At 40.4% G+C, this 72,089-nt stretch overlaps 2 protein-coding genes across 2 annotated transcripts; both read right to left on the reverse strand.

Moving 5' to 3' along the window:
- Nucleotides 1–29,641: 29,641 nt before the first annotated feature.
- LOC113300432 (F-box protein At3g07870-like) lies at nt 29,642–30,619 on the reverse strand. Its single transcript, XM_026549671.1, has one exon. It carries the CDS (start codon nt 30,617–30,619, stop codon nt 29,642–29,644), a length of 978 nt encoding a protein of 325 aa, XP_026405456.1.
- A 3,086-nt stretch (nt 30,620–33,705) lies between these two features.
- Nucleotides 33,706–34,338, reverse strand: LOC113300525 (uncharacterized mitochondrial protein AtMg00810-like). Its single transcript, XM_026549761.1, has one exon. It carries the CDS (start codon nt 34,336–34,338, stop codon nt 33,706–33,708), a length of 633 nt encoding a protein of 210 aa, XP_026405546.1.
- Between the last annotated feature and the right edge of the window lie 37,751 nt (nt 34,339–72,089).

Below are 72,089 nucleotides of genomic sequence, written 5' to 3' on the forward strand. Positions count from 1 at the left end.
AACACACAAAACCATTGCAGCCAACAAACACTAGTTGCACACTGTAACAACACATCCTAATGTACTCAGCTACCCTTGTACACCTTCACCCATTCTTCCATCTCAGGCCAATTACAACTGCATCTTCATAACTGCCTGCAAACTCATTTACTTGCAGTCCATTCTCTGCAATACAGTCACTGCACCCTCCTACTGAAATTCAGTCCAAGAGGTTCACTGTTTGTACCTTGAGAACTCAACAATATCTCAAACTTGGAACCATTTTTCCTTCTCCCTGTAATACTGGATCAAGACCCTGTCAACTGCAACCTGCTAACACCATTCAACATTCATAATTTTCATGATTCAGTCTTCATTACCAACAGCTGCAGAATCATTATCATCTTCACTGTTTCTAAACCCATCTCTCAATCTCCCAGAAACAGACCACACAACTCTTGGAAGCAACATCAACTATGCTGCTGGTATTCAGCTTCAAACCTGGCCTTAAACCACCACGAATTCGAATCATATTCACTGCCATATACAAATCCAGCTCAAGTTGTACACTGCAACAATTCTCCCCAGTTTCGGACCATTTGTCGAACAGTGCATGTGCCATTACCTGGTGTTGCTGTCCTTGGTCAAGACATCATCTTCTGCACTCTATTTACCTGCAAATTCAAATCCACAACAAACCCATGTCTTAAACAGCTTCTCTCGACTGAATTCACGTCCAGGATTTGACCCAAGCTCAGCCAAAAACCAACACATCTTTAAGCCATTACATTATCCATACAAACTCAGTTCAAAACAATCCACCAAATCAGCTGAAGTTCAGCTCAATAATTTGACCCACATCTCCTCCGATTCGAACTAATCCAGCCCTGAATTCAAGCCAATAAACCACCAGATGAATCCCACCGGTACGGCCACCAGAACTCGTTTAATTAACAGCTTCAGATCCTATCTTTGTATGTGGTTGTCACCTGTTGCTCGCAGCGGCTAGTTGAGCTGATGATGGACTCGATCTGACCTTCGTTAAACCCACCAGACCCATAGTTGGTCCCTCCGGCAACAGCAGGAAACTAGGTTTGAGAAACTAATATGACCTAGAGAAAGAATGTGTACTCTGCTGGGAACAAATTGGTTTCAAACAGAACCTTAAATTTCATTTCATCTGTGCACATGTGTGGCTGCCTTGAGGTCAAGTCCACTAACACCTTTCTTTCCAAAATCAGACACATTTCATGTTGGCTTCCAGGCTTGTAAATGTTCAGCTGGTCCACGCCCTTGCATTCCTCTGACTTTAACAAAAAGAATTAAAATTCTCATTTAGCTCCGGTTCCGCCGCCAATCCTTGGTCTCCAATGAGCTTTAGCCGTGTGCGTCGATACAATTTCTTTTGGCGCTTTTTCTCCCATGAATTCTTCTACCAACATCATTCGTCTTTTATTTCTCAGATCCGCTTCTTTCCTTCAATTTCTATACATCACTAAAGCTGTCATGCTTTTCAGACAATGAATTTGCATCACTAAGCTGACATGCTTTTCAGCCAGAGATGAAGAAATAGAAGCAAATAATGAGAAATAGTTCGCCTCCAACAGCAGTTCCACTCGAAATGATACTTTTTTCCTGTTTCTTCTTCTTTTGTTCCACATGACTCCAAAGTACCTAAACACTCAAAAGCAAACATAAGCAATAAAACTTAGCAAAGAAAGCATAAACAATAGATAAATATTAAGGTGTTTTCGACACCTATCACACTCTTCTTATAATTATATTACATTGATATTTGTTCTTAATTATATTGACAAAGATATTTCAGTCTGATAATTGTGCCCTCTAGAAAAAGTGATGGTGCTCCAAAACTAATTTCAGAATTTAGAATTTCAGAAACGGAGGGATCAAAGTAATCTATGTTGAGAGCTTTAATTTGTTCTTTATGTTATTAGGAAAACTTCTCATATGCTTACATGGTTTTCATTCGTCGCAATCTATCTATGTTGAGCTTTCTTGGGATCGAATTAATTCTTAAAGATGGAAACTAGTTCACGAACTTGCTTTGATCACAAGAAAACTTTCTTGAACCTTAAGTAATCTAGCATGTTTTATCATTTTAAAAAGAGAATTCTCTGCAACGTGGAATCTCAATCCGTACACGATGTATACTAGTTGCGGCTAGAATCATCCTCTAAAGACCAAGGTTTCTTCGTGAAATATAACTAGGTTACGACTTTGCAGACTTCACTCGACCTTTGTGTGGACGGGTCATACAAGGATTTGAGAAATTAATATGACATACTAAATGACTGCTGCCTTGGGGAACTCATATAGATTTTTCCAAATTCACATTTATATTCATTGCTTAGTGGATCATCCCATGTGATTGTAATTCTCATGTATGTGTATCGTCGAATTCTGAATATATTGACGAACTTTCAAGTCTAGACAAGTTCTTCCTTTCTGTCGACATTATACACGACAATCCTAGTATGTACTGTTCAAAGACTCCAAACTATAAACAAAGAAGAAAATTGAAAATAAAAAAACTACATAATGTCATCTAAGTAATCCGACAACATCCATAAATTAATGCAGGAGATCCTTAGATTCTTTATAACTACCGATGTTATGTCAATATTTACATTAATTGCTAGCATTACACATTGAAGAGGGGAGGGTACCAAGTACACCATCAACTTTTTCTTTATAGAACTTGTAGACAATTCATTACGTTAACTTTAGCCAGGATTAAAGATAAAAAGAAACTCCTTGGATGATCTCAGTAGAATATTCTTGAATTACAAGGACTGATTAACATACGACTTCAATGGTTATATACTAGCCAGTAAGAGCTAGCAAACAACTGACGTGTAACATCCACCAAAAGATAAATAATCGGTAAATCTGCCGAAAAGAGAAGGCATAATTCAACGTTAAATGATGAAAACACACAATAAACCATGACTAAAAAAGATTGACCAGTGTTGATAAACGGATCATCGTCTTCCTTCCATTTAATGCGGGGAAATAAGATGGTAGATAAAAGTTGTATAAACGAGACAAATTTGACGTGCAGAGCCCGTAAAAGTCATTTTAATTGGTAGTATTATTGACAGGAACAACTGTCGACTTTAATCATGATATTACAGATCCAACTTTGACATCCTAATCTCATTACCTCATAACAATTAGCACTACAAGTGATTTTAAGGCAATAAATAGAAATAACGCCTGTTTAGAATTTGCAAAATTGTAGTATAAAAAAAATAACTATAAAAATGGTTTAAAGGGAAAAGTGGTGAGGTTATAGTAATAAAATGATTCATTAACTGTGTGACTAGACTGGAATCATCAATCAACAATTGCCAAAAAGAATTCTCATGTTAGGATTTTTTGTGGGATTATTTACTAATGTACTCAATACTCGCAAGCCAATACCATTTGTATCGGTTTGTATGGTTTTAGCTTCTGGGACCAGTGATGAGTGTTTTTCTTAAATTCTGATCGGCAATGATTAATTGTTATCTTCATATGGACACTAATTTGATTTTGAAACTTTTCTTTGTTGTTATGGTATAAAAGATCAAGATTAAGGATTACAGGATACCAACACTAATACAATAATCCATGTTTTTAAGTTGGTAGAGTGATGCTAAATGCCTCACGTTCATGCGACTAATTCTACACACCATCATCCTACATAGCTCTATGTAATGTATATAAAAAAGGTATTGTCTAGAAAGTTAAGTCACTGATATTATTATCCAGTAATTTTAGCATTGTACTTACCGTGACATCAAGATATCAATAATAAGTCATACTCGATGTCTTGCAAATCTCAGTCTGATTCATAAGGCGTTGTGAAATTAACCTTCAAATCAGCTCGATAACAAACATAAATAACACTTCTACTCAAGTAATATATAAGTTTAGTTGATTTCAATGTAACTTTTTTTTTCACTTTATTAATATATTGCATGACGTGCGATGGTGTGTAGGATTATTTAGCTTCGTAGACGTGTGTAACACCCTTTATTTTTAATTGGACATCTGAGTGGTCCGAGACATATGTACAACCAACATGGATGGACATTGGAGCTGGCCGATGGAGCAGAATGTAAATACAACCAACATGGATGGACATCAGAGCTGGCTCATATGCTAAAGCTGGAGACACATCCATCATGGTCGGACATCCATAAATGTACAACCATCTTGTCCGGTCATTCAAAAATACATGGCAACGACCATTAATAGTGAAAACTGGACTTGATAAATGTCAATACCCTCCCCTTTTCTTAGTTGTATAAATTTCAATTAAAGTTATATAGGGAGGGGTAGTTGGTTGAAGGTGCATTACGGACCATGCACCGAGTAAGCTTCATAGCTTAGCCAGAAAAACACATATAATGCTTAGGCCTCATTCTTAGCAGTGTAGACTTGCGAATAGAGCACATGATGTGGAGGAATCACTATGACATGCCGTGGAATCGATAATGTACAAGCTTTATGCATTTTGAAGGAAAAACCTACACGAACTAAGCCATTGCCACTATTGCTTGGCCACGACCTTGCAAACGAGTTGGCTTAAGTTGTTGTCTCTTCGTTGATGAACTACGGTCAGCGCGTGATACCTTTAAAGTAGGGAAGGTTACATAGGAAGCCGCAATGTGTTGCAGTATTTCCGGTCCATCACTTTGTCACTCATATCATCTAATTGCGAGATGATTGTGGCATATTGGCCCCTCATATCACCTGGCTCAGTATTGCAATGCAAGAGATAATTGTGTCCAAAATTGATGAGGCAAGTTGCATTCTATTCCTTGGATGCTCATACTTCCTATCAAGGCGTACGGCGTAGGTACGAACAAATGGCGCATTTGGCATGGCCAGAAAAGTAAGCTACATCAACATGCAAGTTAACGGAGCTTTCATAAGCCTAATTGATGCACTCCTAGCCCGTAAAAAAATAAGTGCATGCTTTCAGCAATGCCTAAGCTAAGTAAAGAGTTGGATATAGGCCTGCAATGACGTATGCACAAGTTCAAGGCATGTTTTATGCCAAGAAAGGACTCTAAGTCCAGTGATGCATGAAATGCATCATCATCAACCTTTATGGCTTTAAACTCTTTGCAGAATGAGAGTATGTTGGAACGGTGTGGAAGCTAAGTTAGTTGCATCATGCTCCATGAGAATTATTTCAAGGGCAAATAAACGTGCATTTGCCTGATAAGTAGCATCATCATGGCGCATCGGGGAAGTTATGGCCAGCGCACCCTGACGCGCTAGGCGTAATTTTCTGTCCCGTCATAGTTGGTATCAGAGCAAGTTTAGAGATAACTCTAGGGATGGTGAGGAGTGGACTTACTAGCGAGTATCTTCCTTAAATGGAAACCTTAAAGTTGGAGAGTATGCCAACTTTTGCGTGGAAAAAGTTTGTAACTGCAATCCCAGTTATTTTGCGAATCGAGGTTGGCTTGTATTTAAGTATTGTGAGTCTTCCTGGCCTAAGTGGCACCCCACTTACGAGTGAATATCCGGAAGATTGTTCGGAACGGTAGGAAGACAATGGGACTGATCATCCCCACACATTGGAAACTGGTCGTCGGTGTGCGTTATCAGGCTAGCTAGCATGCCATTTACGAGTGAATTATAAATGACTGTCAGGGACGGTGGGAAACTGGATCTTGTTACACACAGTACTACAAAAAGAAGTAGCCCATTGGGTCATACTTGTGCCAAATATTTGCCACCAATCTTGTGAACTTTAGGGACACTTGGAGCGTGTAGTATGGCATGCTCGCTTAAGATACCTTGTTGAGATATCCTTTAGCAACTGTCCAAATCAATATTCTCTGTAATATTGTGGACTCTTTTTAGATTCCTGAGTATGTGGTATGTGACGTTTTCTCAGAAGGTCCTAATTGATGTTCCACGACAAACTGAAGAAACCTTGTGTGATTTCTGAGCATCTGGTATGAGCTTTTGCTCAGAAATCCAAACCGAATAATTTGTCCACAATAGTTTTTATTATGAATTTTGAGGACAAAATTCTTTAAAGAGGTGAATGATGTAACAACCCGTATTTTTATCATGACACATGCTAAAAGATGTGTCATGGCCAGGAATGAAGCTTCACCCAAAGCTTTTGTTACGTAATAAAGGGAGCGTTAGTCTAGGCCAATGCGATGCCAAAATTACATATTGCGTGGGTATATTATCCAAGGCCAATATGATACCATGAGTGTTGCAAGCTGAAAGCTACGTTTTCCTAGAGCCAATATTGCATCCCATCGATGTACTAGGCCAAAGAGGGCAGGCCGAGTTGTGTATAACCAACATGGATTGACATCTGAGTGGACTGAGATATGTAAAACCAACATGGATGGGCATTGGAGCTGGCCTATGTGTCAGAATGGAAATATACCCAACATGGATGGACATCAGAGTTGGCCTTGGAAATGAACAACCAACATGGATGGACATTGCAGTTGTCCTAGGAAATGAACAACCAACATGGATGGACATCGGAGCTGGCCCATGGGACAAAGTTGGAGACACAGTCATCATGTCAGTACATCCAGAAATGTACAGCCATCTTGGCCGGTCATTGAGAAATACATGACAACAACCATGAATAGTGAAAGTGGACTTGGTGAATGTCAATCACCTCCCCTTTTCTAAGTTTTAGAAATTTAAATTAAACTTATATAGGGAGAGGTAGTTGGTTAAAGGTGCATTGCGGACCATACCAAGTAAGCTTTATAGCTTAGCCAGAAGAGCATGAATGATGCTTAGGCTTCATTCTTAGCAGCGTAGCCTTGCGAATGGAGCACGTGATGCGGAGGCATCACTATGCCATGCCGCAGACTCGATAATGTACAACCTTTATGCATTTTAACGGAACGGTCTACACGGACTAGGCCATTGCCTTTATTTCTTAGCCACGTCATTGCAAACGAGTTGGTTTAAGTTGATGTCCCTTTGTTGCCGAACTATGGTCAGTGCTTCATCCCTTTAGAGTAGGGAAGAGTACGTAGGCATCCGCAATGAGTTGCAACATTGCTGATCTAGCATTTTGTCGCTCATATCATCTAATTGCGAGATGATTTCGGCATATTGACCCCTCATATCATCTGGCTTGGTATGGCGATGCAACAGATGATTGTGTACAAACTTGATGAGGAAAGTTGCATTCCATTCCTTAAAGGATTCATTTGAAAGGATGTCCAATCAGATTTTCAATATCCTTAAAGGATTGAGATAACCATTTAGAGAGTGTATTTCTAGGTGTAAGATGTGTTTGAAACACCTCATAACCTTCTCAATATTTTCCCAATTTTCCATACAAGGATTTGTAAATATGAATATAAAACCCCACTAAGAAAGCAATATATTAAACTCCCACTACAAATTAAATATATATAGTCGTCAATCACTTAGACAAGAAACATACTAAACTACCATACACATGTCTAGTGTAATCACTCACAATCTCATAAACATTGGCACTAAATCAAATGAGTGAAAACCATTTTACAGTTAAACTATACATATTTCTATTTCTTTTCATTGTATTGAAATATATTCAAAAGAAGAAAAAATTCAATTCAAGCATATACACTATCTTCACTCAAGTATTTCATGTTAAATGGTAAGCTAATATTCAAAAGAAGAAAAAAATCAATTCAAGCATATGTACTATCTTCACTCAAGTCTTTCATGTTAAAAAGTAAACTATGCATGTTCTCATATAACATCATACAAGTTAAAACTTAAAATCCACAAATACTTATGCATATACAACAACGAGTGTTATGCATTATTTCATTTTCATAAATTCTGAAATTATTCAAACTAATTAAAAAGTTAAGTTTTTTTTTATCCAATTGTTTCAAAGTTTGTTTCAGAATATATATAATGACTTATGTAACTTATATCCATTTTGTTCTCATAAAAATTACACAGTTTTCATGCTTGGTCTACATGGATTCTCATCTTTAACTTACATAGTCAAGTATATATTTTTTTCTATTTATGAATATAAAAAATCATGCATAGTAGAAACAACATCAACAAAAAATAATGTAAATTAACCGACATAAATGCAAGTGTCAACGGTTTTCTGTTTACTTGTCTAAACACAATAGGCTCAAAAAACTCTTTTCCAAAGATTAAATTTCTTTTGAAGAAAAAGGTTACTCATTGAGAAGTTATCTTCCAAATTATAAGCAACGAAATATTCATGACTAAATTTTAGTCTCACTATATATATGTTTTCTAGGTTCATTCTTAGTAAATTACTTGTCACTTTCATTTTTATTTTTATTTTTTATTTTAATTGCTCTAATTTGAACGAGGATAGGGAACCCCCACTATTTTTTTTTTACTCAAACAAGAATTTCAAAACAATATCCAAAGTTCAAAATTTACGAAAAGCTAATGAACCAATGATCTAAATCCAAAACGTTTTACACAATATATAGGATAAAAGTTCAAACAATTTTCGTGAATACAACATTGTGTAATCCACTGCTCAAACTATCATATTTGATATCAAGAAAAGCTACTAGAAGCATCAAGGAAGTATTTGTAAAATTCTCAAACATTTTATTTCATTCAATATCATTGCAAGTTGCGTAAGATTACATGCATGTTATTCAAAAATTCATAAAGTAAAGGAACACATAACACGCTCATACTCATTATGGGATAAAATTGTAATTTTAGTTTCAATTCCATTAGTTTAATCTATAACATATCATTTGTAGTAGTGCAATGATCAAATTCAACAAATTTCTAATCTCAATCTTGTTACTAACAAGATAGGTGGAAAATAGATGCTTTCTTATTTCGGAAGTATGAACATCTCAAACAATATAGTTCTACCCAAAGTAAACTATTGATACCATATCAATACCAACACCACTTTCTTTCAAATGATTCGGTTCAACTTTTGAACCATAACCTATCAACAAACATGATGTAAAACACCAATATATACAAACCTCTCACCGTATCCACACTTCACATTAACTTATTTCGAAAAGCATTGTTAATACCATTTGATATCATTGCAATTCCGAGCAAGCATAGAAAATAACTTCATAATCAATATTAAGTTGATTTCTTGATGAGAGTTGATATTCACATTTGTTTGACTAGGTTTCTAATTCTTTCAGTTTTGGTTTCTTATTAAATTTTATCCCATAAGTTCCAAACTCATATGAGTCACATGTTTATTGTCATACACAATAATTCTCAATATCTTGTTTACCTAAAATTTATTCCAAGTTTGAAAAATTAACTTATTCAATTTAAAATGCAATTATTTGATCACTACAATAACAAATAGTTAATCAAACATACCTTGAGTGCTTTTAAATCTCATTTGGTCATAAACCATTGTCCATTATTTGTGCACCAAAAGAAATCATCAACCCGAATGCTTCACACATCGATTAATCTCCCGCAATTTTCATTGCATTGGAAACTAAAAACTTGCTCAAGTAAGTGAATTTTCACCTGTTATAATCTTTTTACATGTGAGCATTCGAAACCAAACATAAGTAAGGTAATGCACTTACATAATTACTTAAAAGAAATTAAAATGTAGTACCCCAAGTTTCTCTTAAGTGTCAAACAAACATTCAAAGTTATATAGTTATAACATCATACATATATTTATAACTTTCTATTAAGCATATTATCAAATATATGCGGTGCATTTGTTTGATTGCTAACAATAATCTTCTTTTTCATTACCAAAACAAGAGAACGAAGTACTAGAATCAAAACATGATTTTTTAATGTATTTTCTTAAATCTCTAATCTCTAAACTCATGTATCACGTCTAATATTTTGAACATACATACAAAACGATTTTGAAATCACCACATCTATCAAACAAAAACTCCAAATGGGAAATATAAAAATGGATTTTGTAGATAGGTTCCTGTTCTAAAAGTTTTATGTTACATGAATTCAAATTTTATCTACAAAAATATTTGGAAAACGGATTCATTCATAACTAAATTTCTGCCAGTCAGAATTGTTCAGATACGTGTTGTTGTTTTCTTAAATACTTTAAAAATTGTTTTAGGACTCCAAAAATTTTGAAATTTTACATGGATGTTAATTATGATATCTAATATATAAGGTTAAAATTTATATACCCAATTCATTTTATTTGTAGAGATACACATAAAACTCTACAACATGTTAAAAACATTTGTTTATCATCAACAATATTTTTCAATGTTAAATATTCATGAAGAAAAATATTTCCCATGTTACTCCTAGTCCATCAAGATCATCCATAAAATTTACATTAGGCATCTACTAACCTAAGATCATAGGAAATCGTTAAAGAAAAATTATACCGTTAATAATTTGATAAAAAAAATTAACAAATACTTATCCCGTTTCAGCAATCGTTTTTCTTTCAATCTGTATGGCAGAAAAAAACGTCTTAAAATTGTTGGAACAATTGTTGAATTATGCTACAAAAAAATAAAATCAAACACGAAAATAAATGTTATGGATGAGTCGCGGACTAGGACATTAATACCAAGATGATGATGGTGTTGTTGATGTTGATAAGATGCTACTGCAAGATCATGATGCTTAGGGTTTTGACTACAACATACTGAATCTGGAGTTCATTAAGAATCAGAGTATGCCATTTCTCACTCTGATTCTTTTCCTTCCTTCATATTCTTCCAACAACTGACCTATTTTTCCTCGGTTGAAGATACCTTCCCATTCAACTCCACATATGTCTTCATGTTAATACCAGATCTTTTACACGGGCTCGCTACATCTCCCTCTGGTTTCTTTGTCAAAAAGGTAATCTCCATATCATGATATTTGTGAAAAACTAAGGTAAAACTTCATTACCTAGTAGAATGATCAAACATAAATTTCGTTGCATGAGAGTGATTATCTCTAACCTTCATAATTAATTAATACTCTGTAGAAACTGCCACAAACTTACTTATCCTCTTAGCTAGTCTTGTACTCCATCTTCTTGTTCTTATTTTTAACATCAATTTCTCTCATCATAATAGAGCTCATGAAGTATGATAAATCATTATGATATGAGGAAACAGTGGTTTCATGATTAAAAATCTTTGGTTCATCAATCAGTACTCTTACCAAGAAATTTCTAGTGGTTGATGATGACAAAGATGAAGATTAAAAGTATGTGAAAGTAATTAATGAATAAGGTTTCGCCATTTCAGGTAAAGGAAAAAACTCAGAAAAATGTTAACAAGATCAAGCAAGACGTGATTTTGTTTGTTGCTGCTTGTTTAGTGAGAGAAAAGTGAATTTTTTTTGCACAAACAACATGGTGTTTATATGGTTTCAGGTGTAGGGTCCACTAGGAGACCAGTAGGATTGAGTGTTTTACTTTACAAGACATTTAACAACCGACTAATGCTAAGGAATTTGATCTTTTAAGTTTTACAATTTTTTTATTATACGTGTGGCATTATGCAATCATAATTGTTAATGATAATCATGATCTATTTAAAATGATCGAAGATAACCCTTATTACCTTCGTTATTGTTCGAACAATTGCTGAATTATGTTTGCACAAAAAATAGATTCAAACACGGAAACAAATGTTATGGCTGAGTCGCGGACTAGGTCGCTCTCTTTAAGACGTTTCGCGACTCAAGCAGTTCATCATTTTCGCGGCGTCCCCAGAATAAAACAACCGACTTCAATCTCTTACACAATCACTCTTGCACGGTGAGAGGATGTAAAACTTCTACACTTCATTCTTGCTCAGAATCACACTTGTAGAAAACACATGATAATCACACACTTGTTTTCCTTCTAAAATCATTTTCTTTTCACAACTCAAAAATATAAGAAGAAAAAAACTCTTCTCATTTTAATGATTTTTTTTTAGTTAAAGAAGGTTATATTGAAAAGAATAAAAATATGTACAGAGACCTGGAACAACCTACACATAAGTTACATGTGAAGGAAAGTGTCTCAGTGAAAAAAAATTTGGTATGCATCATAACCCCTAAAAACATCACTATCCAAAAGCCAAAGCACAATGGTTTGCTTGACATTCATTATCAGTTCTTTAACATCCTTTTCCCTTCCCCCAAAAGCCCTCTTACTCCTTTCCTTCCAAAGATGCCACGTTACAACATATATTACCTTCTACCAGATCACTTTACACCTTCCAAAAAGGTTATTTATTCTCCAAGATTCGAAAAAACCTTTTACAGTGTTAGGAGCAACCCAAGACACCTTAAAAGCTAGAAGAAAGTAAGACCAAACATCATAAGCATAAGAACAACCAACAGATGACCAGATGTTTCATTCTCCTTTTTGCACATCACACACACTTCACTTCGGACCTATACACCCCTCCTGCTTAACATATTAAAAGTTGGTAAAGAGTCATGAAAATTGGCCCAAAGCATGAAGCTCATCATAGGTAGAATGTTCTTCTTCCATAAAAATTTATGAAACTCCTATCTTTCTTCATTATCCAACTGCAACTCATAACATTTCTTTACAGAGAACCCATCCGTAAATTCAATCACATCCTCAGCTTCATTTAAACTATGGATAGGTCCCAGCTCATTACATAGCATGTCTCACTCCAGCTGCTCATCAAAATACCATCTTCTTCTAGTCTTGCACTGTAACCCTCCATCCACATCATCTCTACCACTGTAGCTTGTTTATTGTTGCACACTTTATAAAACGCAGGAAATCTTTCCTTCAATGGTCCATTAGAAGTTCATTTATCTAGCCAAAATCTTATGGACTTACCATTATTTAACCTAAACACCATATACTTCTGTAAAAAAAAAGAAAAAAAAGAATCAATAATGATTTTCCACATACTTCTGCTAATAGTTGTTGCATCATTAGTTGGCATGTACACCTCCTCATTGTTCTTGAGCTTCTGTTGAACCACTTTTCTCCACGAGGCTTTCTTTTTTTTGAATACCTCCAAACGCATTTATCCCTAAGAGCCTTACTTGTGACTCTCAAATTCTTCTTTACACCCAAACCTCCCTTGTTTTGTGGCTTGCAAATTTTCAACCAAGAGACCCAACACATTTTTCTCCTATTATTATTTGAGTTCCACATAAATTCCTCATCAACCTCATAAGCTTCTGTTCCACACTTGCAGGCATTTTGATCAAAGACAAAAAAATTAAAAGGCATGCTTGATAAACATCTTTTAATAAGCACCAATCTCCCAACTTTGTTTAGAAATTTGTTCTTCCAATTATCCAATTTCACCTCCATTCTTTGAATGACTTCATCCCACACAGAAGCACGTCTTGCAGTTGCCCCAACAGGTAACCCTAAGTACTTGAAAGGAAATTTCTTAACCTTACACCCCAACTCCATAGCTAAGGTTTCCACATTCCCGTCAGCACCCACACTAACCATGGAACTCTTTTCTAAGTTCAACCTCATGTCAGTCAACATCTCAAAAGTAATGAGTATAAGGAGCAATCTTTTTACCTCCTCTGGATTTGAATCAACAAGAATTAATGTGTCATCTGCAAATTGTAGATGAGACATCATGATACCATTTTCAACCACTTAAAAACTATGTAGTTGCCCCCTAGATACAACATCATTATGAGCTTTGACAACACCTCCACCACCAACAGAAATAGAAATGAAGACAAATAATCTCCATGTATCAACCCCTTTGAAGGCTTAAACTTTTCAATAGAACTACCATTCACCAGAACTGAAATATTTGAAGAAGATATGCACCACTTCATCCATGAAATCCATTTCCTCCCAAATTCATGTTTCTCAAGGATCATCAACAAAGACTTCCACTTCACATGATCAAAAGCTTTCTCCATATCTATTTTACAAAGAACACCATGAATCTTACTCTTAAGCCAACTATCAATGCACTCACCTACAATCAAAACACCATCTAAGATTTGCTTCTCCTTTATAAATGCACTTTGGCAGTCATAAACCAAGTTATGCATCACCTTCTAATCTATTTGCCAAAACTTTAGACAAGATTTAATAAGCACTGCCAAGCAAGATCAGAGGCCTATAATCCTTTGGTGGACATGAATCCTCTTTATTAGGTATTAAAGTAATGAAAGAACAATTCAGTCTCCAGTTCCAAGTACCATTTCTGCTGAATTCCTCCATCAAACCCATGAAATCTTCCTTGATAATCTGCTAATAGTGCCTGTAAAACTCCATAGAGAAGCCATCTGGCCCTGAAGATTTATTATCTCCAAAATGTTTAATTACTTCATACACCTCTGACTCAGTAGATTTTTACATAGAAACTGAGTATCCTAGTGATTTCCCTTCTCTACAAGCGGGATCAGATGTACTTTTAAGTATAGATAAGGGATATCCCCACACTTAAACTACACGAGAGACCGTAGTAGATATGGATTTCCCTAAAATTATGGATATCTAAGGGAAATGGCATACCATTATGCTTGGCATTACTAGATTAGAAAAAGGGTTGGCCCCGGTCCCTCCCGAGTCTCGACGGGTAGTGAATCTGGTGATCATCTTTTTTTACCGTTAGTGATCAGCTTTTTTACTACTGTTAATGTAATAAAGGACAAGAGATAACAGGGAATCAGTGATACTTTCACTCAATAAGCTAAATGCATCACGTTTATGTGCCCAATCCTACATACCACCTTGTGTATACGAGATAATTTGGCTTCACTAATACAATATAGGTAGTGAAGAATTCGGTACCTATGTTGTTCGTATATAGGTTGATAAAGAATTTGGTGTCGATGAATTTGGAACTTAGGTTATTAGTATCAGCATCAACAACTTTTCCAATTTATTAACAGTGATAATGGACATACAGTGGTACATCACACTTGAAACCCATGCCTAATTCAGGGTGTTTTTGCAAATTACAAACCGATCCATAAGGTGACATAAATTTGCATGTGAAATAGCAATCTCAAAAAGCCATGAATAAGACAATGAAATAGAAATTTCGAAAATCCTTATCCTACTAATTTTTTTAATGATAAAAATATCATTGATTAGTGATAATAGAATTGATTAATGACACAACCCAAAGATTAGTGATTACATTAGCTTAATGATTTGATTTATATTTTAAAAATTATTTTTATTTTTATTTCGAGGAGATATAAAATATTTGAAAACCGTAAAAGAATATGAGGAAATATACGCTCAAAATAGTCAGGAACACCTTTAGTTAAACTCTCATTACAATTGTGTTGCCTCCAATTGTTTGACGGGAAAATTTTTTTTGATTTTCTTCCGGAAATTACGACTGGGAAATCATGATATCCTAGTCGTAACACAAGTATATAGTTGGTAACCAATACATATCAGCCTTAAACGACAACCTATGGTTGGGAAGTAAATAAATTCCAACGGTAGGTGAAACCTACATACTATTGGGAAATAAAGAACTTCTAGTCATAATATTGTTCTGAACATCCTTTGCCTACATTTACGCCTAGGTTTATAAGTTTTAAAAAGAAAAATTTGTAGTTGTAGTTGACTATTTAGTTTGAAATCGTAGAGTTTGGACGTACATACACCCCAACTTGAAATGCAATTATCATTTCATTCATTAAGTCACATTACAACCCATTAAATACTTATTTAACCTGAAGTACAATTTTTTTCTAATATCCCCTACAATTTATTAAAAAGTCGTTGGTGACACAAAATGAGTTTGTAGGTGCAATTTGAACCTCTTCTCAATTCCTTTCTAGTTTGAGCTAAGACTTCTAACATCAGTTTCACCTCTAAGTCGAAGTTGGTTGCAAGTACGAATTGTAAAGCCATATATTGTTCGATTTCTCTACTTATATCTCCAAATAAAAAAATCAACACCATCAAGGTTAGTAGTGTTACTGTTATCACTACAAAAGTTTTCATAAATCTTTTTCCAATAATTAACATTCACTAAACCACGTTTTTTCGTTATTATCCCCTATGTAGATAACATAGTACACAATTTTAGTAAGTAGATAAGTCTTCGTTCAAAGTTAAGTTAAGTTTATCCATTTTTAAATATATTACATTTATGAAGATCGTAAGAGTTTTGCGGGGAGATTATGGATCTAGAAGAGTGGGTATACATGGTGGACTTATTCTTTATATAAATAAGATATGTAACGGATCTATTCTTCAAATAACTAGCCAATAAGATGTTCTTTATTTAACAATTAGGGTTTCGAGTTTTAGATTACTTTTTCTTTCGGTGTGTTTCTATATGTGGATTCTGTTCGAATAACTCTACACTTAGCACTTCTTTTGAATCTTCATATAATTCTGTTAAAATCTGGTATATAATCAAATTTCAATTATCAATTTTGACCTAGATATTTCTACCTGAATGCCTACTAGAGACCTCAAACTGAAATTATTAGGGACTTGTCACTGATAAAATTGTTTTAGGAAAAATGATATTTTCACTTTTCATATTTGCCCATAATAAGACCGAATTGAAAAGGTGAAAACGCCACTTTTCCTGAAACTTAAGTTTTGATGGTGGATTTTAGTTCAGAGCTAAAATTGTGAAACCAAATTTATGCACTGACATCCTGCAAAGGATAAAGCCACTGATAAAATGATGAATACTTCTTCACTTCGCTAATTTACCTAGAATGGAGCACGTAGCAACAAATCCCATATACCATATGAATTTATAGCATTATCAATTAATGCATGACCAGCCTTGTATTTCCTGTGTTTTTCCCGCAGAACTCTCATTATTAGTGCGACATGACGACTGAGTGTTACTCTCAGCAGAGTAACACGAATCTCCAAGTAACACGAATCTCCAAGTATTAATAGTGAGGCATGCATGAAATACGCGTACATGCTACATCTCTCGGTGTGTTATACTAACCCGATTGAGCATATTTGAATCTGAACTATCCATATCAGTCTCAGAAACAATCATGACCACGCAAGTTGGCCGCACGATTTAACCAGCCTAGACGATCCTCAGCAGGAGCAGGCTACTACATTAATGACCACCAGCGGGCCCACTTATGCCCTGGTCGGTCGAATACCTACCATGCTTCCAAAAATACCATCGAACACCAGCTTGAAGTTGGATGTCCAGACTGGTATGGAGCATCTTGGAGGAATCGTACAAACAAAGGCCGCATATGGAAGTCTCAAATTCATCACGTCCGTCCAACTTCACCGGCGTGGTTGAACGGCGTGGATCAGCCCAAAGCCGGTCGAACAAGCGCCGAGGTGTACACCGGCGGACCTTCTTCCTACCTGCATGACCGACTCTTCCTTAACCTGATCAGATTGCAATATACGGTTGTCCGAAGTTGTGTCAGCGTGAAGAATTGAGGATCGCAGGAAATTTCACTAAAGGTCCAAAATTGATCACGACCATCCAATTTCACCGGCATGATTGGATAGCTTAGATCGGACCCATAGCCACCAGGCAGGTATTGGCAGGTTCACCACCGACCCAACGTGGGCCCCACATGGTAGGCCTCCCCAAAAGAGAAGCGTGGCTTGCCAATTCGTCCAACCAAAGCAGCGTGGACGTGAAACCCTAATTAGGGTTTGCGGCACATCACATGTGTCGCAAATCAGTCTCAACCATCCATCTTCGCAGGTATAGACGGAGGGTGTAGATGTAGATTCAAAGGGCCCATAGCATGTCAACACAATCACCGTGGGCCCGCATACATACATGACTAATTGGTCAAGACCAACTATGGTTGGTCGTCTCGATTTGTGCACCCAAACTAGGCATGGACGCGCGTTTTCAATAGCAAATCGATCTCGACCACTCAATTTTGTCGGAAAAATTGAGTGGCTTAGATCACATCTTCACGGGACAGTGAGGTACGGACGTGTACACTGGCCTGCCGACTGCATGCCTAAATGATCGGCCAAGACCGACCATGGTTGGTTGTCTCGAAACGCGCGCCCGAAGTAGGCACGACGTGCGGTCTTCAATTCCTTTGCGGCATGGGATTTATGTCGCAAATCGATCTCAACCACTCCTCTTTGCCAGACAAATTGAGTGGCTTAGATCGCATCTCCATGGGACAGTGAGGTACAGACACCTACACCAGCATGCCGTCTACATGCATACCCAATCGTCCCTGCCAAAAACGTGTCTCATGCTTGGATTCGACCAAGCTAAAGGTTGGTGTTCGAGCACCTCTTAAACCTTAATCCGACGGTCGCATATGTGGGTCGCAAGCCATCTCGTTCGTCCAACTTCACCAGCCTGGACGGACAGCTTAAGACAGGAGTTAGGCGACCTGTGAGGTATCACCACGATCACCGTCCACCACTCTTCCACACAGAGTGATCAGCCCATTCAGGGCTTACCTGTACGACCTTCAAACGATCACTCGAACGTGATGCTATTTTCTGCGACTTACTCCGTTAAGCCTTAAAACAGCGATGCTTCATACGCGCTGAATATATTCGATGCATTACATACATAGGATGCACACGATATTTCACAAATATCGACTTCCTAAATAACTTAGTTATTTAATCTAGCATCACATGATGCTTTCTGTGGGTCCCACGATCCACACTCGAGACATTAATCATGTCACAAACTGGGGGATACATACTGGGGTATTGGTCTGGCGGTTTACAGTGTGCAGCGCACAACGCGCCATCACAAGAACGTGTTAGGAAGACATGGACGGTTAGTGATGATGGGAAAAGTGGGCAAGACTGATCGTGTGACACTAACACACGCAACTCCACTACTCCATCACTTCACTTTCTCCACTTCCCACGAGAGACGTGGGTAAGGCACAATGACTTGTATAAATAGGTTCTCCTCCCTATTTTCAGAAGAAGACAACAGAAACCAAGTGTTGATACAACCATATCCAAACACCAGAACTGATAGCTTACATTATGCAAGCCAGTTCAGCTTTCTGATACAAGTCATACACATCCAACACCTTCACAATCTCAACACCTTCTTCGCTTCCCTCTCTAAGATCAACCCCATCTCCTTCACTTTGTGACCGAAGCAAGTCTGGAACGGCCATTTCTTGGTTTAGGCCAGAGTTTTACAGATTGATTTCTCGAATCACAAGCACTCCCGTGCAGTGCATTTGTTTAGGGTTTAGATTCATTTCTCATCCACATACCCCAAATTACCAAAACCAGCAGAAATAGTTTTCACCCAAGCAACCGGCATGCGGCAGGTCCCACTTGATCAGGCACAACCAACCCCAGATTGGTCGAAGCAGGCACAGCCGTCCCCAAGCAAAGCAGGCACGCGGCGGGTCCCACTTAATCAGGCACAGCCAGCCCCAGATTGGTCGAAGCAGGCACAACCGTCCCCAAGCAAAGCCGACATGCGGCGGGTCCCGCTTGATCAGGCACAGCCAGCCCAGATTGGTCGAAGCAGGAACAGCCGGCCCCAAGCAAAGCAGGCACGCGGCGGGTCCCACGTTCGAGCAAGGCAGACATAACAAGCACACATTCGAGCAAGGCAGTCATAACAAGCCCACGTTCGAGCAAGCAGGCGCACGATGAGTCCCACGATCGAGTGAAGCAGGCGCAACAGTCCGTTGAGCAGGCACATCAGCCCCACGCTCGAGCGGAGCAATCAAGAAGCAGGCTATCGACCGAAGCAGGCATAGCAAGGTCGATCGAAGCAGGCAAGACCTACATCATGCTAGGGGAACGCTCTCCTGGACGCCTCTTGAACGTGACATGCTCCAAGGACAGGACGACTCGTCTCTCCTGGTAACATCTAACTTTGTCTCATAAGTTTTATCTGTATATATATATCACCATCTAATGCCTACCCCACAGTAGTGTAACCATTATGTGCTAGGCAGGGGACTTAATGTTGATGGTGGATTTTAGTTCAGGGATAAAATTGTGAAACCAAATTTATGCGCTGACATCTGCAAAGGATAAAACCACTGATAAAATGATGAATACTTATTCACTCCGCTAATTTACCTAGAATGGAGTATGTAGCAACAAATCCCATATACCCTAAATTTATAGCATTATCAATTAATGCATGACCATCCTTGTATTTCCTGTGTTGTTCCCGCAGAACTCTCATTATTAGTGCGACATGACGACTGAGTGTTACTCTCAGCAGAGTAACACGAATCTCCAAGTATTAATAGTGAGGCATGCACGAAATACGCGTACATGCTACATCTCTCGGTGTGTTATACTAACCCGATTGAGCATATTTGAATCTGAACTGTCCATATCAGTCTCAGAAACAATCATGACCACGCAAGTTGGCCGCACGATTTAACCAGCCTAGATCCTCAGCAGGAGCAGGCTACTACATTAATGACCACCAGCGGGCCCACTTATGCCCTGGTCGGTCGAATACCTACCATGCCTCCCAAACTACCACCGAACACCAGCTGAAGTTGGATGTCCAGACTGGTATGGAGCATCTTGGAGGAATCGTACAAACAAAGGCCGCCTATGGAAGTCTCAAGTTCATCACGTCCGTCCAACTTCACCCGTGTTGGAACGGCGTGGATCAGCCCAAAGCCGGTCGAACAAGCGTCGTGGTGTACACCGGCGGACCTTCTTCCTACCTGCATGACCGACTCTTCCTTAACCTGACCAGATTGCAATATACGATTGTCCGAAGTTGTGTCAGCGTGAAGAATTGAGGGTCGCAGGAAATTCCACTAAAGGTCCCAAATTGATCACGACCATCCAATTTCACCGGCATGATTGGATGGCTTAGATCGGACCCATAGCCACCAGGCAGGTATTGGCGCGTTCACCACCGGCCCAACGTGGGCCCCACATGGTCGGCCTCCCCAAAGGAGAAGCGTGGCTTGCCAATTCTCCAGCCAAAGCAACGTGGACGTGAAACCCTAATTAGGGTTTGCGGCACATCACATGTGTCGCAAATCAGTCTCAACCATCCATCTTCGCAGGTAAGACGGAGGGTGTGATGTAGATTCAAAGGGCCCAGAGCATGTCAACACAATCACCGTGGGCCCGCCTACATACATGACTAATCGGTCAAGACCAACTATGGTCGTCTCGATTTGTGCGCCCAAACTAGGCATGGCCGCGCGTTTTCAATAGCAAATCGATCTCGACCACTCAACTTTGCCGGACAAATTGAGTGCTTAGATCACATCTTCACGGGACAGTGAGGTACGGATGTACACTGGCCTGCCGACTGCACGCCTGACTGATCGGCCAAGACCGACCATGGTTGGTCGTCTCGAAACGCGCCCCGAAGTAGGCACGACGTGCGGTCTTCAATTCCTTTGCGGCATGGGATTTCTGTCGCAAATCGATCTCAACCACTCCTCTTTGCCAGACAAATTGAGTGGCTTAGATCGCATCTCCATGGGACAGTGAGGTACAGACACCTACACCAGCATGCCGTCTACATGCATGCCCAATCGGCCCTGCCAAAAACGTGTCCCATGCTTGGATTCGACCAAGCTAAAGTTGGTGTTCGAGCACCTCCTAAACCCTAATCCGACGGTCGCAGATGTGGGTCGCAAGCCATCTCGTCCGTCCAACTTCACCAGCCTGGACGGACAACCTAAGACAGGAGTTAGGCGACCAGTGAGGTATCACCACGATCACCGTCCACCACTCTTCCACACAGAGTGATCGGCCAAGTCAGACTTACCTGTACAACCTCCAAACGATCACTCGAAGATGGTGGACGTGATGCTTAATTTCGACTTACTCCGTTAAGCCTTAAAACAGCGATGCTTCATACACGCTGAATATATTCGATGCATTACACATAAATGCACACGATATTCACAAATATCGACTTCCTAAATAACTTAGTTATCACATGCTGCAATCTGTGGGTCCCACGATCCACACTCGAGACATTAATCATGTCACAAACTGGGGGATACATACTGGGGTATTGGTCTGGCGGTTTACAGCGTGCAGCGCACAACGCGCCATCACAAGAACGTGTCAGGAAGACATGGACGGTTAGTGATGATGGGAAAGTGGGCAAGACTGATCGTGTGACACTAACACACGCAACTCCACTACTCCATCACTCCACTTTCTCCACTTCCCAGAGACGTGGGTTAGGCTCAATGACTTGTATAAATAGGTTCTCCTCCCTATTTCCAGAAGAAGACAACAGAAACCAAGTGTTGATACAACCGTATCCAAACACCAGAACTGATAGCTTACATTCTGCAAGCCAGTTCATCTTTCTGATACAAGTCATACACAGCCAACACCTCACAATCTCAACACCTTCTTCGCTTCCCTCCCTAAGATCAACCCCATCTCCTTCACTTTGTGACCGAAGCAAGTCTGGAACGGCCATTTCTTGGTTTAGGCCAGAGTTGTACAGATTGATTTTCGAATCACAAGCACTCCCGTGCAGTGCATTTGTTTAGGGTTTAGATTCATTTCTCATCCACACACCCACATTACCAAAACCGCAGAAAAGTTTTCACCCATAAACAATTGGCGACCACAGTGGGAGGTTAATCTCTCGGTCGTAAAGTCAATTTCTTCAAAATCCGATTCAACTTTATCAATTTCGAAAAGGGTAGATCTTAGGACCAATTCAATCATCAATCCATTTCAAGATGGTAGAACTCAGGTCTGGATCAACAATCAATTCTGATGGATCTAGTGTGGATAACACTCTCGGTATTGATGTACCTGTCAGTGGAGCTACTGTGGTCAATACATCTCTTGGAGCCGTCACTTCTACCACCAACGCCAGCGGAGCAGGAGATGTTCCAGTAAGTGTAACGCCTCCCATCACCAGAGCCAGAGCAGCCGCGAATACCGACATCTCCTCAAGTGTAACGTCTCCGGTGGTCACCAGAACAATAGATTCCACTTCTTCGTCAGGACGAGGAGCCGGAGGGACGAGAGGAGGACCATCTCCCATTACCATCACAGACTTGATGGAGAGGCAGGAAGTTCTTGCTAAGACTCAAACGGATATGGCTACAACTCAGAAAGAGGTACTCACTTTTCTTAAAACATTAACTGATCGATTGCCACAAGAGCCGCGACAGCCCCTGGAGCCAACAAGGAACGCATTCAACGCACCCGGAGAAGGTACTTCAGCGGCGCGGGCCTACATGGACCTGATCAAAGAAGCAACATCAGATATGAGCGGTCCTGTCATGGAGACTCCTACACCGGGGACTGATCCTCACAACGATCCTCCTCAAGTCAATAGTTTCACTATGAACCAGAGGCCGGATCAGGAAGCAGTTTCTCTAGGAAAGTTTATGCGAACTTTTACACCTCTCGAAGAATCAGCGGGCGGAGACGTTTTGCTGCAATCAACCAGAGGAAGGTCACAACCGTGCCCTACATGTCACCGCACGCATCAAGGATTCAGAGTTCAAGAGGGCCTTTATCGACACAGGAGCGTCTTCGAATGTGATTACTCTCAAGACTCTCAGGACATCCAAGGTTCGCCAAGGAAAGGTCGTACGGAAGCCTACTACAACGACGAGCCACGAGAGGAAGTACCGGATGCTCCACGACAGCTGCAGGACGGTACCAATTCCACAACTGATGAGCTCGAAGTGGTCAACATCGGGGATGAGGAATATCCTAGGCCTATCTCCATCAGTTCGACCTTGTCTGCGGAGGAACACACGATACTTGTGCAACTTCTCAAGGAATACCAGGACATATTTTCCTGGACGTATGAAGAAATGCCAGATTTAGATTGGTCACCCATCATCTACATGTCATACCCGGATCCAAGCCGGTTGCAGTTCAGACACGAGGAAAATGGACAGATCAGGTGCTGCATGGATTTCAGAGACTTGAACAGATGCCGCCCCAAAACGATTCTCCTCTACCTAACATCGACATGTTAGCAGATGCAACCAGCGGACACGGCATGTTCTCCTCCATGGATGGATGTAGCGGCTACAACCAGATAAGGATATACGAGCATGACGAAAGTAAGATAGCTTTTCGAACTCCTCTCGAAATTTTTATTATACTGTACTGCCATTTGGTTTAAAGAATGCGTGCAACGTATCAACGCTCTATGACGACAATCTTCCACTGAGCCGATACCTCAAGAGAGCCGCCTCAAGAAGATAACGATGTCCACGCGTCATGTCGAGCAAAATCCGGGCGAGTCACTCTATCAGACGATGGTGCATGTCTATCGTGCTATGTTGGAGAATCTGCGCTTTTGGTCATCCTCTGGACTTCGTGAAGCTGTTGAACGCTCATCTACAACAGCATCTTCCCTGCTAGAAAGAACCAGTTTCGCTGAAGCAGCAAGAGGAAAGCCACCGAGATACAACATCCTGCGCGTCCAAAATTGCCAACTTCAACTCTAGTACCACATGCACGACTGCCGCAATAATGAAACAACGTCCAAGATATTCCATATCTGGATCGACGGTAACTACATCAATGAGAGACGCTTTCAGAATTTGTCTCCGTGGAAAAAGTAGTTCTGTTACCAAAGGAGATTGCACCTGGGACTTAAGAGGGTGCCAAGTTCGTACAAGTTGCCACCACGCCTCTCCCTGCCAGTCTCTTCTGATCACAGCTTGCCAAGAACTGTTGTTGCTTGTCGATTGATACCATCCAGAGCTTCACCATATCAACGACCATTACGTACAAAAGACCCATCGGGCATACAAGATAGAACCATGTAAACCACGCTTGGGGACTGAGGCTCAGCACGAAGTTCCTTCACCGTCAGTCAAGGACTTCTTCAACACGAGAGAGATGGTCAATCAAGAAGCATGGAATTCACAAAAGTAAATCAAACTGAAGAGGAAGCCACTTCAACGCTCCCTCCAGCAGAAGCTGCTTCAATGGTCTATTCAAGAGCCGCCTCAACGCTCTCTCCGGGACCCACGTTCGCTTCAGAATCCTGCTTCAATGCTCTCTCCAGGAGCCACCTCCACATTTGCTTCAGAAGCTGCTTCAATGGTCTATTCAAGAGCCGCCTCAACGCTCTCTCCGGGACCCACGTTCGCTTCAATCCTGCTTCAACACTCTCCAGGAGCCGGTTCAACGTTCGCACCAGAAGCCACTTTAACATCCTCTCGAGTGTTTCAACACGCAAGCTACATCAATAATCTGCGCTTTGGTCAAGTTATCTTTGATGTACTCATTGCTCAACATACGTCTCATCCATCCTTCATAAGGGCCCAGCGGAGCATGACAAACCTTGAAGTCGATAGGAGAAGGGTTATCTTGTGGAACGGATATTTTCAGATAGTTGAAAGGGCGCGGTGAACAACATCATCTATGTTCGGCATATCTTTGAAGCTGTCAACACTCCCTGACTTGGCATCAACATTATCCCCAGAAGACATCTTAGCAGGACCCCTTTTGTTCATCCTACAATAAAATAAAAGCGGGGAGTCAGTACTTGTATGAAAACGCATGGGATGTGTAGTCACGCACGACAGACATACATTCACGTTAAAATACACCAGGCTGGGCAAAGCAAACAAGGCTGGTATTGGGCCACGTCAGCAAACGAGGCCGGTGTTAGTCAAGTCCGCAAAGCCGGTGTTGGTCGAGATCGCAAGGCTAATATCCCGTCACGCAAGCAAGACTGATATCACGTCACAAGTAGGACGGTATTGGGTCACGTCAGGCCGGTATTGGTCAAGGCTGATCAAGGTCACAAGGCTGGTACTGGTCCACGTCAGCAAACAAGGCTGGTATTGAGCCACGTTAGCAAACAAAGCCGGTGTTGGTCAAGTCCACGAAGCCGGTGTTGATCAAGGTCACAAGGCCGAACGAAACAAGACAGCAAGGCCGGTGTCGATCGAAGCAGCGATGTCCGTCAGCAAGGTCGGGGTTCGTCAAATCAGCAAGGCCGGTGTTGGTCAAGGGGCAAGTCTGGTGTTGGGGTGAGGCAACAGGTATGGTGTTGGTTCGAAGCAGGCACAACCGGCCCAAGCAAAGCCGGCATGCGGCGGTCCCACTTGATCAGGCACAACCAACCCCAGATTGGTCGAAGCAGGCACAGCCGTCCCCAAGCAAAGCAGGCACGCGGCGGGTCCCACTTGATCAGGCACAGCCAGCCCCAGATTGGTCGAAGCAGGCACAACCGTCCCCAAGCAAAGCCGACATGCGGCGGTCCCGCTTGATCAGGCACAACCAGCCCAGATTGGTCGAAGCAGGACAGCCGGCCCCAAGCAAAGCAGGCACGCGGCGGGTCCCACGTTCGAGCAAGGCAGGCATAACAAGCACGTTCGAGCAAGGCAGGCATAACAAGCCCACGTTCGAGCAAGCAGGCGCATGATGAGTCCCACGATCGAGCGAAGCAGGCGCAACAGTCCGTTGAGCAGGCACATCAGCCCCACGCTCGAGCGGAGCAATCACGAAGCAGGCTCGACCGAAGCAGGCATAGCAAGGTCGATCGAAGCAGGCAAGACCGACATCATGCTAGGGGAACGCTCTCCTGGACGCCTCTTGAACGTGACATGCTCCAAGGACAGGACGACTCGTCTCTCCTGGTAACATCTAACTTTGTCTCATAAGTTTTATCTGTATATATATCACCATCTAATGCCTACCCCACAGTAGTGTAACCATTATGTGCTAGGCAGGGACTTAATGTTGATGGTGGATTTTAGTTCAGGGATAAAATTGTGAAACCAAATTTATGCGCTGACATCCTGCAAAGGATAAACCACTGATAAAATGATGAATACTTATTCACTCGCTAATTTACCTAGAATGGAGTATGTAGCAACAAATCCCATATACCCTAAATTTATAGCATTATCAATACATGACCATCCTTGTATTTCCTGTGTTGTTCCCGCAGAACTCTCATTATTAGTGCGACATGACGACTGAGTGTTACTCTCAGCAGAGTAACACGAATCTCCAAGTATTAATAGTGAGGCATGCACGAAATACGCGTACATGCTACATCTCTCGGTGTGTTATACTAACCCGATTGAGCATATTTGAATCTGAACTGTCCATATCAGTCTCAGAAACAATCATGACCACGCAAGTTGGACGCACGATTTAACTAGCCTAGATGATCCTCAGCAGGAGCAGGCTACTACATTAATGACCACCAGCGGGCCCACTTATGCCCTGGTCGGTCGAATACCTACCATGCCTCCTAAACTACCACCGAACACCAGCTTGAAGTTGGATGTCCAGACTGGTATGGAGCATCTTGGAGGAATCTTACAAACAAAGGCCGCCTATGGAAGTATCAAGTTCATCACGTCCGTCCAACTTCACCGGCGTGGTTGAACGGCGTGGATCAGCCCAAAGCCGGTCGAACAAGCGTCGTGGTGTACACCGGCGGACCTTCTTCCTACCTGCATGACCGACTCTTCCTTAACCTGACTAGATTGCAATATACAATTGTCCGAAGTTGTGTCAGCGTGAAGAATTGAGGGTCGCAGGAAATTCCACTAAAGGTCCCAAATTGATCACGACCATCCAATTTCACCGGCATGATTGGATGGCTTAGATCGGACCCATAGCCACCAGGCAGGTATTGGCGCGTTCACCACCGGCCCAACGTGGGCCCCACATGGTCGGCCTCCCCAAAGGAGAAGCGTGGCTTGCCAATTCTTCCAGCCAAAACAACGTGGACGTGAAACCCTAATTAGGGTTTGCGGCACATCACATGTGTCGCAAATCAGTCTCAACCATCCATCTTCGCAGGTACAGACGGAGGGTGTGGATGTAGATTCAAAGGGCCCATAGCATGTCAACAAAATCACCGTGGGCCCGCCTACATACATGACTAATCGGTCAAGACCAACTATGGTTGGTCGTCTCGATTTGTGCGCCCAAACTAGGCATGGCCGCGCGTTTTCAATAGCAAATCAATCTCGACCACTCAACTTTGCCGGACAAGTTGAGTAGCTTAGATCACATCTTCACGGGACAGTGAGGTACGGATGTGTATACTGGCCTGCCGACTGCACGCCTGACTAATCGGCCAAGACCGACCATGGTTGGTCGTCACGAAACGCGCACCCGAAGTAGGCACGATGTGCGGTCTTCAATTCCTTTGCGGCATGGGATTTCTGTCGCAAATCGATCTCAACCACTCCTCTTTGCCAGACAAATTGAGTGGCTTAGATCGCATATACATGGGACAGTGAGGTACAGACACCTACACCAGCATGCCATCTACATGCATTCCCAATCGGCCCTGCCAAAAACGTGTCCCATGCTTGGATTCGACCAAGCTAAAAGTTGGTGTTCGAGCACCTCCTAAACCCTAATCCGACGGTCGCAGATGTGGGTCGCAAGCCATCTCATCCGTCCAACTTCACCAGCCTGGAAGGACAGCCTAAGACAGGAGTTAGGCGACCAGTGAGGTATCACCATGTTCACCATCCACCACTCTTCCACACAGAGTGATTGGCCCAGTCATGACTTACCTGTACAACCTCCAAACGATCACTCGAAGATGGATGAACGTGATGTTAATTTTCGCGACTTACTCCGTTAAGCCTTAAAATAGCGATGCTTCATACACGCTGAATATATTCGATGCATTACATACATAGAATGCACACGATATTTCACAAATATCGACTTCCTAAATAACTTGCATCACATGCTGCAATCTGTGGGTCCCACGATCCACACTCGAGACATTAATCATGTCACAAACTGGGGGATACATACTGGGGTATTTGTCTGGCGGTTTACAGCGTGCAACGCACAACGCGCCATCACAAGAACGTGTTAGGAAGACATGGACGGTTAGTGATGATGGGAAAAGTGGGCAAGACTGATCGTGTGACACTAACACACGCAACTCCACTACTCCATCACTCCACTTCCTCCACTTCCCACGAGAGACGTGGTTAAGGCACAATGACTTGTATAAATAGGTTCTCCTCCCTATTTCCAGAAGAAGACAACAGAAACCAAGTATTGATACAACCGTATCCAAACACCAGAACTGATAGCTTAAATTCTGCAAGTCAGTTCATCTTTCTGATACAAGTCATACACAGCCAACACCTTCACAATCTCAACACCTTCTTCGCTTCCCTCCCTAAGATCAACCCCATCTCCTTCACTTTGTGACCGAAGCAAGTCTGGAACGGCCATTTCTTGGTTTAGGCCAGAGTTGTACAGATTGATTTCTCGAATCAAAAACACTCCCGTGCAGTGCATTTGTTTATGGTTTAGATTCGTTTCTCATCCACACACCCACATTTACCAAAAACCGCAAAAACAGTTTTCACCCATAAACATTAAGGAACATTATAAGTTCTAAATATAGAGTTTCTAAAATAAATTCCAAAATTACAGAAAAACTAAACCAATGAGGAGGCTTGCCGGAAAAGTGTACATACAGAATATACTGGCGGTGGTGTGAACATCTCAGTCTTTTATTTAAACTACTTCTAATGAAAACTTTTATTTAAACTACTTCTCATGGAAAATTGTAGAGCAATAAAGAACTTTTACTAAAAATAAACCAGACATAGTTAACATCTATTAAAATAAAGAAGGTGCTTATTCAATCTTTATTTGACTAGATTGTACTCCAAGATCTTTCAGTGAGACGAGGCTGTTCATGTGTGCAATTACTTGGTAGGATCTCTTTTCTCGATCTCCACTAACAACTGTGGTGACAATTTTAGTTTTAGGATCATAGCAACACAGATCAAATTTGCCATTTAAGGATAACTAAAATAAAACTTGATTGTTTCTTGTTAAAGAAAAAGGCTCATAAATATCAGTATCGCTCAGGCCTTGCCATGGTATACTAAACTCTTTCCTCCACTTCCAGGGTGTTTCACTTCCGTTGTCATCATTCTTTTTATATGACCACAAGTCTACACTTTCACAAGTGTTTTCATGAATAACATAAAGATAGCCTCCCAATACATTGACACTATAAGAGCATTTCAGATCCCTGGGAACTAAACAAGGTGGTTGTATAGGAGGAACTCGAAACACTTCATCTGCCATATCGAATATCACTAGCCTATTTTCAAAGTCTTCTATAAAGTAAATCACTCCATTTCCCGCCACTCCGGGAAAACTGAACAAGTGGGTGATATTTCCGACGTTTCTCCACTCACCGCCACCACTACCACCAAGTGTATAAACTTGGACGCATCCATGGGTGAACCAGTTGGGTTTCGTAAAATCCAAGGGGTAGTGGATTCGGACAACCTTATACTCGTTTGTTTTAGAAAGGTAGCCAAATCCGCTCCCAATTTGACACTGTCGACCCAGTTTAGGATCTAATGCCCGAAGATTAACGTATTCCCCGGTCATAGGATTGCATATGTAGGTAGGATCATTATGACAATGACTATCAGGTCCTGGTATAGAAATACAGACCAACCCGTTGCACGATCCAACCATGCAAGGTGAGTGGTCTTCGACCATGTCGATTGGAGGATGATTGATTTTAGGAAGTGCCGAGTAAGAAAATTGATCGTTATCCTTATTGAGTTGGTCGTAATCAGCATAATAGAGTTGAACAGAGTTGTTGTCTTTCTTCTCCTCTAACCGCGAAATCGCAATGAGGAGACCTACTTTGAAACGAGAGAGAAGAGCTTGCCATGTTTTGCAAACTAGTTTACAGCTCAAAACTGAATCCGGGTGTACGTGAGACAGAATTTTGTTAGTGATATCCAGGTGAAGACTCTCCATTGATAACCTTAAAAGAATAAATTAGTGCGTCTATGGCTTAAGCTTTCTATCATATTTATAGGTGTACACATAAGCTTACAAAAGGAAACGCGGTATGAAAAGGAAACCTCCTATAGTTAGGAAAGCATTCCAGTTCCATTTGAGGTTTTCTATTTTGGGTTGGGAATCTTAAGATTTCAATTTTACACCAATTATTACACCAAAACATAGCAACAGATGTCAGATAAAATTAAAACAAAACAGCTAGAGAGACAAAGGATTAACTAGCTGTAGGAGGAGCTTCAGACATGCAAGAAACAACAGAATGGGGGATTTGGGAAGATGTCCAGCTTGGACACTATGCTTCACAGCATACGAAGCGAGGTTATGAGCTGCAGCATTAGCTCTTCTCTTCACAAATTTGTAGGTGACTGAGTTCAAAGAGTGAGAAATACTCTTCCATTTCTTCTGTCAAACCGAGCATTCGTCTTGAGTTCTCCATTAAGCACTTTTACTGACAATCACCTTCTATAGTGCAGTTGTTAAACTGCATCTGCTGGGCAAGGTTTAAAGCAAGTAGGGAAGCAGAAGCCTTGGCTTCTTGAGGTTTCGATTGTTGCTGAACATTAGAAGCGACTGCCACAATGCGTCTTTATAATCCCCAGCAACAACTGCAGCAGCAGACTTTCCAAGATGGAATGTCGCATCCGCATTGATCTTTTATAAAGCCTTGCTATTCCTAGAATCCTCAGCATGGATACTTATAGTACTCGAGCTACCTGCCATCTGATAGTATGAAACTAATAAGAAGCATCCTTCAGAATTGAGTGAACCTTCGGTTCTTCCTTAGGAATGAGCGGAATCATGGCAATTGGAGTCTCCATAGAGCCCAAAACAGACATGCACCTTGACAGAAAGTATAATCATTATCTTTCAAGCTTAACCAAAGAGTGAGACAGTTACTTATCTTGACAGACGGACGGGTCACTTAAGAGCTCCGAAAGTGATAGGAGATCCAAGGACAGTAGCTTGGGCAGTTTGGCAGAGTAAAAAAAGGTGATCCACTGATTCTTCTTCTAGACCATGACAGTCAACCGGAATACCATCAATGAATTTTCCCACCTTACTAAGAGTACCCACTCCATTGTGTAATATTCTTCATAAAACATCTTTATATTTGGAACAAGACAATATTAACATTAAGAAAATATCTTGGAGGTTGTAATACACGGCCTTCTACTTGAGTACTGAGAACTAAATGTAACACCAGAAGCACCTACTGTTGGTTCACCATCATAATTGTTGGTTTCACTGCCTGTCCAAATAGAACAGCTTGTTACCCATCACGATAACCGTAAGGTGCCTAAGGTCAAAACAGCATCTTCAGTAAGGGGACACCTACCTCAGTCAAAGCTGCCATCCTTTCTTAAGGCTTCAGTTTTGATTACTCTACGAGTGACCATCTCTGGTAACCGGACAATGCCTTCGTATAGCGTTGCACGGAAACCAGAGTACAAAACTAAATAAATTTCATCATCATTGTACTGAAAGAAATCCGCAAAATAACATAAGACTGAAGTTATCTTCTTCTCATCTAAATAGGAATGTAAGGTGGTTGCTCTTGTTTTCCTACATTAATGCTTAATGCATGAAAGAGACCCAGTGTAAACTAATTCCATGTGGCGAATATTAACAAAAACATTTAGTGATTGTCATTTCAATCTTCTCAGGCTCGCCATCTCCGTCCTTTTCCATTCCTTTGCTCCGTAGAGAATCTACAAGATGAAGGAGGTCTTGAGTACTACACACAACTCAAGGTAAAAAACACAGTCAGTCATAATCATACGTGCACAAGTTACAAGACATACTGTCTATGGAGACAAACGAACATACGCCAAATTAATCATCAGCTGACCTTATATCACATTTCAACCATAGCAAGAGCACATATGTATAAAAAAATAAAAAAGAATGCAAAGCTTACATTTGTCTATCGCAGCGAAGTTCATTTAACCCAGTTATCTTATACTCCATATAAGATGTGTAGTCCTTTATCCTCGGGTTTTTAAAAGCTCGCTTAGCCTACAGGATTCAAGTACCAGAATCACTAATTTTGATATAACAATTATATTAAAACAAGCACACAGTCAGACAGTCTGAGCTTCAAATCCTTACCCTTGCGCAGACAATGTCACCTGGATCCCTCACACATTGGTCATTAACTAAAAAAATCTAAAACCGGTTCCAGCTGTATTATCATTGAAGTAGATACATTTGCAATTGAGATAACAACAACAAGGTGACAACACGAACACAATAATTAGTTTTTGAGGGCATTTATAATAGCTGAAATATAATAACAGCAAACATCCCAGCAGTTACAGATCTTATTGTCCAGGAGAGTCATCTAATACGTCCGGCCAACACCGAATTCAAACAACCAATCTGCAACAGGTAGAAACATAAACAAGCTCAACTACGGGCACTGAGGAAAGATAATAATGTTGATTTAAGATATTCATGCCTCAACTTAATTTTAGTTAGGGAGACCTACTTTGGCATTTATCTTAAGAAGAACGTTTGTAAGGTGATTGTCATTGACTCTTGCAGGTGCCGCACATGGAGTAACAACTCTGTGAGATTTAGAAAAGTAACGGAGGTTGTATCGATGTATTAGATTGTTCAACTAAAACAGATACAAGGACAAATGCTTTTATAGAGAAGCATAACTCGATAAGAAAACGGCAGGAAATATTCTGCTACAGATAACAGGAAAGACTAACAGATAACTAACGACCGACTAGACTAAGAGAAGACCAAGTCAGAAACTGACAGATAGGATATCCAACACCTCCCCTCAAACTTAGCACTGGTGTAGTGCATAAGTTTGGACAGCAACCTGAAAAAGACATCTTTGGCAAGGCCCTTAGTGAACAAGTCTGCAATCTGGTCAAGAGAAGGAATGTACTCCTTCCAGAAAACCAGTAGCCACCAAATCACGAATAATATGATAATCAATCTCAATGTGACGAGTGCGTGCATGACAGATAGGATTTGAAGCAAGACTCCCAGCGCCTAAGTTGTCACAGTAAAGAGTGCAGGGAGTGTTAAGAGGTATATTCAATTCCAGAAACAGATAAGAGATCGACTGAAGACTGAACATCCGTAGCAGCTACTGCCATTGCCTTATACTCGGCTTCAGTACTAGACCTGGAAATGGTCGGCTGTTTCTTTGAAGACCAGGAAACAAGAGTTTGATCCAGAAAAATACAAAATCCAGAAGTGGACCGCCATGTGTCAGGGAAACCAGCCCAATCACTATCACTATACACAGAAATCTGGGAGCAATCACCGCTCTTGATAGATATACCAGACCCTAATGATCCCTTCACATATCGAAGTATCCTCTTAGCTAACTGAAAATGTATATCAGTTGGCTGATGCATAAATGGAGACACATAATTTACGGCATAGCTAATATCTGGACGTGTAAGTGTTAAGTATTGAAGACCACCTACCAAAAACCGATAAGCAGAAGCATCAGAAAGAGGAGTGCCATCACACAGCGATACTCTTCTGCCTTGAGCAACAGGGGTTTTACAAGGTTTACAATCAATCAGTTTATGTCTCTGACGCAAATCCAAGGAATATTTAGTCTGACTCAACAGTAAAGACCGAGAAGAAGGATCATGAACTGCTTCTATCCCTAATAAGTAGCTCAAGGGCCCTAAATCTTTCATTGCAAACTCAGTATAGAGAATGAACAAGGGAATTTAGAACATCATCAGAGGAACCAACCAAGATAATATCGTCAATGTATACTAGAAGAATCATGGTTACCCCTTTGCGCAGATAATAAAACATTCATATACGTTTCGTAAATCCAGACTTAATGGGAAAACTACTAAATCTGTCAGACCAGGCACGAGGAACCTGTTTCAGGCCATAAAGCGACTTCTGCAGATGACATGCACACGAAGGAAATTCACTAGACACAAACCCAGGGGGTTGTTCCATATACACATCCTCATTGAGATATCCATGCAAGAAAGCGTTTGATACGTCAAGCTGTCTAATGGACGAATTATGACTTAAGGCCAAGCTGAGAATACATCTGATGGTAGTAACTTTCACAATAGGACTGAATGTCTCCTCATAGTCGACACCATCAACCTGATGATATCCCTTGACAACTAAGAGTGCCTTATGCCTCTCTATAGTCCCATCGAACTTAAGTTTGGTCTTATAGACCTATTTACATCCTAGGACATTCATACCGGGATGATAAGGAACATGTTTCCAAGTATTATGCTCAAACAATGCTGTATACTCATTTATCATAGATCTAACCCACTTAGGATCCTTGGCAGCTTCTTTAAAAGATTTTGGATCTTTGGGATGATCCAACAAGGATGTAAAGGCCATAGGAACAGGATGTCTAGCATGTAATGTCTGAAAATCTAGACCTAGTTGTTTATGAAGAACCCAAGAATCAGAAGTGATAGGAGCAGCATGTAGGTTATGAGATAAAGCAATATAATCACACTTGTCAGTCTTCATTTAAATTCTCTGTCAGTTTCCATTCTTCAGTCCTTAAATTCTCTCCGCCTTAGCATTAATCACACTTGCCTCCTCTTTATTTCTGATTTGTTCTTTCTGCTGTTGTTTTTGCTGGTAAGTTTTTCTTTGTTTCCAATGTTTCACGCTATGTTGATTTGTAAATTTTCTGCTACTGTTGTCCCTTGTTTGTGATGAAGAACTTCTTTTAATGCTTGCATGCTAGTTTGCCCCTGTTCTTCGTCTTAAATCAAGGAGGCCATTGTTTTGCTTGAGCTTTTCAGGGTAGGGATTTAGGGAGTTTCGAGCATGTATGCTAATTTTAGGGTTTCTGCGTTATCGTGCGTGGATTGCTAATTTTAGGGATTTAGGGAGTTTTGATCTTGTGAAGTCCTTGTGTTTGTTTTTGACTTGTTTATGATTAATCTTTTCGCAGCCATGTCTGACCGTCCGCGGCTTCCTTATCAGACTCCTGGTTCTGGTCTATCGAGATCTCCTCCGCGTAGAGAATCTCACGATGATGTTCGTAGAAATCGAGTTTCTTCTGGGGCGAAGGCCTCATCTTCTAGGGAAGAGGTTCCTTCGACAAATCCTTCTGGGTCTCGAAAAGTTGTCGATCGCGTGGTGTCTCGTCCTCGTGATGATGTTAGGAGTACGCAGGCACCGACTCGTGCTGTCGCTTTTGATGTTCCTCCTCTACGTTCTGTAGTGCCCGAGCATCATCTGTCGCCCCCTCCTATAACTTCTTTTAAAGGGAAGAATACCAAAGGTGGTGTTCCGAGGGCTGATTCTTCAAAAAATCCTTCTTTTAAGAGAAAGGCTTCCGAGGCTTTCATTGGTTCATCCGGTCCCGTCGAGGAGGATGAGGTTGCCCCATTGATACGCAGTGTTTCGGTCAGCAAGAAAAAAGTAACGTTCAAGCATATTGATCTCGAAATATTTAAGGAAAAACATGAGCTTCAAGCCTTCGAGGTTCGTTTCTATGCCCCTGAGGATGATATTACTTATGAGCTTATCTCAAAGTATGAGTTCAATGAATTTCATTTGTTGACTACGGTTGGAGCGTTCGAAGCTGGTCTTATGCTGCCGTTGTACAAGTCAGGTGATTCCTTCTACTATGATGTGCTTGCTAGTCGTGAAGGCTCTTCTACCAATACTCACAGCCGTTCTGTATCGCAACTATCGGGGAATTATCTTCGTGCACTGAAGGAGTGCTATCTGCGGAGTAAAGGGGAGACGACAATGACTTGTTACGTTCCCAATCCCGCGGAGAAGGAATGGTATACTCCTGAGAATTTCAATAACTCCTTTGGTGATTACGTTAATAGTAGGAACCACAAGCCGTGGAGTGTTAGCCTTTGGAATCTCGCTGCTCCTCGGGGCGAAATTCGTTTGTTAAATGAGGTCAGCGATGCCAAGCTGAAGTATGTTCCCGGCACGGAGGGGTCTAGTCAGCGGAAACTTTTTCCGGCACGCGAGAGGATCAAGCGCGACCATGACTATGAGTGGCACGCTACCGTTATCGAAGTTGTTGGTCCTTGGGCGTACGGCTGGATTCCCGGTCCACGCAGTTGGCGTCCTACTGAGAGTAGCAGGCCACGTGAATCTCCTCCTGCTCGTTATGGAGATTTCTGTCCCTGGCGTTTAAACTTCGCAGGTATGAATTTTCCTTATGCCCTTGACGTCGTTGAGGGAGACGAGGAGGAAGGTTTTGGTGCTATACTTCCACCGAGGAGTGCCTCGACTGCCCAGGTATGCGGATTCTAGCTGCGCTTCTCCTTCTTTAGAAATTTAAGTGTTCGGGAAAAATAATTCTTTTTGTGGTGTTGGTTTTCAGGTGTCGAAGAAGAAAAAGATTAAGCCGAAGCAGTCTTCTACCATTGTGATGGGTGAGGCTGAGGCCCATGAAGAAGTTACAGTCCGGTGAACGAAGAGTTTGCTGAGGATGAGGAGATTACAGATGGGGAGGAACGTACTGGTACTTCCCCTATCAATGTCGAAGAAGAGGTCTGTGCGGGTCATGATGGTGATGAAGGGAGAAAAACGCCGTGGTAGCTGATGCGGTGTTATTGGTGATATTTCTGTCCCTGTTGGGATGCCGCGGATACTCTCCCCACCCTTTCTCAAGAGTTTTCTTTTGATCGGATGTATTCCACAGGGGAGTTTTGGATGATGCCCTCGATTTTCCTGAGGACTTCTCTCTACTTTCCCCCAATGATGATTGGGATGTGCTCGGGGTGCTATAAAGACGCTGTGTTCAAGATGGTGGCGCGGAGGAGCATGGTGCGCATGTGGTGCCGACATTTGTGCTGAAGGGGCCGTGTCAGAAAAGGGGAAGTCGGTGATTGATTCGCTGCCTGCGGATCTTCCTCATTCGCCGACATCTGAGGGTGAGGACGCCATAATGGATTGGCTCAAGAAAAGAATCTGCTATTTGTCCCTCATCCCGCCCCTGTTGTTGCTGGTGAAAAGGATTCTGATGCGTATACCCGTCGTATGATGGAAATGTCTTCCAAGGCGCGGGTGTCTGAGGCCTGGGGAAGAAATTTGAGTGTTCCCGAAGCTACCCTTGTGTCGGAGCCTCCTACTTCCGTTGCAGATATGATGGCCATAGCCGACGGGTATCAATATGGCTTTCCTCAGCAGCGTGTCTTGGAGGTAAATTTTCGTACATATTCTTCGTGACGATCAATTCTTCGGTGAAATAATGTTTTCGTCTTGATGTGTAGATGATGAGGAGTGAGCATTGTAACCACGTGCTGTATCAGTTCTTCAAAGCGAAATCTCTGAAGCTCGAGGCTAAGCTTCGTCACAGAGAAAAGGAATTATCTGCGGCTGAGGTGGAAATAGAAGAGCTGAAGAAAAGCCTCAAGGAGAAAGAAAAGCTGGGTGAAGCGGAGGCCGGTCTTCGTTCAGAGCTTGCTGTTCGCGCTGAGTTAGAGCAAACTCGCGGCCAAGTTTCAGCTTTCACAGGTTTGGTTCTTTTTCTCTTTTTCCCTCGCAGTGTGTCGTCATTCCTCTATTCTTAGTTGTTCTGTCTGAGTCTCCCCACCCTATCTCCAGTGGGTGGCTCCCCGAGCTGATATGGCTTCGAAACGAAAGGGCACGGCAGAAATCTCGTATTAAAGACTTGTTGAGAAAATTAAAAGTGAAGCCAAAAATGGGATGCTCGGGCTGAGGTATGGCGCGCAAGGCATGTTCAGATGGTGACATGCAAAATCTGTATAACCATGACCGTGCTTTATTAATGGTACACTGCTGTGGACACGTGATATCTGCGGGAATCCCGTGAGCGTACTTCTTGTTGGAGTCTAGGATACAACTTCTGGAAGAGGAATTACAAAAGGCTCGATCCCTCCCTTTTCCAGGAGTTAAGGATAGTGCTGTGTCTTCCAGAGAAAGGGACAATGCCCGTGCCGAAGCCGTGCTCTAAGCAAGGCCCTTGCCGCGTCCCGCGCTGAAGTAGCTCGTCAGGCTGAGTCTGAGAGAATCTTGAAGTGTGTATGTACAGATTGAGCAAGGGGGTATCAGAATAAACAAAGAAGTCGACCACCTTCGTCACATGGATTCGATGAAGCAGGTAGAATTAGATGCCAGTCAATTTACTCTCACCAACCTTCAACTAGATTATAAGAAATTATCCGCGGAATATGCATCTTGATGAAGCGCGAGATGCGGTTGTTAATGAGTATGAAGAAGCTTCGGCTTGTGTCGAAGGTATAACCCTATTCCATCGAGTGTGATTGTGTTTTTCTGTGCTAACTCCCTGGTGTTGTCTTTTTCAGAGCTCGAGGGACAACTTCGCGTTGCAAATGAAAAACTTGAAAAGGCTCAATCTTCCTTAGCGCAGCAGGAAGAACAGACCAATCATTTCAAGAGTTTGGCGGCAACCCGCGAGGAGGCCGTTGGTGCTGCTTCTAAAGAAGTGAATCGTCTATCTTCATTGTTATCCCAAGCCCAACAGCGGACGACAGTTATTAAGCACAAGGCTCGGTGTCAATTGGCTGAGGAGACGAACAAGATGCTAGAGAAGATAGAACTTGGCCTAAAGAACGAGCATGGTCTTGTGAAGAACTATCCGCGTCGTCCAGTTCCTGCTGCCTTGCCTGGCTCCTCGGGACCCTCATCTGGTGGGAGCGTCCCTTCAAGTCTTCGGAACAATCCTGCTGATGGGGCGGCATCATCTAGGTAGAGACCGCAGCATTTTGTAGAGACCGCGGCATCATTATCCTTCCACTTTTTGTAATCATGTAAAAGAATATTTTTGCTAGTATCATGTAAAAGGAATATTTTTTGATGTGTATTCTTCCTTGAATTGGCCTTCCACTTTTTGTAATCATCCTTTATGAAATGGATCCTTTTCTTGATATACCTGCAATGTTGGTTTGTTTTTATTTTAAGCATTGTGATGAAAGACTCTAAAAATAAAAAGGATTTTAAGTGTTTGGGTGCGATCCCGAAGGGAGGTACCTTCGTGATCGGCTTGAGACCTGTCACCCCGCTGGCGAACCCTTGGCCAGAGGATTCCCAGACGGTGGGGGCCGAGGCAACGTTCTAGGATATGGGGTTAAAATTTACATACACCCATTCCGTCGACCCGTTGCCTTAAGATTGGTTGGGTATCTCTTTCTGCTGGGTGCCTTCCCCCTGGTCTTACACTTATGGACACTGACGGGGGAGCCCTGAGAGATTGTAGATTAACTACTTTCCCCAATATTGTCGATAGGTTTAGTTACTTGATATAGAAAGCTTGTTTGATTGATAGGTTGAGGCCTGCAATTCCTCGTCCAGAGATAGAAACATGTGAGTGGTCACGCTCCCTTCTTCTTCTGGTACCCTTCACGCAGTTGCAAGGCTGCGTTGCCCCTATGGGAAGTATGGTTTGAGCCACTTAGCATTCCAAGGATGTCGGAGGACTTCGCCTTTCAGATTACGAAGGTAGTAGGAACCGCTTCCCGCAATATCGTGTATTATAAAAGGTCCTCCCCACGTAGGTGCTAACTTTCCCCATCTCTTCTCTCGTTGATACTGTGGGATTGTTCTCAACACATACTGCCCTCTACAAAATTCCGAAGCTTTACCTTTTTGTTGTACTCCCTTGCAAGTCTTCGTTGGTAATTTTCCATCTTCTAATGCTGCTTCCCTTCTTCTTCTAGGTCGTCCAATCTCTCACATCATCATGTCTGTGAGATTTTTCTCCCACGCTTCGGTCTTTGTGGTTGGCATGAGTATCTCTGTAGGGATGACTGCTTCAGCTCCATAAGTGAGAAGAAACGGGGATTCCCCGTGGCAGATCTTCGCGTTGTCCTGTATGCCCATAACACATTGTGCACTGTTCACACCATCCCCTTATGTTCGTCTAATTGTTTTTTGAGATAAGGGCGAGGGTCTTGTTGGGCTTCCGCTTGTCCGTTGCTTTGAGGGTATATGGGTGGATTTGTTCTTCTTATTTTGAAAGTATCGAAGAGCATGTCTATGTTTTTCCCTGTAATTGCTTACCATTATCGGATACGATTTCTGCTGGTATGCCGAACCTGCAATGATGTTCTGGAATATGAAAGTAAACACATCCACGTCTCTGATCCTGGCAAGGCCTTAGCTCCACCCATTTACTGAAGTAGTCCGTGGCTACTATCAAAAATCGTCTTTTCCCTGATCCTTCGATGAAAGGCCCGACGATATCTATGCCCCATTTTGAATGGCCACGGGCTATCTACAGAATTAACATTGTTGCTGGCGCGTGTATCTTTTTGGCGAACGCTGACATTCTTCACATCGTCGGGACATCTTGCGGCATCCTGTATCATCGTGGGCCAGTAATATCCTTGCGTTTTGCTTTGTGGCTAGTGATCTCATGCCGCTATGATTCCCTGCGTCCCATAATGGATGTCATTTAGAATTCGTGCCCCTCTTTCGAGATAAGCAACGTAGTAACGGTCCGAGGAAGGATTTCTTGTACAGGACCCCATCCCGAAGATCATATCTTCCTACTTTGGAGAGTATTTTCCTAGCTGTTTATGTCCGCGGGTAACTTCCCTTTTCGAGAAACGCATGGATCACCTCTCCAATCATCTTCGTTGCTGAAGTCTTCGTCTTGATTTGCTCTTGACAGGATATCTTCTTCGTCAAAATCGTTATGGATGTCTCTCCTACCTGGTCTTCGTATTTTCTTCCACTGTATCTTGATTGGTAGCGAAGGAGAATTGAGTGCAATCGAAGGCTCGTATACCCTTGTTATTTTAATAGCTTCGATGCTTTCGTCCTTCAGCATGGATGATATATATGCAGGGCATCGCGTGCCTGAGTCCCTTCTGCATAAGTGCCGGAACTTGATGTTCGGATTTGTGATGCCAATGTTTGGACCAAGGCCATGTAAGCTGAGAGGGTGTCATCGTACACGTTGTACTCGAGCCCTATTTGCCGTATGACAAGCTGTGAATCACTTGTAGTCTTACATCGGTTACCCCATCTCTATTATTATACGGAGGGCATGTACGACTGCTCGTATTCGACGATGTTGTTGGTATGCTCTTTGAATTCTAACCTGAGTGCCTGTACAATCCTTTCTCCGGTTGGGGTGTGATGACAATGCCTATTCCTGCTCCTTCCTTATTTTTGGACCGTCGACGAAGACTTCCCATTGTCTTTGACTCGAGGGTTCGAGGATATCCATTGGATCCTTGCTTTCTTCCTCGGCTTCTGGTATTCCCTTAATCTCTCGTCGTTGTCCAGGGGAGGTCTGCTAAGAAATCCGCCAAACTTGGGATTTTCGAGAATGTTGAATTTCATGAATGATGTTGAATTGGTCCAGGTGGGTGTTCCACTTGGCTATTCTGCCCACTTTTCCCGCTTTTGAGGACTGCTTCCAGTGGTGCTTTGCATGGGACCCGGACGAGTGAGTTAGGAAGTAGGTTCTCAGCTTTTGAGTAGCCCATACCAATGCTAGGATAAGCTGTTCGATCTTGTAGTTCCTTTCCGCAGAATTGAGGGTCTTACTGACGTAATAGATAGGTTGTTCTATCTTCGTATTGGTTTTGACCAACACTGCGCTGACTGCGTCTTCGGTTGCTGCTATGTATAATGCCAAAACCTCATCAGGATCCGGCTTCTGCAGGATCGGAATGAAGCTAGGTGTTCTTTGATTTTTTGGAAGGCTTCTTCGCATTCTGCGGTCCATTCAAACTGCTCCCTTTTTTGAGAATATTGAAGAAATGTTGCATTTGTCCGAGATCGGGCAATAAATCTGCCCAAGCTGCTATGGACCCATTGAGCTTCTGAACTTCTTTTAAATTTTGGGGATGGCATTTCTACTATGGCCTGAATCTTCACTGGGTCTACCTCGATGCCCCTTTTTGTTACCAATACCCGAGGAATTTCCCGAGGTGACACCGAAAGTACATTTCTCTGGATTACTTTCATGGTGTTTCTCATTGCTTCGAAGATGTCTCAGATCCTGTGGTGATCTTTGCGCAGCTTGCTTTTGACGAGCATATCGTCAACGTAGACTTCTAAGGTCCTTCCAATCCATGGCTGAAGATAGCATCGACCATTCTTTGGTATGTTGCCCCTGCGTTTCGAAGTCCGAAGGCATTCTAGTGTAGCAATAAAGGCCATGTGGTGTGTAGAACGCTGTGTGTGGCTGATCTCTTCTGCCAGGGCCACTTGGTTGTAGCCAGAATGTCCATCCATGAATGACAGTTCTTCATATCCTTCTACTGCTTCTACCAGCTGTCTATGCTTGGCAATGGATAGCTATCCTTTGGACATGCTTTGTTGAGGTTAGTGAAATCGATGCATATCCTAACCCCCCATTTTTCTTAGGAACGACGACCATATTGGAGATCCACGTAGGGTACTTGACCTCCTTGATGAAACCTGCGTCTAGTAGTTTTCGAAGTTCTTTTTCCACTGCCTTATGATATTCCGGCGCGACTTTTCTTATTTTCTGTCTGAAAGGTGGCGTGCCTGGTTTGATGCGCAGCTCGTTGGATTATTTTTGGGTCAATCCCAGGCATATCTCCTAATTTCCAGGCGAATACATCTGCGTATTCTTTAAGTAACTTGGTCAGGGAATCTTCTCTCTTTTCGTCCATTATGGTCCCTACTTTGATCATCTTCGGTTTTCCTCCGTTCCTATGTTGATTTCTTTTACGGGCTCTACTGGCGTGAAAACCGGCTTCGGATCCCCGAGGACTGGGACGTTCTTTAATTGCTACTTGGTATGTTTCTGTCCCGCGTTGGCTGCTGAAGTACTTGTCTCTGTGTTCCGGACATTATCATCTTTGGTCAAATCCCTTCCTGTAGTTTCCTTGAGGAACTGGTCTATGGCCTTCTCTTTCGCAGCTTCTTTATTTTTAAGTCTTCGGGTTTTGTGTTGCTTTCTTGTTCGTTGTTGATGCGATCCTGAGTGGCTTGGCACTCTCTTGCAGAGACCCGATCTCCCTTGATTTCCATTACTCCCTCAGGTGTAGGGAATCTGAGATATTGGTAGTACGTTGCGCCACTCCCTTGAGTTTATGTAACCATTTTCGTCCAATGATGGCATTGTAGGGGGACGGGGCGTCCACTACGCTGAACCGTGTTTCTACTTTCATGGGTCCGCGTCAACCTGCAACACGATGTCTCCCAATGGCTTCGTGGGTGCTCCATTAAATCCGTAGATGGTGTAATAAGAGGTCATTAGCTGTTCTTCATGGAGATTCATTCGTTTGAATGCATCGTAGAATAGAACGTTCACTGAGCTTCCCCCGTCTATGAGGATCTTTTTAAGGTTACATCCAGCCACGGGTAGTGTGAGGACCAAGGGGTCGTTATGGTCTTCCATATCTTCGTTGATATCTTCAGCATCGAAGATAATAGGTGAGTCCATCCACTCTTCATGTTCGTCCACCTCTATCCCATCGATCTTATACAATTCGCATCGGTCCTCGAACTGCTTACGTAACCTCTTTCCTATCTGTGTTGTAAGTGAGGGCCCTGCGGTTTCAGAACACGAGATGGTGTTGATTGTGCGGTTCCCTTCTGGAAGTTGGACTGGATTGGTTCGTTTAGATCTATCCTCTGCGACATCCTTTCGTATGTAATGTTTGAGCTCGCCCGCATCAATTAATTTCTGGATCATTATTTTGAGGTTTTTACATTTTTCGGTCTGGTGCCCGTTGAAACAGTGGTATTCACAGTAATCTTTGGATTTCTCGGTTCTTGGGGGTTGTTTTCCCTTAGACCATGGCCATTCCAGATTTTCCCTTCCTTTGACCTCTCGCAGGATCCGAGCATAGCTAGCATTGAGCTTTGTGTAAACTTGATCTTCGAACTTCCGATCGTCTTTTCGCCTTTCGTCCCTTCGTTCTTTCCTATCTTCGTGAGGTCGTTCCACCGAGAAATTCCTTTTGGATACAGTGGTTTGTTCTGCGGAATTTGTACGGTGAGTTCTCTGTGGGTACGCCCTCGGGTTTTCACGATGGATTTCTTCAAGACGAGCGTGTTTTCAATAATTATTCGAAGATCCCCCTCTGTCTTAGGCACGCTTCCATGAATCTCAACAAAGAGTGGACTCATTCGGTCTAATCCCCACTTGTAGCAGTTGATACTTACCACCGGGTCCACACTTCCTATGGCTTGGCATACCTTGTGCCATCTGTTGGTGTATTCCCTCGTGGTTTCCTTATAGTCGATTGCCAGTGAAAAGAGCTTATCCATTCCAGTATTAACAGCCTTGTTGTACATGTAAGTTCTTAAGAACTTTTCTGCGAGTTGGTCGTAGGAGTGGATGGAGTTTGGCGGTAGATTATCAAACCAAGATAATGCCGATCCCTTCAGACTCGATGGGAAGTATCTACAGAGTACTGCGTCGTTCTGGCTCCATCTAGCCAGTACACGGTTATAATACCGAATGTGTGCAGCGGGATCGCTGGATCCGTCATAGCATTCGAATATCGGGACAGGGCATTTGAGTGGAATAGGGGTGTTGGCCAGGCGGTGAGTTAAGGGTGTGGAGTTAGCCTCTCTCATGACTTCTTCTAACCTTCCTCCGCCTTGTCTAATTTTTATTTGCCTGATCTCTGCCATCATTTCATCACGTAGCTCTTCCATCGTGCGGTGGTGCCCTACGTTCCTCTGCTCGTGATAGCTTGACTCTCCATCGTTATAATCTGGGTCGGATGCGCTACTTCCTCTGGCCGCGTTTCCATTGGCTTCTACGATGACTCTTCGGTCTCGGTTTGGTTCGGGTGCCTTTGAATTTGCTTCATCGAGTTGTTGGCTCGTCTTTGTGCTTAAGGCAATCCGGTCTTTTAAATCCTGGTTTTCTCTGGCCAACAAAGCCACAGCATCCGCGTAAACCTTTTGGCTTTTCTTCAATTATTCAAGTTCGGCCATCAATCGGTCTGATTGGTTCGACCCTTGATTGGGAGTCCCAGCTCGTGCTATTACGGCCATCATGCCGCCTTCTTCTATGGTTTGTACTAAAGGCGGGGGAGGTTCATCTTCGATTGGTGGCATTCCCAGATCGGGCGGAGTGCCCATCTGCGGTGTTAGAGCCACCTGCACAATTTGATTCATCTCATTGGTTGATGGCATTCCGAAGGTTGGCGGATGCGCGGGTTGGTACGTTCTGGATTCATCCACCCTTTCTTTTGGTTGGTGAAATTGATTCGTAGCAAGAGTTTTCACGGCTTCCGTAGTCTTCGGGACTACCGCTGTCATATTATATTTTGTTGCCGTTGCTCTGAGGGCCGCGGCTGCAACGGAATTAGCATTCATAGGCGAAGTGATTTCTGCAATGTCCTGTCTCTGACTAGTCATTTTGGCTTTGTCTCATTTCTGCTTGCTCCGGGTGATGACCGGGGTTGTCCTCGGTTCTTCCTTCGACGTGGCTCTGGATTTTCCTACTTCTTGCATATTTCTGCACAAGGGAATTTCAAACAGCGAGAAACAGAAATGTTCGTGCGGATCGGTTTAGTTTGCGAAAATTCCTAATTCCACGACAAGGAGAAACTGCCCAAAAAACCCCTTTTAAAATTGCACGTAAATCCTTTGAAAACTTACGATAACCCAACGGAAAGATAGGTCCGTACGATATCTAGAAAAATGTAGATCCGTGGATCTAAGTAATAAATCTTTTAACCAGTAAATGTCGATACTGTCGGTAGTACCGGAGACAACGGGTGCGTTTTTGAACATGGTAAAGTTAATAAAAGATAAATACTGTTAAATATAATGAAGCAGAGCAATCTTACGTTAATTTAATTATGAAATCACAGGATAAGATAAATCTTTTACCGGGACGAAGTCCCTGTTTCTACCGCCAAATTGTGAACACACAAATCACGAAGGCATCTGAATGCTCACAACCAAACATCGTAATTTAGAATGATTTGTAATGATGATATCATAGTGTTGATTCCTTGGCTCAAAACCCTCGGGTTTATCACAGCCTCATCTAACTCCGTGCGAGGCGTTTGCGCACGGGATATAAGCAAAAATAAAGAAAACAAAACATAGAAGTAAAGATTCATGGGGTTTTAGGAAAACGTAAAGTGCTGAAATATAAACAAGACCGAGGTTTACGTGGTTCAGCACTAAGGCCTACGTCCACGGGGTTTGTCGTTTCACTATATGCTTGACGGTTACAGGAGTAGTCGAATGACTTTTGTGTTTACATGTCTTTCTATTGTAAAGGACTAACTTACGTTCCAAATTCTTCTCTCTCCTTTTCTTCCTGATTTTTTCGATCCCCTTTCCTCTTGGTGGAGAGGGAGTATTTATAGGGTTAGATTGTGGGACCCATCTCTGAAGGCCGTTGGAACCTTATCTTCTTGTGTTTTGTGTCCATCACGCAGGGGTCTTCGTTCGTAACTTCATCACGCAGAGTCATCCTCGTTCGTTCCACGGGTTGATCGACACGTATGCTACTCAGGGTGTTTAATGCGGGTAGTTGAGGCGCCTGCTCGTGTCAGGAAAGTGTTTTCTGCCTCTGTCGCGTCCATGTCAGTACATCTTCTCTCCATCGTTGATCTTGGCTTCTTTTGGGGATGAGATAAAGTAACTCTTTGGGGAGTTATTTGGTGCTCCGCAGTACAGCGTGTTACCGGAACATCCTTTAACTTCTATCCTTGGATTGTTCGGGCAAAGATCCCTCGTTGACGGGATGGAATTCTTGGTTATGAGCGTGTGTCATCATACTTTGATGACCTTGTCCGCATGCCCTCCATGTATCTTCCTATGTACACGTGTTTGATGATGAAATATGTGCACACATTTTTTTTGGGTGAAGGTGAGAGAAATCTCAAACTCACTGACCAAGCATCTAAACCACCATACGACGTCCTCTTTGATAACTAATGTTGTATATATTATTAATATCATCATATTAAGTTTATTTTTCTTTAAATAACTCACACATATGCATAAAAATCGGTCTATGACCTTATAAATACAAATTATTTGTTATATATAGATACCGAATTTTCAGAGCCGAACTCACATTTATAAATCGAATTATACACGTACGTATGCCGTTCCGAATTACTGACGAATCACGTCCCGTTGACCGAATTTTGGACCGAATCTGGATTTTACAAAACCGTATAATACTTGTACGTTTGCCGTTCCGTACGTTTGCCGAATCTCGAATTGCTAACTAGGGTTTGAACCAAGCCAAGCCTCTCACTAACATTACAGCGCGGCCCCACTTAGCTTCTGTGACGAGGAAGGAAAACCAAAGTCGAGCAGCCGCATGTGTGATGCGTAAAATGGTGTAGGATGAGCTGCATAAACTCGGGTGAGCACAAATTTGATTGGGTGGAGCCAGCTGCAATTTATTATTATTGAGAGGGAGGAAACATCGAATTTGACTTATTTTGACGGTCCCACACCCGTTCCACAAGTCACCTAACAACCGTCATTACTCATTTACCATCTCAAGGAGTTAATCCTTCCTCTCCTCCTTATCCTTTCTCGGAATACTCCTGCTTAGGAAGGGAAAGAGTCCACAAGTCACCTAACAATCCTTCCTATTTAGGAAGGGAAAGAGTCCCTTCCTAAACAACCTTTCTTTCTCTTTTATAATAATCATTCCTCTCCTCCTTATGAACAAACACTCATAAGACTAATATATTACAAAATTATCATTTTTCTCTTTTCCAAATTATCTAGAAATTAGAAAAATGACCCATTTTGCTTGGAATGAGACCCAACTATTTCACGATTTTCCTTCTTGGGATAGGTCCATACATTATCCTATGGGTTGGACCTAGTCCCCAAGTTCCTTCTTCTTAAGAGGCACCCTTAGTAGGTTAAGGGGCAACCCCTTTTAGGATTTATTATTTTCATGTATCAACATGTGTATTTCTTTTTTGTGAAAGATTCTTAAGCTTATTTAAAGTTCTATAAAGATGATAAAAAGCATAAGCCATAAACTCATTACTAGTCTATTATGTTGGGTTCCACTTTTATTTGTATTCAACTGAGAGTCTTCACCTGGATATCAGAAATAAAATTATGTCTCACTTCCGATCGGATTTAATATTGAGATGTAAACTAGTTAGCAAAACATGGCGAACTCTTCCCTCTCGTTTCAAGGATCTGCACAAACTTATTCATAAGGCCTTTTATATCGTTTTGTTATCGACCAAAAAAAATTACACCCAGTAATCGTCATAGGAGCCCTTTTTCATAATCAATTTTGGCATATTCATGAACAAAGTAATTAAAACTAACAAGATTACCAAAGACGGTTTGTATACAAGTTTATGAATTTAAGTTTTACATAAGACATAAAAAGAATAAGTAGCCTGATGGTTAAGTATATAGTCCTCTAAGTTAGTTAGAGATTCGAGTTTCGAGTCTCCTCTATCGCCTATGAAGGAGTTAGAGGATAAATAAATTTAAAAGCAGTATCTTTTATTCTGGGAAAGCGATCAAAATTACTAGGATCAAAACTCTACGACAGTTAAATTAGCTAGTTTAAATTCCAATTCCAATAATTTAGATAACTTATGCCACCAACAGAGACGACTCACAAAGGTTTATGCATGATGCTGGAGGCAGCTCTGCAAACCTTAGATGTAACTATTAAGTTTCTGCTTTCGGGCGGATAACTCAATTAATTATTAAAAAAAGAAAAGAAATGGTCTGAGTAGTTTTAATGTTTGTTATCCATTTTCTTTGACAAGGAGGAACCATTTTGGTTCAGAAAACTTGATAAGTGTTGTTACGATCCTAAAACTAAGAAAACTTGATATGTCTTGTTAGGATCCTAAAACTAAAAGTGTCAGCACAATTGCCAGTGAGATAGGGAATTTAGATCATACCAGCAATTCCCTGAAAGATCTAGGAGCACCACCTATCCAAATATAGAGTGAATTATCATCTTCTTTATCTTTTTTTGAGGAGAAAGATTAAAATATTAAGAAAAAAATAAAAAACACTTACAAAAAGAAAAGAATGAGAAAATTTAAGAAATAAGGTTTCAAAGAGTCAAGTACAAGGTCCAAAACAACCAAAGCAAGATCCTACTGTAAAAAGAAAAAACAGAAGCAACAACCCAAACATCAAGCTATACACACATCATTTCTTCTTTGTTGACTTTCTGTGACCTTTACCAAGCTCATCATTAATAGGCTCGTCCTTCCATCCAGATTTTCCAAATTCCCTTTCCTTCCTAGATTTCTGAAAATTGTTATGATCTTCCAGCCAAATTTCACAAGCTTATCATCTTCTTTATCTTCGTAAACATTATGTGTAGCTTATTTTTATTATGGAAGAAAAAGTATCCCAAAAATCGAAGCACCATTTCAAAACCACGTAGTTGATTCATGTTGTGTTTGTTGTCAATTTATGATCAAAGTATATACATATAATGCATTTTTATTTGTAACATATATTTCATAATGTTGTTTTACGGAGCTTTGAGATAGCACATCGTTATTCGTTTAACACAAGAAAGGAACTAGGAAGTATTTGTAGCGACTAGCCTGCCAGACTGGGTTGCATAGACGCGAACACGACACGATCCGGACACGGACACTACAAAATTTTCAAAAAACTAGGATACGGACGCGTATATATATACTTGAAGATTGCATTTCTAGCAAACTAATCCTTCGTGACATCAAACTTCCTCGGTTGTGTTGTTACTGGTGAAGCCGCCTATTCGGAGAGGAGAGTAACCTAATTAGGCGAAACTAGATAATTGCGGTTTAAAGTCTTCTTTGGGATTGAGAATCTCTATTAGTACCGTTGGTGGGAGACTAGATAATTGCGGTTTATCTTGTGTTTTCGATTGATTTGATTGACTAACGGTGGTTTAACTTTGATTGCACCTAGTTTGTTTATGATTGAGAATCTTTTCTTCTGATATAAGATTCACTCAAACTAGATCGAAGTTTCTACATGGATCTTTAGACTGTTGTTAGTGCTAAAGACGATCTTGTGATAATCCATTATTAACAGACTTCGTTCTGTGCGTGATTGATCACAAGACATTCAAGTTGTTGTGTGCGGGTGTTTATTGAAGATCTAAGAAGATTTGAAGACAAAGAAGATATTGAAGATTTCTGATTTGGGGTTCATAATCTTTGGTGTGCACAATACTTGTTTCGGTATAATATAACTGTAATCAATTTATCCTTGTGGTAGATTGATTAGTTGTGTAGATCGGCATCAATACAATTATTTGTGATTAAAAGTATTGATTGCAAAATCTTAACAATTACTTCGGTAGTTGAGAATAAGATAGATCTAAGAACCTGTCGAAGGAGTTTATTGAGATAAACAGAAGAGCCTTTGTCGAACTCACATCACTTGGTTGAAGAGAGTTGATACCAAACAGATTTGTTGTTCCTTTACTGTTTGGAATACGAACCAAAGGAATTGTTCCAAGTACGTGACTTATTCATAGGTCGGAGGCGTGGGAATACATACGGAACTAGGTGAACTATAGATTTAGTTGCTTGGTCTCAACTATACGAAGTTGGTTTAATTTTGTGTAGCGGCTTAATCCTGAGAGTATTCAATTCTGGACAAGGTCCCGGGGTTTTTCTGCATTTGCGGTTTCCTCGTTAACAAAATCTTGCTGTGTCATTTACTTTTATTTTCCGCATTATAATTATTTTATTATAATTAAAGTAAATCACACAAACGTTAATTTCCTATTTATTTGATAAGAAATCCTGTTGTGTTTGGTTAAGTCCGAACCTTTTTATCAAGTAAACATACTTCGTTGTTGTATTGTCTCGATCTCGTATCCATAGACGATCACACGAAGTGCGAACCGATTTGTTGCATTGTCTCGACTCAGTCCATAGACAATCACTTTCGAAGAAAGGACTCATAGGTAGGAAAAGTTTTAACTTGAGGTATCTTTGGGTACCCTCGCCTTTTCAGTATCCCCTAGAGGCACACCTATGGATCTGGTTAAAGATAAGCGATGCCAAAAATCCAAGAGCAATCGTTGTTTCACATCTAGCCTGATATAAAGATAAGTTCCCATTTTCTTTGCCCAATATTTGGTGTGACATACTATATTACAATCTATTTCTCAAATGACAAGTTAACTTCTAGCATGAAATATGTACCTCGACCTTTGTCATTAACATAAAAACCTATTCATGTTTATATTATGCCTAAGGTACCAAATTGTTTCTCGTTATTATGAATATACACACCCATATGGCATGTTTAGTAGATTAGACCAAAAGTGTTGGAGTAGCGCCTATTTGTGCATTGATATTTTTAGTTCCATCAAACGTGCATATGTCATCTAGTCGCTTATGTAAACTGCCATATGACCAATTACCTAAGTATGCATAAAGCGTTTGAAATCCCGTTCGCATCCATGCCATCTTGTCTCGAATTATTTGCAACCGGATTGTGACAATAGTATGAGTTGCTGGCTATGAATACGACCGAGAGAGGAGGAAATGCCATGAGTACGGCGAAGTAGTGAGAAAGGGTGGCTTCGAATGCACCATGAGAAATGAAAAAGGCTACGAGTACAGCCGATGAAATGAATAATAGCCCCGAGTCTGGCTAAGTTCCATGCATAACCAATGAAGTGCACCAGTAGCCCAGAGAATGGATAAGCTTTGTGCATGGCCAATGAAGTGCACCAGTAGCCCCGAGTATGGCTAGGATTTGTGCATGGCCAATGAAGTGCACCAATAGTCCCGAGTCTGGCTAGGTTCTGTGCATGACCAATGAAGTGCAGCAGTAGCCCCGAATATGGCTAGAAAGAATAAAGCGTTGAGTATGTCTAGATTGAATAAAACCCCCGAATATGGTTAGAATGAATGAAAGGCCCAAGTATGGCTAGAATGAATGAAAGCCTCGAGTACGGCTAGAACGAATAAAGCCCCGAGTATGGCTAGATTGAATGAAAACCCTGAATATGATTAGAACGGATAAAGCCCCCAGCATGACAAATGAAATAAAACCCCAAGTATGGATAAGCCACGAGTACGCCGAGTGGTGAGATAAGGTGACCTTGATTACATCATGAATTCAAAATAAATCCATGAGTACGGCTGAACGATGAAAAATGAGAATATAACCTCGAATGTGCCAAGAGAAATGAAAAATAAAGTAATAATAATAGATTTATAGATAGCTCGAATGCACCATGAGTTAAGCCAGCGCCAAATGCTGAGCGATGACGCAATAATGTGGCAAACGCATACCTAGAGAGGGTTAATTGCATAGGCTCGGACAGATATTCCAAAATCGTTTCGTATATAAGATATGAGCAAGAATGAATGAGATTGCTAGTAAAGCATTAGAACGAAGAGCCCACAACTTAGCTAAATATTAGAGGCGAGGCGCTGCTTATGTTTTCACAAATTACTTGATCACGCGCATAGTTAATTTGGCTGATCGGAACATTTGCAATTTCCTAGGGTAATATTTAAAACTGTACATTAGCGCTTTAAAAATATAGTGGCGCACACTGAAAGAAACTAAAGTAAAGCGCGCGTTCTACTCGATTCAAAAGACGCAGGTGATAATTCACGCTCATAGTTATCCACCACATCTCGAGCGCATTTAAAGAAGAAAAATAATAATATAAAAAAGGGGGTATGACCGTACGAGGGAACTTACCTCCAGAAACATATCATCGCTCCTTGAGCCCTTGCACGAGAGGCGAGCAAGGCAAATACCATACACTCGTCCGCCAACTTCACCTATTTAGTCGCGCCTAATAATTCTGCATACTATCTAACCAAGTGACTATAGAGACTCGTGGACACAAATAGAACACCAAGCACTCGTCCGCCTCATTCTTAGGGGGAAGGGTAGAAATATGAGCCGGACTTACACATACGCCTGAGCGGTAAAAATATGTAAGTAGTTGGTGCTCTCAATAATTGCTACCTACAAGTGTGCACCAAATAATTACACCTTCGCTTTAGCTAAATAGTTTACAAAACCAATGCACATTAAATAATATCAAAGCTCTAGTAACACTTAAATAAAATTCCGGAGTCATATGTTTTGGAGGCGCGCAGGCTGCGTTCATCCGCCTTCCACTTGAACACTTAAATAAAACTCTCATACTGAGCATTTATCCACCCTATGATTTCCAAGAGAGAGAGAGGGTAAAAGCGACAAATTAATGAAAATTCAGCAAAGAGAGGATTAACCATCATATTGACAGAACATAATATGTAATAGCTTATCTAGCTAATTTCCACGAGCCTAGAGCAAACGAAGATCATGGGCACGTTTGATCGATTTAGATCGCCCTCATCACGATTTCGAAACAATGTGATAAAAATAAATTCCAACGCTATGTATTTGGCATTCCACCTAAAGCTCATAACAAGCGAGAAACACAAAATTACGCTAACATAAGAAAGTCGAGGAAACTCTCGAGAAAGGGTTTCGAAATTAAAAAAAGGCAAAAGCTAATGTAGGTCAAAAGTAAACAAATAGTTGATATAGTACCCACCGCATCGTTTTAAGACGTAAGGCGCTAAAGAAGCGCCTTAACATATCCTATTGGTCACGTGAGAGATAACTAATTGAAAATGCGAGGGTCTAACAACCACACCCAACAATTCGTTTGGAAATTTGAGAGGACTTACTCCAATATACTTTCTAGAGAATCAACTAGACAGTCAGACTCAATCTAGAGTAAAGTCAATCAAAGAGTTTAATATCTCTAACTGTTGATTCAATCCGCAATAAGCAAATATAAATCTGCGAGCCCGATTGAATATAAGAGGAGTAACTTGAACGGTACCAAAGACCAATGTTCAAGTGTCAATAAATTTAAATCAAAACCCAAGGTCGGATATTCTAATTGATTGAACTTAACGCACAACCTGTGATATTTCAATTATATAACAAAATATAACGAGGAAAAGAAATAACACACAGACACCAGAATTTTGTTAACGAGGAAAACCGCAAATGCAGAAAAACCCCGAGACCTAGTCCAGATTGAGCACCACACTGTATTAAGCCGTTACAAACTCAAGCCTACTACCAATTAACTTCGGACTGGACTGTAGTTGAACCCTAATCAGTTTCACACAGATTCAAGGTACAGTTGTGTTCCTTACGTCTCTGATCCTAGCAGGATACTACACACTTGATTCCCTTAGTTGATCTCACCCACAACCAAGAGTTGCTACGAACCAAAGTCGAAGACTTGATAAAAAAAACTGTCTCACACAGAAAAGTCTATAGATTGAATAAATATGTCTCTCTCAGAAATACCCAAGAGTTTTTGTTCCGTTTTTTGATAAATCAAGGTGAACAGGAACCAATTGATAAACCGGTATTATATTCCCGAAGAATAGCCTAGTATTATCAATCACCTCACAATAATCTTAATCGACTAGTGAAACAAGATATTGTGGAATCATAAACGATGAGACGGAGATGTTTGTGATTACTTTTATCTTGCCTATCGGATAAATTTTAATCTCGAGTCAATTATTTCAATTGTACTCAATAAGATAGAATCAGGCAAGATCACAACACGCAACTACAAATAAAATAGTTGGGTCTGGCTTCACAATTGTTAGAGCACTGCTCGGTCAAACTCACATGTGTTGCTATCTCAAGCATGTTTGTCAATGTTAGTGATCAAAACTATAAGTCTTGATTTCTAGTCTCTTATAGCTAAGTCTCGGACTAGGATAGTAAGTGTAGTTGAGCTCAAGGACTTCATGGAGATTCATCATACAAGTAGAAGATCTACTCAAGGAACCGGTGGAACTTCTCGAAAAAAAGGTATGTGGAGACTTGAACTTATCTGTCACTCAAAAGTCTATCTATTCTATCTCCTACTCTTTGAGACAAAAGTCGTATGCTATATATAGACTAGATTATACACATTTGGTATTTCGAGCCGAGTATACCTCGCCTATCTATATCTCGAAATATGTGTTGGTAAGCTTTTCGCTTCGACCAAGTTTATCTATACCTAGTGACGAAACTCATGAATGTTTCAATCACTTTGAAAATTGCTTTGACGAGAAATAGTGTCACAACTGTATAACGTCCTCTAAGAATGTTTCAATGATTGGAATGAGAGTTTAGATTACATAACCAATGGATTCCTTGAACCGAAGTTTTTGAACTTTGTTGATCAAGAGAACCGGAAGTATGGCAAGTGCCAAGTCCGCGAACTCAGTCCGCGAACTGCCGAAGTTCTCAAACCCAAGAATTTCTGCTGGAGTTGACAAACTACTTGCGTGAGTCAAGTCCGCGAACCCAGTCCGCGAACCGGCGAAGTTCTCGAACCCGAGAATTTCTGCTGGAGTTTGTAAACTCTATCCGGTGTCTTAAGTCCGCGAACCTAGTCTGCGAACTTGAGAAGGTTATATATCTAAAGATGATTTCTGAACTTAATCTTAAAAGACTAAGGAATGCATTTGCAAACCGTGACTATTAAAGTTCATGAACCGATTCGAGTGAATCAAATCATCTTTGCTTCAATTGTGTCTTGTGTAGTTACATAAAATTTCCTTGCAATTGAACAACTCTCTTAACTAGTTCATTTGAGTCAATTGAACTAGTTATGGTGAAGAAGAACATGGTTGGTATGAAACGCTCATATGGTTAACCTCTTTTGGTAGACTATTTTTGAACCAACAATGTACACGTTTGGGTGCGGTTAACAAACCTAGAAGCGTACAGTCATTTGTGTATGACAAGCTAATTTTTCGATCTAACGGTTGAGAAATATTAGCTTGAATCTAAATCAGGTTTTCATCTAACGGTGAATATTGATTGCTTTGTAACTAAGGAAAAACCCTGATTTGAAAGGCTATATAAGGGGACATCTAGCAACTCTGCAAAACTAATCCCCACGCCTTATGTATAATACTAGTTTGCGTGCTAGAGTCGGTTCTCCTTTAACCTTTGGTTTTCTTCTTCTAAAACCAGGTTAACGACTTAAAGACTTCATTGGGATTGTGAAGCAAGACCGATGCTACTTTTATTGTAGTTGTGTGATCTGATCTTGCATCTTCTATCGTAACAGTACAATCATATTGATTGGCTTGAGATTGTTTGATTTCTCCGATAGGCAAGATATAAAAAGTAATCACAAACATCTTCGTCTCATCGTTTGTGATTCCGTAACATCTTGTTTCGCTACCATACGATTAAGATTGTTGTGAGGTGATTATTTAATCTGGGCTGTTCATCGGGAATATAAGACCGTATTATCAATTGGTTCCTGTTCGCCTTGATTATTATCAAAAGACGGAACAAAAACTTTAAGGTTTTTCTGTGGGAGACAGATTGATCCTTTGATAGACTTGTCTGTGTGAGACAGATTTGTTTATTGTTAAAGCCTGCGATTTTGGGTCGTAGCAACTCTTAGTTGTGGGTGAGATCAGCTAAGGGAGTCAAGTGCGCAGTATCCTGCTGGGATCAGAGGCGTAGGGAGTACAACTGTACCTTGGATCAGTGGGAGACTGATTGGGGTTCAACTATAGTCCAGTCTGAAGTTAGCTTGGAGTAGGCTAGTGTCTGTAGAGGCTTAATATAGTGTGTATTCAATCTGGACTGGGTCCCGGGGTTTTTCTGCATTTTCGGTTTCCTCGTTAACAAAATTCTGGTGTCTGTGTTATTTATATTTCCGCATTATATTTGTTTATATAATTGAAATAATACAGGTTGTGCGTTTGAATCAATCAATCGGAAATCCGACCTTTGGTTGTTGATTGAATTGATCCTTGGACATTGGTCTTTGGTACCGTCCAAGTTATTCCATGTATTTGATTAGAACTCGCAGGATCTGCTTGAGTAAATCAAATCAAGAGAGAGATACAAACTCGTTGATATACTTTTAATTGATTGAGTCTTGTTGATTCTCTTGAAAGTATATTCGAGTTTGTCCATACAGATTGCTAAGCGAAATATTGGGTGGTGTTGTTAGACCCCCGATTTTTCAACAATTCCAATGAAGTCTTTCAAGTCGTTAACCTATAGGGTCTCGATATAAACCTAAGGTTAAAGGAGAATAGACTCTAGTTATGCAACTAGTAACACACATGAGGTGTGGGGATTAGTTCTCCCAGTTGCTAGAGTTCTCCTTTATATAGTTTTCAAATCAGGGTTTGCAATCCAAGTTACCTTGGTAACAAAGCATTCAATATTCACCGTTAGATGAAAAACCTGATTCAACCAAGCTAATATCTTTCAACCGTTAGATCGAACTTAGCTTGTTACAGACAAATGAAATGTACCCTCACTTAGGTTTATGTAACCGTACCTAAACGTGTACACCATGTTGGTTCACAAATAGTTAACTGAGGTTAGCCATATGATTACTCTCATATCAACTTTATTCATCTTAACCATAACTAGTTCAAATGACTCCAATGAAACTAGTTAAAGAGTTGTTCGATTGTTATATTCTCATAGAATTATACAAGAACACAATTGAATCAAAATCGGTTTGATTCACTCGAATCAATCATGAACATTATAGCCATGATTTGCAAAGATTGCATTCCTTATTATATAAATGGAATGTTCATGTTCATAACCGATTTTAGAACTTTAACCTTCAAGTATGCAAACGGGTACGCATACTCGAAATACCCGGACTAAGATTGGGTTTCGCCAGTACGCAAACTGGTAAGCGAACTTTCTATCCCAGCAGAAATTTTCGGACATGAACCTCTACGCCAGTACGCAAACGGGTACGCATACTTAGGTTCCCGAATTTCTCAAATCAACCGGTACGCAAACGGGTGCGCATACTATGGTTCCCGGACATGGATTACATATGTGCAAGAGTGCACAACATGGCATATCCAATAATGGTTAAGTGTTCTAAACTCTTATTTCAATCATTGAAACTTTCTTAGAGGATGACAATAGTCGTTTTCACATACTATTAGCATCAAAGAATTTTCAAGTTATTGAAATAATCATAACGAAACATTCCAAGACAACACCAAATGATTGTATCACACTAACCATGTAAGATGTTACTCGGAAATTTTCACATGATATAAGACGAACTTGGTCGAAGCGAAAGCTTCCCAACACATATTTTGAGAAATATGTAAGCGAGATAAATTCAACTCGAAATCTCAAATGTGTATAAAGAAAACTATATCGTAATACGAGTTATGTCTCAATATAGGAGATAGAGTATCAATAGACTTTCCAAGTGATAGATGAGTTTAAGTCTCCATTTACCTTTCGTCGATGAAGTTCCACAAGCTCCCCTTAGTAGTTCTTCGTCTTCAAATGATGAACGTTGTGAAGTCTTAGCTCAACTACACAATATATGTCCTAGTCCAAGACATATAAATAGGCTAGAAATCAAGACTTATAGTTTTGATCACTAACATTGACAACCATGCTTGACCGAGCAGTGCTCTAACAATCTCCCCCTTTGTCAATTTTAGTGACAAAACTATCACTACGTATGGATTACAAAATAATTAAAAATTGTAGCTTCTCATCCAAATGCTTGATCTCCTTGGGATCTTCAACACGAATCGAAATCTTCGTCACTTGTAAGTACTCCATGATTCTAAACTTTTTCAACTCAGCATCATAATCGTTGAAGATCCGTAGCGATAACAATGAGAAATCAAATGCTCTCAATCATTGTTATACAGTGTCATAATATTATTACACAGAATCAAAGTTCAATTGTATCACAACTTTGATAACAATACTATGGTGATATGTATCACTCCCCCTTAGTCAATACTTCATCTCAACATGAAAACCACTCCCCCTTACATAATGATCTGTAAACCATATGTATTTGTAATATGAAACTACACATTATAAATTGGCAAAGGTACAAAAACTAGTGGGATCCTCATGAAATTTTCATAGAGATACTTCATGACCAAAAGAGAATAACATACCAACTTATTTAGATGCAATCATAAAGTCGAAGCTAAATGCATTCATCAAGGAGTTTATAAAGATACAAGATAACCCATATAGTATTCCAAAGCCGCACTCCCCACAAAGATTTGGAAATTAAGCACAAGTTCAATTAAGAACTCCCCCCCATAAATGTCATTCCCGAAAGAACAACAAAGGTGACCTTGCTTTTACAAGAAAATAAGGATTTCTATGGATATAACAAAATCATATGAAAACATGAATTTGAATCCAAAAATCTCAATTGTATCAACCACAAAATGATCAACTCAATTGGTCATGCTCGACATAAGAGAACTTACAAATTAATACAGTATATGCACAAAAATGTGTGGATCGGAGATCGACCAATACTGCGGAATACACAAGGATTCATCCTATTTTTCATCACTATTTTCCCAATGACATATAATAGACTTAATCCTTGTAAACAAAAGTTTTATCCTTTCTTCCATCAAAATAATGACATAAAAGGCTTTAACTTTTGTTTGTCAAAAGTTCATTCTATCTTTTATCAATACTTTCATACCGACATAATAGAGATAACTTTTGAACTAGTATGGGACAGTTAAGGGTGCACACGGTACGGTTCGGCTCGGTTCTTAAAGAGACCGAGTACCTGTACCTCCCTAGCCTCAGTTCCAAAATTTTGGACTGGTACCTGTACCTTGTACCTCGGTTCCGGTACCATTCGGTACACGTCCGGTACCAGGTACAGTTCCGGTACCAGTCGATACTTTTCCAGACAGAAATATGTTTTTTTCTCTGACAACATAAGTACCTGTGTTTTACCTGTTTTTCAATATATTAAGTAATATCTCAATCAAAAACAAAGCACCAACTAATAAGTAACAATATTACTAGCAAACCAAATAAACAAAGTCTTGAAAATCTGAAAAAAGAAGTAGCAGTAGGCAGTAGCACACAAACTGACAAACACACACACTAAAGTCTTGAAAATCCGAAAAAAGAACAAGTAGCAGTAGGAAGTAGCCACAGACACACATACTAAGTCTTGAAAATGAGAAAATCTGAAAAAAGAACAACTAGCAGTGCAGGCAGGGGTGTCAACGGGTCCGGGTCCTCCCGGGTATCACTAGACCCGGACACGGACCCTACTTATAAAGGTCGGATCCGGGTCCTAACGGTTCCGGGTCCGGTTCCTACACTTGTGGACCCAGAACCGGACCCGTTTAAATACCCGGGTACCCATTAGATCTTAAGAAAACTATTAAAAAAACCTCAAAAATTTAATATTTGTCTCTTTTTGGCTTGGATTTAAATAACTTTTATAAAATTTATTATTATTTCTTATTAATGTACTAAATAAAGATTAAATGTAAGAGAAAAATTTAAAACGAGTAAAATATCAAAGCTAAAACTAGCAAAAACATGAATAAAAGTATGAATAAACGGGTACCCAACGGGTTTTACCCGTTTGGACCCGTTTAGATTCGGGTCCAATCGGGTAATTACCCGTCGGGTCCTAAGTTGCTAATGGGTCCAACTTTAGGACCCGGAACCGGACCCAAGTCTACCGGATCCGGTTCCGGGTAATGGGTACCCATTGACAGCCCTAAGTGCAGCTAGTGATGCAGTAGTCTTGAATATTGATCTTCTAATCCATGTCAGCAACACTTGTGGTGGCATCAGTGTTGATAGGACCAAGTAACGCTGCAAAAACAAATAATAGCAGTTAGTAATTAATTGGTACCCATTGTCTGTTGAAACTAGATGTTACCAAGATTTTTAACTTGAACCAAATCAGCAAAACAATTGGCATAAAGAAGAGAGCCTTACCTTGTAATTCAATTAAGAAATTTTCAGAAAACATAAATTCAATTAAGAAATTTTCAGAAAACACAAATTCAATTAAGAAATTTTCTGAAAGGAGATTCAATTATCCAGTGAGAAGAAATGATTCACAATAAAGGAAAAATAGGGCTTCAGGATAGACAAAAATAACATCAACTAATTTTTTTTTTCATTTCGTTAGATCTGGAAACTACAAATCTAGATTGCATCTTACCAAATCGAGATTTAATGAACCCAGTAGTCAAAAATCAAAATCGAGAGGTGGTGTAATGAAGATCGTGGAGTTGAAGTCTTGAATCTTGATACAATGATATAGCAGAAAAAAATTCGTCAATCACAGGCATAAAATAATTAAAAACAAAGTAAACAAAAAAGATGAAACAAATCAAAAGAAATGACGAACCTGATCTCTAAGAGTGAGAAATTAAGAGATGATTGAATATTTGAAACAAAGAAGATGACTTAGTAATGGGGTTCTTCACTTCTTCTGCTTCTCAGAGAGAGGATACTGACAAAAAAAAAAGTAAACTGATAAGAGAAACCCTAGCTCTTTTATGTTGGCTTATATACCCCCCTCTAATCTAACGGCTATTACTAATCTATGATCCCCTAAATCCAAAGGCTCTTAATATTTGGTACTTTCGGTCCGGTACGGCACGGTACTTGCAGTGGACCGTGTACCTGTACCCCCAGACCCCGGTTCCTATTTTTTGGACCGGTACCTGTACCCCGTTTCTCGGTTCGGTCCAAAATCAGTTACGGTTCCACCGGTTCCGGCGCGGTCCGTCGGTCCGGCTCGGTTCCTGTGCACCCTTAGGGACAGTCATAGGTTCACGGATGTAAACAACATATCCTATAACAATTTTCAATATATAAAATCATAAATATTTGCAAACATCATCTTCCAAAAAAAAACTTAGAATTCAAATAAATAAATATAAAAATATGAAGATCAAAATGTTGGACATATCTATGTGTACTCACAATAATGACTATTCCAAACCCTAGTTATTCTTCTAAAAATACAAGAAAGAAATTATCATAAGAAGATTTACTAGACAATGAAACATCTGAAGAATTCTTTATCGTCCCCGAACTCCTTGTCGTCAACAGCCATAGGTACATAAGTTTCGTGAAGAAAGGAGTCAATTCCAAAAAACCTTCTAGGCTGATGATGTCGAACCAGGGCCTTCTGAATTTCGAGAGTTCTCATAACAAAAGCCTTTATTTGTTGAATCTCCTTCCTTGTTTCCTTCAACTCTTCAAGAACACTAGAAAACTTCTGAGAATTTGAAGGAACAACTCTTGGCTTCCTGATGTTCCTTCTTTTTCTTTTCAAATTTGGAGGTAACGGAGATTTCTTTTTTTTCCTTCATGATTGATGGCTTAACAATCATATTAACATCTTTTCCATCAGAACACATGATGCTTGGAGTATCCATACGTGTATGGGTTTGTGAGAGGAAATCACAATTTAAACTCAACATGCATTCTTAAGATGAAAAGTGTTTCAGAGAAGGAAAAGGAATGTAGGGTTACGGAACCTTTAACCACACAGGTTCACGCACGCACAATCACAACCCTAAAGAGAGTAGAATTTTCGAGAATAACCCTATTTTATTGAATAAACAGGGAAGTCCCTTCCAATATGAAAGAATTCCAGTTTCACAAAAAACACGACAAATCTAAGAAAACAAAAACATTTTTTTCTTGAATCCTGAGGTGTGCACAATCTTGTCCCTTTTTAATCAGGCACATGAGACAAGATGCACCAAAACAACACAATTAAGTTGTGCTGCGGCGAACAACAATTTGTCCACCATAACCTTTTTGAAAGGAATTCATATAACCCTGTCTATCAAAATGTTTAGACCATACTCTCTTTTTTAGTGGTCTTGTCTTCTCTTTGGAAACTAACTTCTTCAAATAGGATAAAATCTTACATACCTCAGCGGTTTTTTGAACAAGTTTGAGCTTGTTTGCTAGCCGATTTGCTCTTCGTTGAAGTTTATTGACATATCTCATCTTGTGTTTGTACTTGAAACACTTTGAGAGTTCATGACATTTGAGTGAAGAATAGGAGCATGTCAATGGATAAGATGATTTAGACGCCCGAGATGTGCAAGCTGCTAGACACAGAGTGGAACCTGAAAAATCAGACAGAGAGTTTCCAATAGAAAGGTCAATTTTCACTTCCAGATTGCTTGTGTCTCCTTCTGAAAGAATATCAAGATTGATGTATGTATTGCTATAATTATCAAAATTAATATCTTCACAAAGGAGCGCAACACTTGATTTTTCGTCTTCATTGGAATCATAGGGATCACACATTTCATCAAGAGTTGCAGCAAGACCTTTGTTCCCAGTGTATCTTCTACAGTTTGGACACTTATTTGCAAAATGACCAAAACCTTTACACTTAAAGCACTGTGGCATATCCTCGTCATCAGCCTCGTTTACTTCTCTTTAATAAACGAGGTTTAACTGATGACCTAGGTTTGTCTCTGGAAAACCGTTTACTTCTCTTTAATAAGAGATCTCTAAACTGTCTTGTGATCAAAATAATGACTTGTCAAGATCTTCATATGATGAATCAGCCTCAGAAAGATCATCCTCAGATATATAAACACTTTTACTTTTGTCAAGTAATTTAGTGTTATTTTGTGCTTTGAAGGCAACATTCTTTCCGATTTTGGATGTATGCTCATGATCAAAGATCTTTAGCTTTCCAACCAACGTATTTCTGGAGAGAGCATCAAGGTTAGTACCTTCAACGATGGCATGTTTCTTAGAAATGTATCTAGATGGCAAGATTTGAGAATTTTCATCACAATGTCCTTTTCAGGAATAGTCTTACCCAATACAAAGGATGCATTAACAATTTCAGAAACTTTGTGATTAAACTCATCAAATGAATCTTCATATGTCATACAAAGGTTTTCCAGTCGGAATTAAGGTTTTGAATCCTAGCTTCCTTTTTACTGGTATTTCCTTCGAATACGGTTTCTAAGATATCCCAAGCATTTTTAGACCGAGTGCACGTAGTCACATGATGCTGAAGATCTGGGGTAATGGCATGTATGATGGAATTAAAACCGTCGGAGTTTTGCTTTGCAGCAAGTATCTCAGCAGCGTCGTATGCACCAATATCCTTAGGAACGGTCGCATTCCCTACTGCCACAACCGGAACATCATATCCATTAACTACATAAACCCATGATTGAAAATCACGCCCTTGAAGAAAGGCATGCATAGAAATTTTCCACCACAAGTAATTTGAGCCATCGAAGACTGGTGGTACGTTTATAGAGATATCACTTCTTTCCATATCAGATCGCTACAAACACAGACTTATAAGGTCTTTAACGTGTTTGCCTGCTCTGACACCAATTGAAAATGCGAGGGTCTAACATCCACACCCAACAATTCGTTTAACAATCTGAGAGGACTTACTCCAATATACTTTTTAGAGAATCAAGTAGTCAGTCAGACTCAATCTAGAGTAAAGTATATCAAATAGTTTAATATCTCTAACTCTTAATTCAATCCACAATCATCAAATAGAAATCTGCGAGCCCGATTGAACATAAGAGGAGTAACTTGAACGGTACCAAAGACCAATGTTCAAGTGTCAATCAATTTAAATCAACAACCCAAGGTCGGATATTCTAATTGATTGAACTTAACACACAACCTATGATATTTCAATTATATAACAAAATATAATGCGGAAAATAAATAACACAAACACCAGAATTGTGTTAACGAGGAAAACTGCAAATGCAGAAAACCCCCGGGACCTAGTCCATATTGAACACCACACTGTATTAAGCCGCTACAGACTCTAGCCTCCTACCAATTAACTTCGGACTGGACTGCAGTTGAACCCTAATCAATCTCACACTGATTCAAGGTACAGTTGCATTCCTTACGTCTCTGATCCCAACAGGATACTATGCACTTGATTCCCTTAGTTGATCTCAGCCACAACCAAGAGTTGCTACGACCCAAAGTCGAAGACTTGATAAACAAATCTGTCTCACACAGAAAAATCTATAGATTGAGTAAATCTGTCTCCCACAGAAATACCCAAGGGTTTTTGTTCCATCTTTTGATAAATCAAGGTGAACAAGAACCAATTGATAAATCGGTCTTATATTCCCGAAGAGCAGCCTATTATTATCAATCACCTCACAATAATCTTAATCGACTAGCGAAACAAGATATTGTGGAATCACAAACGATGAGACGAAGATGCTTGTGATTACTTTTATCTTGCCTATCGGAGAAATTAATCTCAAGTCAATTATTTCAATTGTACTCAATACGATAGAATCGGGCAAGATCAGAACACGTAACTATAAAGAAAATAGTTGGGTCTGGCTTCACAATCCAAATAATGTCTTTCAATTCATTAACCTAAAGGGTCTCGATAGAAACCTAAGGTTAAAGGAGAATCGACTCTAGTTATGCAACTAGTAACACACATGAGGTGTGGGGATTAGTTTTTCCAGTTCCTAGAGTTCTCCTTTATATAGTTTTCAAATCAGGGTTTGCAATCCAAGTTACCTTGATAACAAAGCATTTAATATTCACCGTTAGATGAAAATCCTGATTCCACCAAGCTAATATCTTTCAACCGTTAGATCGAACTTAGCTTGTTACACACAAATGAAATGTACCCTCATTTAGGTTTATGTAACCGTACTTAAACGTGTACACCATGTTGGTTCACAAATAGTTAACCGAGGTTAGCCATATGATTAATCACATATCAACCTTATTCATCTTAACCATAACTAGTTCAAATGACTCAAATGAAACTATTTAAAGAGTTGTTCAATTGCTATATTCTCATAGAATTATACAAGAACACAATTGAATCAAAATCGTTTTGATTCACTCGAATCAATCATGAACATTATAGCCATGGTTTTCAAAGATTGCATTCCTTACTATATAAATGGAATGTTCATGTTCATAACCGATTTTAGAACTTTAACCTTCAAGTATGCAAACGGGTACGCATATTTGAAGTACCCGGACTAAGATTGGGTTTCGCCAGTACGCAAACGGGTACGCGAACTTTCAATCCCAGCAGAAATTCTCGGACATGAACTTGTACGCCAGTACGCAAACGGGTACGCATACTTAGGTTCCCGGATTTCTGAAACCAACCGGTTCGCAAACGGTTGCGCATACTATGGTTCCTGGACATGGATTACATATGTGCAAGAGTACACAACATGACATATATAATAATGGTTAAGTGTTCTAAACTCTTATTTCAATCATTGAAACTTTCTTAGAGGATGACAATAGTCGTTTTCACATACTATTAGCATCAAAGTAATTTTCAAGTTATTGAAATAATTATAACGAAACATTCCAAGACAACACCAAATGATTGTATCACACAAAGAATGTAAGATGTTATTCGGAAATTTTCACATGATATAAGATGAACTTGGTCAAAGCGAAAGCTTGCCAACACATATTTCGAGAAATATGTAAGCGAGATAAAATCAGCTCGAAATCTCAAATGTGTATATACAAAACTATATTGTAATATGAGTTATGTCTCAATATAGGAGATAGAGTAGAAATAGACTTTCCAAGTGATAGATGAGTTTAAGTATCCACATACCTTTTGTAGATGAAGTTCCACAAGCTCCCCTTAGTAGTTCTTCGTCTTCAAATGATGAACGCCGTGAAGTCTAAGCTCAACTACACAATCTATGTCCTAGTCCGAGACATCTATAAATAGGCTAGAATTCAGAACTTATAGTTTTGATCACTAACATTGACAAACATGCTTGAGATAACAACGCATGCGAGTTCGACCGAGCAGTTCTCTAATACTAATCATAAACATGCGAACAACCTTACCATTTTCATGAGACCATTAAGCACTTACATTTACGCGCACATATTCTCTGTGTAGGATCAGAATCTCGCAACAACTATGTTTCAGCGAAATTATCAATGACACATCACTTAAGCGTCGCAAAACAAATCCAGAAATGATAAAATAAACGATGTCAGCTAAGAACATGACAAAGGTATGATAGTCCTGCGAAAATTAGAGAGTTTGCGAAAATGAATATTTGTAAGGTTGCGAGAATGTCGCAAACCATATCCGAAAATAAAGGACAGATTAGCTTTCATCCACTATGTATTTCCTTATAAATAGTCATTCGAGTTGTAAAGAAGAGAGAGATCTTTTTTGAGTAAGAAACAAGTAAATAGGAGAGAGAAAGTTCAGAGCAGAGATCATTCTTGACTTCTTTATCTTTCTTGCAAGAACATTCAAAAATTAATCAATAAAATTAAGAATATAAACCTAAAAATGAGTTGATCAACAATGAAATCACATGAGGGGTGTAGTGTAGGATTTCCTGCAACTACACTCTGTAAGAATATAGGTCCACTTGAGCTAGCCGATAGATATGTAACACCTCGGATGCGCGGATATAAACCATTTATCGTGTTTTACCAACTTACATAGATCTCGCCAATTGTTTCAGCGCGGAAGGACTCCTCCTCTTCTTTGAGCCGGATAAGGGAGGCATAGAACTACCCCTTCTAATAACCTTCTGAGGAGATCCATCGTCATAAAAAATCTCCCAACTCCTCTTCATTCTTCCCTTTCTTCAGAGCCTTAACTTTAACTTCGTCAAAAAAATTGGAAGTTTATCGAATTTTCCCTGGCTAGAATCAAATGACCTCGAGGATCCCTATCGCTCTTATTTATATCTTTGAAAATACAAGACTCGGGATAGCATGTGTCATCATGAATAGGCAAACCATTAAGCGCGACCACATCTTCCAGCACTGAAGTCGCTTCCCCCAAGAAAATAAAAACATGTGAGGATCAATCATATAACAAGCAAATAAGCGCACCAAACTGTCATGATCTTGCCAGAAAGGCCCATACTGAGAGGCTGCTATGGCATCCTTTATGCCCAAATAGCGGAGCATTTCCCAATGATCGGGGTTGGAGTATATGTGGTCCACCCAAGGCTCCCAAGTTGGTGGAGATTCAGCAGAAAAGCGAAGTGCGATTTACGGAAAAATGTAGTCTCCCTGTGAGCTGCTAGGCGAAGTACTTCCTCTAAGGAGGATATCGGGGACACATCAACCTGCGTATGGGTAATCCAACCATCGGATGAGGATGAAGGGAACACGTGAGGGTTCAGCATGCACGGATACGTCCGTCTGAAAATTCCATCAGTTGCAACCATTAACTAACGAATCCACATGTGATTGTTGACCTGGCCTATGACCAGTCATCAGTCAGGGGACTAATGTTGATACATGAAAATAATAAATCCTAAAAGGTATCCCGGAAAAAGCGGGGGTACAACAACCACACCCAATATTTCGATTAGCAATCTGTATGGACTAACTCCAATACACTTTCAAGAGAGTCAACTAGACTCAATCTTAATAAAGTATATCAAAGAGTTATATCTCTCTTTCTCGATTCAATTCTTACTCAAGAAAATAGAAATCTGCGAGCCTGATTGAATACAAGAGAAATCACTTGAACGGTACCAAAGACCAATGTTCAAGGATCAATCAATTTCAATCAACAACCAAAGGTCGGATTTCCCAATTGATTGATTCAAACGCACGAACCTATGTTATTTCAATTATAAAGATAAAAACAATATAGTGCAGAAAAAAAATAACACAGACACCAGAAATTTTGTTAACGAGGAAACCGCAAATGAAGAAAAACCTCGGGACTTAGTCCAGATTGAACACACATTGTATTAAGCCGCTAAAGACACTAGCATACTACAAACTAACTTCGCTCTGGACTGTAGTTTAACCCCAATCAATCTCACACTGATCCACGGTACAATTGCGCTTATTACGTCTCTGATCCCAACAGGATACTACGCACTTGATTCCCTTAGCTGATCTCACCCACAACTAAGAGTTGCTATGACCCAAAGTCGAAGACTTCAATAATCAAATCTGTATCACACAGAAAAGTCTATGGTAATAGATAAATATGTCTCCCACAGAAATACCTACGAGTTTTGTTCCGTCTTTTGATAAATCAAGGTGAACATGAACCAATTGATAACCCGGACTTATATTCCCGAAGAACAGCCTAGTATTATCAATCACCTCACAATAATCTTAATCGTATGGTGGCAAAACAAGATATTGTGGAATCACAAACGATGAGACAAAGATGTTTGTGACTACTTTTTATGTTGCCTATCGGAGATTAAATATCGAGCAAATCTTAGATAAGATAGTACTCAACACGATAGAAAACAACAAGACCAGAACACACAACTACAAAGGAAATAGTTGGGTCTGGCTTCACAATCCCAATGAAGTCTTGAAGTCGTTAACCTACTGGGTTTTGGAAAAAACCTAAGATTAAAGGAGAATCGACTCTAGTCGCAACTGGTATCACATAGGAGGTGTGGGGATTAGGTTTTCCAGTTGCAAGATTTCTCCCTTATATAGTCTTCAAATCAGGATTTGCAATCAATGTTAACTTGGTAACAAAGCATTCAATATTCACTGTTATATGAAAAACCTTATTAGACTCAAACTAATATCTTTCAACCGTTATATCGAACTTATCTTGTTAAACACAAATGAAAAGTGACTTCATTTAGATATGAGTAACCGTACATAAACGTGTACACCTTTGTTGGCTCAATAATAGTTAACCGAAGTTAGCCATATGAACACTTTCATATCAACCATCTTCATATTCACCATAACTAGTTCAAATGACTCAAATGAAACTAGTTCTAGAGTTTTTCAATTGTTTATATTCTCACAGAAGTATGCAAGACACGATTGAAGCAAAATCAATTTTGATTCACTCGAATCAATTCATGAACATTATAGCCACGGTTTGCAAAAGATTGCTTTCCGTAATATATAAATGTATTAGTTCATGAACAAACCGATTTTGTAGTTGCAGGAAATCCTACACTACACCCCTCATATGATTTCATTATTAATCAACTCATTTTTAGGTTTACACTCTTAAGCTTATTAATCAATCTTTGAATGTTCTTACAAGAAAAGGTAAAGAAATCAAGAATCACCTCTGCTCTAGACTTTCTCTCTCCTATTTACTTGTTTTTTACTCAAAAAAGATCTCTCCCCCTCTTTACAACTTGAACGACTATTTATAACGAAATACATAGTGGATGACAGCTAATCCATCCTTTATTTTCGGGTATGGTCTGCGACATTCTCGCAACCTTACAAATGTTAATTTTGCAAGCTCTCTAATTTTCGCAGGACTATCACATCTTTCTCGTAATCCTAGCTGACGTCGTTTATCATATCATTTCTGAAATTGTTCTGCGACGCTGTTGTGTTGTGTTGTTGATAATTTCGCTGAGATATTATTGTTGCGAGATTCTGATCCTACATCTTGCCTCTTCTCATATCTTCTCTGCAAAGTAGAGAATGATGTGAGAAATGCCGCAGCTGTTCATCTTTTCATGTTCTGCATTTATCACATGTATTCTTTCTTCCATTTGTTTCTTGACACGTCTTCTGTAACCGCTGATTTTCAACCGCTCACGTCTTTTCGTCTTAATGGTTTTTATTTCTTCGAGTAAAAAAAATCTCCTTTATATACTTTTCTTTTTACTTTCTCTTCTATTTTTATTCTCGCATCTCTGCAACTCTGTTATTCTTCTGCAAGTTCTCCTGTTGTATTCCCCCCCCCCCCTTCAATCCTCTTACTTTTTATTCATTCCCATACTCTATATTCAAATATGGCTCCAAGTGGTCATAGACATGAGAAGAATTTAAAAGATGTCCAAAAAGATCTTGCTGATAAAGGTTTCACACTCTCCACCATTCCCGGTGAAAATGCCAAATCAGTTCTTGCTGTCAAACTTTTCTCTGATCAGTATTTTGATGATCAATCAATCATAATTTCGCTAGGTCAGATTCTCGCAGGTCTCCCTATTCCTCTTTATGACCCTGATCTTCCTTTATTTTATGAAATTCTCGCTCACTCGGGATTTTCGCGAGCTATTTTCCAACTGAGTGGGGACTGCATCCGTATGATGCTAGAGTTCGCTAACCATGGTGCTGGTAGAGGATCTCTGTACTCCAAAGAACTTAGGGATCCTAAATTCGCAAACCTAGAGATAATTGCTGAGAAATACACAGTAGCGAGTTTCTTTGAGAATTACGAACTTATCTCCATGAAGAAAGAGAATACTCGCTGGGGTATTCGCTTAAAAAGGAAAGATAACATTGATGAAGCCAAAATTCTCATGCAAGATATTGACTGGCATTCTGGTAAAAACACAACTCCTCGCCAATCCAAAGATGATAAATGGTGTGTTTTTCCTTTAATGCTAAAAGGACCCTACATTGCTGGGTCAAATGTTCTTCCTGCGAATCTCGCTGCTTATCAACCTTGGGTTTTCTCTTGGCCCGAGAAGGAGAAAGAGGTATGTTTCTTCCCATTTAACTCACTTTATATTTCTTTATTTATTTTTTATTATTCTGTTCGCTAACTCTTGCGACATTCCGCAGATCCAAAAACTGAAAGATAGTTATAACATGACTGGGAAAGCTAGTACTCTGTTAGCTCTTCGCTCATACACAGTTGAGGTAAGAAATTTTCTCTTATGATTTTAAATTTTCTTCAATTTTCTCTTATGATTTTAAACAGTATACTGTTGCTTCCATTTCTTATTTCTATCTGTGTGTGAAGATTATTGCTGAA

The sequence above is a fragment of the Papaver somniferum genome, chromosome 1 (assembly GCF_003573695.1).
Source record: "Papaver somniferum cultivar HN1 chromosome 1, ASM357369v1, whole genome shotgun sequence".
NCBI classification, from domain to species: domain Eukaryota; kingdom Viridiplantae; phylum Streptophyta; class Magnoliopsida; order Ranunculales; family Papaveraceae; genus Papaver; species Papaver somniferum.

Excerpts from the sequence above, each read along its gene's own strand:
- LOC113300432 (XM_026549671.1), bottom strand. The coding sequence starts at position 30,619 with ATGGAGAGTCTTCACCTGGATATCACTAACAAAATTCTGTCTCACGTA.
- LOC113300525 (XM_026549761.1), bottom strand. The coding sequence starts at position 34,338 with ATGAAAGATTTAGGGCCCTTGAGCTACTTATTAGGGATAGAAGCAGTT.